General features: G+C 45.3%; 1 protein-coding gene across 8 annotated transcripts; it reads right to left on the bottom strand.

The window, feature by feature from the left end:
• Window positions 1-26,299: 26,299 nt before the first annotated feature.
• Window positions 26,300-52,135, bottom strand: LOC127341165 (uncharacterized). 8 transcript variants are annotated; one of them, XM_071827957.1, is made up of 13 exons: window positions 51,855-52,135; window positions 48,445-48,535; window positions 41,837-41,957; window positions 41,636-41,722; window positions 28,884-29,065; window positions 28,317-28,812; window positions 28,119-28,225; window positions 27,993-28,033; window positions 27,581-27,752; window positions 27,317-27,461; window positions 27,113-27,228; window positions 26,663-27,032; window positions 26,300-26,577 (listed from the first exon to the last, which is right to left on the bottom strand). In XM_071827957.1, exons 2-12 carry the CDS (start codon window positions 48,475-48,477, stop codon window positions 26,883-26,885), a joined length of 1,650 nt encoding a protein of 549 aa, XP_071684058.1. In that variant the 5' UTR covers window positions 48,478-48,535; window positions 51,855-52,135; the 3' UTR covers window positions 26,300-26,577; window positions 26,663-26,882. The 8 variants fall into 8 exon arrangements, with proteins under 8 accessions (XP_071684058.1, XP_071684056.1, XP_071684057.1 ...); XM_071827955.1 differs by lacking the exon at window positions 51,855-52,135 and adding an exon at window positions 48,632-48,767; XM_071827956.1 differs by lacking the exon at window positions 51,855-52,135 and adding an exon at window positions 48,612-48,714.
• Between the last annotated feature and the right edge of the window lie 19,954 nt (window positions 52,136-72,089).

Here is a 72,089-nt window from a genome sequence, read left to right as displayed (position 1 = left end):
TGGATTGCGTGTTCGCGGTAGGAAAATTTTTGTTTTCTATGCAACGTTATCCAACACTTTCCGGTATAAGTGATTTACATGATCTCATGGTCATAAGGACTAGGTAACGATGTATCGAAAGCTTATAGCAAATAACTTAATGACGAGATCTTATGCTACGCTTAATTGGGTGTGTCCATTACATCATTCATACAATGATATAACCTTGTTATTAATAACATCCAATGTTCATGATTATGAAACTAATCATCCATTAATCAACAAGCTAGTTTAAGAGGCATACTAGGGACTTCTTTGTTGTCTACATATCACACATGTACTAATGTTTCGGTTAATACAATTATAGCATGATATATAAACATTTATCATAAACATAAAGATATAAATAATAACCACTTTATTATTGCCTCTAGGGCATATCTCCTTCACTAGTGGGGGTGCATCCAACTTGGTTGCTCACGAAGACCTAGAGCACTTTTGAGGAAGCTCATCATTGGAATATACAACCCAAGTTCTATAGTGTAAATTCCCCACATAGTCATACTAGTAAAACATGAAAACTCTCTCATATGGAGTATAGGTGCTAAACATGAGCACAAATGATGACTATGAATACTGCAGGTGCTAAAACATGAGCACAAGTGTGGATAAAAGATAGTAATGCTGCCCCCTTTTTCTTTATTCTTTTTTTATTTTTCTTTTCTATTTTTTTTCTTTATTTTCTTTTTCTCTTTTTGATGGCCTCCATGGCTCTTTTCACTTTTAGGGGCAACATCCTAATATGACAACACACTTTTTGGTACAAATAACTCATAATGAATAAAACATGATGTATAAAACTGTATGCCTCTGCCAGTGTAGCAGGATGTGCAATGATCTAGCGTAACATGGGTAAATCACACATCAGCTGTATAGAATCATGCAAAGCAATATATAAATAATAAATGACAACATGTATTGTAAAATGGTAGTTGCATGGCAATATATCTCGGAACAGCTATGGAAATGCTGTGGTAGGTAGGTATGGTGGCTGTTTTGAGGAGATGTATGGGCTTATGTGTAGGAGAACAAGAGAAAGTCCTCCCACCGGTTTGGATGTACTGGCGAAGTATGCACAATTCTCAATGTGAGCAAAAGGCAATGCACAGTACCGAAGAGGCTAGCAAATTTGGATGGTGGAAGTGCCAAAAACCGTAGCTTAACATTAGTCAAAAAGAACTCACAAGCTTATTGCAAACAACTAGCAGGTTCATCATTAAGAGCATGATTAAAATTTACTCCAAGGAGGGCCGTTCACGGTGGCACAAGTACCCCGCTAGCTTCCTCGACCTTCAGCACACTTAGTTATTACGATGAACTCTCAGACATGGAAAGCTATCAAGTCCAACTACACCTTCAACTATTTAAATAGAGTTTGTAGTACGGCACAAGCTTAAAGACAACAATCCACTACTAATTTTAACTTATTTATCCAGCAAGCCTTACCATCTAAATACCTCAAAACGTTTGCAAAGAATCAAGTTATCAAAGCTCAATGATCTACAAGATTATGCAAGTGTTTCATTATACCACTACCACATGCAACATTTCCTGAACCGACCAAATAACAATGAACGAAGCAGTTTCAACCTTCACCATGAACATTAAAAGCTAAGAACACATGTGTTCATATGAACCAGCGGAGCGTGTCTCTCTCCCACACAAGCATGAATTTATTCAAACAAAACAAAAATAAAAACAAACAAACGCTCCAAGTAAATTACATAAGATGTGATGGAATAAAAATATAGTTTCAATAGAAGAAACCTGATAAATTGTTGATTAAGAAGGGGATGCCTTGGGCATCCCCAAGCTTAGACGCTTGAGTCTTCTTGAAATATGCAGGGATGAACCACGGGGGCATCCCCAAGCTTAGACTTTTCACTCTTCTTAATCATATATCATCCTCCTCTCTTGACCCTTGAAAACTTCCTCCACACCAAACTCAAAACAAACTCATTAGAGGGTTAGTGCATAATCAAAAATTCACATGTTCAGAGGTGACACAATCATTCTTAACACTTCTGGACATTTCCCAAAGCTTCTGAAAGTTAATGGAATAAAGAAATCCATCAAACATAGCAAAACAGGCAATGCGAAATAAAAGGCAGAATCTGTCAAAACAGAACAGTCCGTAAAGACGAATTTTTTAGAGGCACCAGACTTGCTCAGATGAAAATTCTCAAATTGAATGAAAGTTGCGCACATATCTGAGGATCACGCACGTAAATTGGCAGATTTTTCTGAGTTACCTACAGAGAACCCTGCCCAAATTCGTGACAGCAAGAAATCTGTTTCTGCGCAGTAATCCAAATCTAGTATCAACCTTACTATCAAAGACTTTACTTGGCACAACAATGCAATAAAATAAAGATAAGGAGAGGTTGCTACAGTAGTAACAACTTCCAAGACTCAAATATAAAACAAAATTGCTGTAGTAAAATAAAAACATAGGTTATCTCCCAAGAAGTGCTTTCTTTATAGCCATTAAGATGGGCTCAGTGATTTTAATGATGCACTCCCAAGAAATAAGAGTTGAAGCAAAAGAGAGCATCAAGAAGCAAATTCAAAACAAATTTAAGCCTAACCCACTTCCTATGAAAAGGAATCTTGTAAATAAACAAATTCATGAAGCATAATGCAACAAGCATAGAAAGATAAAACAAGTGTAACTTCAAAAATTTCAGCATATAGAGAGGTGTTTTAGTAACATGAAAATTTCTACAACCATATTTTCCTCTCTCATAAAGATTTTCAGTAGCATCATGAACAAACTCAACAATATAACTATCACATGAAACATTCTTATCATGAGCTACATGCATAAAATTATTACTCTCCACATAAGCATAATCAATTTTATTAGTAATAGTGGGAGCAAATTCATCACCATAATCATCAAATATAGGAGGCATAGTGTAATCATAATAACCTTTATCCTCCATAGTAGGTGGCACCAAAAGACCACTATTATTATAATCATCATAAATAGGAGGCAAAGTATCATCAAAGTAAATTTTCTCCTCAATGCTTGGGGGACTAAAAATATCATGCTCATCAAAACCAGCTTCCCCAAGCTTAGAATTTTCCATATCATTAGCAACAATGGTGTTCAAAGCGTTCATACTAATATCATTGCTACTAGCATGCAAATAAGGTTCCATAGGTTTTTTAATTTTCGCATCAAACAATCCATGTCTTAACTCAGGAAATAGCTTCAAAAGCTCACTGTTACTTTCCATTATGCCTAACTAGTGAAATAAAAACAAGAAACAAAAAGATGCAATTGCAGGATCTAAAGGAAATAGCTTCGAGCACTCAGCAACGGCGCTAGAAAATAGCTTAGTTGCCTGGGACCGGAGTGTGAGTGCCTTTTACCTTTCCTCCCCGGCAACGGCGCGAGAAAATAGCTTGCTGTCTACTGTTGGCTTCTTTTCCTGTAGACAGTGTTGGGCCTCCAAGAGCAGAGGTTTGTAGAACAGCAACAAGTTTTCTTTTAAGTGGATCACCCAAGGTTTATCGAACTCAGGGAGGAAGAGGTCAAAGATATCCCTCTCAAGCAACCCTGCAATCACGATACAAGAAGTCTCTTGTGTCCCCAACACACCTAATACACTTGTCAGATGTATAGGTGCACTAGTTCGGCGAAGAGATGGTGAAATACAATTAATATGAATGTATATGAGTGGTAATAGCAATCTGAATAAAAGGTGGCAGCAAGCAAACATGCAGTAGAACTTGATGGAAACGGTGTTTCAGTGCTTAGAAACAAGGCCTAGGGATCATACTTTCACTAGTGGACACTCTCAACATTGCAATCATAAAGGAATATAAATAAGCACTTCACTATGCTATTCTGAATTACTCTCTGGCAAGATAACGAACTCTAATTCATCATGTAGGCAAACCTTAAAGATGTATTCCCAAGTACTAATAAACACCCCATATTTACATCCTTTGTGAGCATTCATAGGAGGTACTAACACACCACAATTTCATAGAGACATCCAACTCAAATCATAACTCAGTGAACAAGTATTCTGTGAAATATAGCCTAAGAGACCCACACGGTGCACACACTGTCACCTTTACACACGTGGGACAAGGAGTCTCCGGAGATCACATAAGTAAAATCCACTTGAATAGCATAACGACATCTAGATTACAAAGCTCATCATATGGATCTCAATCATGTAAAGCAGCTCATGAGATCATTGTATTGAAGTACATGGGAGAGAGATTAACCACATAGCTACCGGTACAGCCCTTAGCCTCGATGGAGAACTACTCCCTCCTCATGGGAGATAGCAGCGGTGATGAAGATGGCGGTGGTGTCGATGGAGATGCCTTCCGGGGGCACTTCCCCGTCCCGGCAGCGTGCCGGAACAGAGACTTTTGTCCCCCAGATCTTGGCTTCGCGATGGCGGCGGCTGTGGAAGGTTTCTCGTACTGTGGCTTATTCCCCCGAAGTTTTTAGGTCAGGAAGGCTTTTATAGGCGGAGAGTCGGAGTCGGAGGGGCCCTGGTGGGGCCAGACAATAGGGGGCGCCCCCCCTTGGGCCGCGCCGCCACTATGTGTGGTGGCCCTGTGGCTCTCCTCTGGTCCCTCTCTGGCTCTCTGGAAGCTTCCGGGAAAAATAAGGTTCTGGGCTTTGATTTCGTTCAATTCCGAGAATATTTCCTTACTAGGATTTCTGAAACCAAAAACAGCAGAAAACAGGAACTGGCACTTCGGCATCTCGTCAATAGGTTAGTTTCGGAAAATGCATAAAAACGATATAAAGTGTGAACAAAACATGTAGGTATTGTCATAAAACAAGCATGGAACATAAGAAATTATCGATACGTTGGAGACGTATCAGGAGTCAGGGCCATTATCGCGAGAAGGTTGCACGTGTGGGGAAGGGAGATGGAAATGCCGTGTCCCTTCGGGAACACAAGCCATAACTAGCCTCACCGCCCCCCTCTTCTTCGTCTCACTCGCGACCTCAGTCACACCCCCCCCCCAAACTGTCACATCACCAGGCGGTTCCCCTCCCGCCGACCAATCCGCGTGCCACCGCAAGGAGGAGCACCGGTACCGGTACCGGAGGAGGAGACGATGGCGAGTAGCACCACGATATCGGCCGCAACCTGCTCCGTAGTCTTCATCGACATCTCGAGTTTGGTCGCGAACTCGACCTTGTTCTCGACCGGAACAATGACGGTAACGACCTCGTCTTCTCACCTTCGTACTCTTTGTGCCAGAACAGGCCATGCTTGGGCATTTGTGATGACATGCAGATTAGATCTGCTAGGGTTTCCATTAGGATAGGATTCAAATAGATGTTTGCAAGGTGTTCGTCGCCATTGCTTGTTGTTCTTGTCGAATTCTTGTTGTTCACGGTCTCAATTTGCTTAGATCTGTTACTGTAATCTCCAATCGCGGCAGATCCTTCATATATCAGACTGTGGATTGGAGAAACTGTTAGATTTTACTGTGCATGCAAAAGAGGGGAAGTGTATTTTGTGCTGGGTTTTAGCATGTTGTGATTGATGTGCGAAAGATTAAGTTGTGCCGCGCTAGTTTGTTAAGACGCAAGAGGAGTGAGAGGACTTGAAGAACGAAGTTGCTCTGCTCAAGAATCTACAGAGAACACAAGCACAAGTGATGAGGGCTAACAAATAGAAATGGGAGGCACAAAGAAAGGCTTTGGAGGCTGAAAAGAGAAAGCTAGAGTATGACATATACGATCTACTCCAAGTGAACTTTGCAGTCAAGGATAAGCTCAAGATGATCAGGGCTATTTGTGATGAGTGATGAATGTATTGTAGATGTACTGTAGGCGATCATTTTAAAGGTTGATGTAGGAAGAATTTGTAATGTACCCTAAGTAGAATTTGTAATGTACCCTAAGTACCACTCGTAATATACTCAATTTGAACTGCTACTTGCGTTGTTTATGATTGAACACTAGGCCGATGATTATAACCAGTGATCATAGTGTGAGGAGATGATTGATCAGAACCTATGGCATGACTGAACATGACCATGTCATTGGTTCTGATCAAATATCTCATCTATATGTCCTCATATTATGAGGCCTATGGTATCTTGCTTTGCATGTTTCTGCTTGTTCAATTCTGCATTGGCCAACGATTGAACAATGGCACAACGGAAGGCAAGGTGCTGCCCTCAAACTTAGTCATGTGTGCCATACTACTTGCACACTAGACTTAGTTTGCGGACAATCCCTTTACCTATCGTGTGATCCTATATATGAGGCATCTTTTTGTTTGTCTACTGCATTGGCCAATGATTGAACAGAGGCACAATGGAAGGCTAGGTGGTGGCCTCAAACTTAGTCATGTGTGCCACAGTCGTTGCACACTACAGTTAGTTTGTGGCCACTCCCTATGCCTGCCGTGTGAGCCAATGTATGAGGCCTTGTGTGCTTCTTCACTTCTGCATTGGCCTGTGATTCAACAAAGCCACAATGGAAGGCAAGGTGCTGCCTTCAAACTTAGTCGTGTGTGTGACATTACTTGTGCACTAGACTTAGTTTGAGAGCAGTCCCTTGAGCTGTTGTGTGAGCTAATGTATGAGACCTCACTAATGTTTTCAATGTCCGTTTTCATATATACTTGTGAGCAGGCACACCTCTAATGTCATGTGTTCTTGTGGCAGACTGAGAAGCTCAAGCTTGGGTCACCTACTGAGCCACAGACGAGGGCCCGTCGAATAAGCGAAGGGCGACTAACGCCGGACACTTCCAGGACGAGGTAGGGCTGGAACAGTTCCTACGCATCGTCTTCAGGCCCACCTTCATCCGGATCCTCATCCCTCAAGATTTTGTCAAGTGGTTCGGAGAAATCCCTTCCAACATCATCGTCTGCACCAACACTAGATGCAGTTGGAGGATGACTACGATGAGAGAAGGCGATGACGCATACATCGACCAGGGGTTTCTATTTGTCGCCTGGGCATTGGCGTGCCCTGCCCACCTTAGTATTGCCTAAAAATTTCGACAATCCTTTTGCAGGTGTCCTGACAGTCTCTTTCCATTGTTGTCGAGATAGAAATGCATCTGACACGGCCTGTTCATCATATCCTCGGGGGGCACGAAAGGTCTCTGGAACCTTGGCCCATTATTTTGCCTGTTGTTTCGGGAGTCATCTCTATTGTCGCCTCGCTGCTCGTTGCTCCTTTGATAGTCATCTCTATTGTTTCCTCCAGCGCTTGCTCGAAAGCCAGCCGAAATTTGTCCAGGAGCATCATAACTCGAGTACTGCCGAGGAAATCGTCGCCTATTTTGATAATTTCGACCGCGGTCCTCCTCTGGTGACCTATGCCGTTTGTTGTGAACAGCATCTTCTCCATCTGCCCATCTGTTTGCTATCTCCATCAACGCGGATACTGTCTTTGGGTTGGTTCTCCCCAAGTCCTCGACAAAATCTCCCCGCCGGATTCCTGCGACAAACGCGTCTATCGCTCTTTCGTCAGATATATTCTCTGCCGAGTTTTTAATGATATTCCACCTTTGGATGTACTTTCTCATTGATTCATCATGCTTTTGTCGACACGCTCTCAACTCTTCCAACGACGCAGGTTTTTTGCAGGTGGATCGAAAATTCTTGACGAACACGTCCTCGAAGCTATCCCAACTGTCGATAGAACCTGGAGGAAGCTTCTTTATCCAAGATCGCGCGGCTCCACTCAAGTGTACTTGGATGCTCTGCATGGCTGTTGCTCTGGTTCCTCCTATCAGCTTCACCTTCTCGAGATAATCAACTAGCCAATCCTCTGGATCTTGCAGACCGTCGAATTTTTTGAAGTTATCGGGTAGTTTGAACCCCGAAGGAACTCGAGTTTTTCGGACCCTCCTTGTGAAGCACGGCAGCCCACACATATCCTCGTCATCTATCTCTGGGGAGTGTCGATGTTCCCTTCTATTTTGTCGTGCTCTATCCACCCTTGCTTGCGCTGCTGTGTCGATGCTCCCTCTTTCTCGACGCGAAAGCGGAACCTTCCGAACGTCATCTCCATAGGCTCCTCCAGATACGCATATGCATCCAAACGGGAGGGCGGGTGAGGAACAAAATCGACAGGACCAGTTTCGATCTGTTTACCTCGATCCATCGCGTTGCTTGCTATTGACGAAGTCAACGATCTTGAACGTGCCATCGAGATCAGATCCTTGACGCCTCTAATTCCCACAGACGGCGCCAATTGACAAGGGATTAACTTGTCAATGCCTACGGGTTGTAGACTAAGGTTTTAGCTAGAAGTAGAGGGCAAGTAGATCTCGAAGGTTTCAGCCAAAAAGTACTCGACGATATGAAAACTAGGGTTTGTGAGACAATGAATCGATGCTTTCTTTGTCCCTCGGCTCCCCCTTATATAGGAGGTGGAGCCGAGGGGTTCGTGATACATAAGTTACAGAGTCCGGGAAGGTTTCTAACTCATCCCGCAATATTACAAGTGTTCTCTCCTAATACAACTCTAGCTTTCCTTAACTAGCAACTTGGGCCTCCGATTCTTCTTATCCTTCGGGTCGCGGGCCTTCAGTAAACCCCGGGTACCATCTTCGGCAGGCCCATTGGGGATGCCTATGTCAGGTGGGCTTCATCGTCGCCCATCAGCTCAAGTTAGGCTTGTTGCTCACCTGGAAGAAGGTGTCCTCATTTAAGTACAGTGTGGTCATCTTCGAATACACATGCACTGAGGTGATGAGCAGGCGCCTGTACCATGGCGATGCCACCAGGTGTTTCATCTTCGAAAATCATGGCTGAAGCTTACATGGTTGTGTGTTGCTGCTACCATGTCGTGCCTAGTTGTTGTTCGTGTCGTGTCCTCAACTATGATCATGTATGTTGTGTCCTGAACTATGATCGTGTTGGAACAATGGTGTGTCCTGAACTTGTGTCGTCTATGATCAATGCTAAGTTTGCTTGTGCTTGCATTATTGTGTTCTTGATTGCGTTGTTGATCGCTGGTAACCTCCCCACTGAAGGTAAGAGGTAACCAAAAGCGAATTTTGGGTTGCAACCAAACAACAGGGGCGCCTAACTGGGCCGCTACTTGTCAACACCCGGATTTTTAAGTCCAGATGCCTATTATGCCTTACATCGCAATCCCAGGAAGATTGTTGTTGCGAGACATAACAGTCGATATCATAAGTCATCATTCATTACAAACCATACTTGTCTTAAAAATTCAGATCACATGGTCCAATATTACACAAATAGTTGATCTAATGATCAACGAACACAATACATAGCGGAAGCGTAATAGAATGGACTATCTAGTCCACAGGCCAACGCTTGACGTCAGAAGATTCCTAGTTGTCGTAGGCGTCCTACTGGTCGTCACCTTGGTAGTGTTGTTCCTCTTCATAGTCTGGCCATTTGAATAGCCAGGGACACAGCCGTGAGTACTTTAAGTACCCGCAAACTAATACTAGTGTAAGCACTATCAATTCTAGTAAGGGGGTGCTAAGCTCTAGTTTATTTTGCATAAAGCCAGTTTTAGTTCACAAGTATTTGATAAAAGAATCTTCATGTGCTAACTAACTCAAGTGGGAACATTAGTGTCATTCCCACAAATCCGTTGTGATTCAAGTCAAGTCACCATTCAATTCATCAACCATTTTCAAGAAATATCTAACACCGGAAACAGTATGGCCTTTCCAACCGTCCGTAACCGTGGACACGGCTATTCGAATAGATTTACACTCTGCAGAGGTTGCACACTTGTGCCACAACATTTGATTCCATCTGTCAGGGATAACCCTGAATCATCGTAACTCAGTACACAGATCATCAACCCTACCCTTTCACTTACATACCCTAGTATAGGTACCTCTCCCCATGAGCTTGGTCTCCCAGTGAAGACAAACCGTCAGCCTGGGAACTGCACAGGGCTTGGGCCGTACATTCACCTCATTTCACATCATTTCACCTTCTACGGAGGCAGCCTCGGCATAACCCCTATGATGCTTGTTCAGAGGGAACCCATACTAAGATGTATAAACTTCCAGTTAAACCCTACCCATAATCAGGTATTGTGGGGGTACTCAAAAGTTGGAAAGGTATCGCATCCAAACCAACATCAGTTTTAATCAAAATCCATCATATCATCCAAGTCATATTCACCTTCAAAGACCTTTCAATAGAATGACTCTTCATTCCAAGGTTTTCAGTTTCATTTCAAAATCACAAGTTCCCATCTAGAGTAGTCAAATTTATTTGTTAGCACTAGCACTAGGCATGAGGGGTGCTATCTGGCTTATCCCTTTTTGAGGCTAACTTTACTACTCTTGTAACACTCTACTTAGACCAAAGTTAACTATAAAAGTAAATCTTTGATAAACAAAGTAAAAGCTTGTAAGGTAAAAACTTGGGATGGGAACATTGCAAGTAAGGTCAGAGTAATGGTGCCTTGCTCCAATAGAGTTTTGCACTTGCAAGAATATTATCTTGCCTTGGTGGGTGTACTGATCAAAGTGGTCTTCCTCTTCCTGGAAGTAGACCTCCTCCTCCTGGTACTCATCGGTACTAGCGTCTAAAAACAGATACAAAGTAACAATCACCATACAAGGTTCAAGAGCTATACTAAGCACACCAATGGGTTCACACAAACTATCCTAGCATCATCACCTTCTTAACATATTGGTTGACTTGGTTTTCTTCTTAAGAGAAAAATAATTTCCTCTCATTACCAAACTTTACTTAGAGTTTCTATTTAAGTCTTTGAGGAAATAATTTCCTCCCATTGAATCTTGTTAAGATTTAATCTCCTCAAGCAAATAAATTATGAACCCAGGTTGACCAAGGTCAACCATTCATAATCATCATTTGAGAGAATGATTTAAATGAGGTAGAATACCTCATACCATTTATCAATACCACTTATGATTTAACATCACCAAGTAATTCAATGTGAGAGTAAGTAGACCAAGGTCACAACCTCATATGAAGTCACTTGGGACAAGGTTTAAATGAGAGCAAACCCCTCATAAGATTTAAATAATAGTTTTGGACAATATCATTTGACTAGAATAGCCATAAAGTCCTTTATTTAAACTAGGCCATGATCATACAAAGTAACCATGACATATTTTTACATAATCAATTAGAATATGTGAAATGTGATCTATGAGAGTTGAAATCAACTCAAAATCATTTTTGTTTGATTTTTAATAATTGTTTGAAGTTGCAAAAGTCCCTGCCTTGTTATTTTTGTCACATTAATTCTACAAAGAATCTCATGATGAGACCGGTGTAGTTAGTTAGGAAATTTCTTAAGATTTCCAACGGTATATAATTCATAAAATTTGGTTGAGCCAATTTGATTCTATTCAATTTTGAACAAATCATCTGCAAGCAATTTTTGAATTAAACAGAAAATGCAAATTTGAATTAAACGGGCCGGTGGGAAAACTAACTGGGCCCAATTCATTTAAACAGCGCAAAGGCCAGCCCACCACGCATCCAGCATGCATGGGCTTCATGACAGGTGGGGGCCACTCGTCAGCCTCTCTTTACAACGCGAAGCGGTACGGGGGCTGTGAGACGTTGGATTAGAACAAGATCCGACGGATCTCGTTCGTCGTCGTCACCGGCGAGAAGAGCTCACTGGCGCAGCGCAGGTAGGGGTGGGAGGCTCACCGGCGGCGTGGCGAGGGCTGGCAGTGTGCTTGGTGAAGGTGCAGTCGACGGCGAGGCTCCAGGTACCGGTGGCGTCTCCGGGGAGGGCTCCAATCGACGGCGAGCTTCCGCGGCGGCTCACGGCAGTGGTGGGGCAATTGGCGAGCTCTGGTGGCTAATCGAGGCGAGGAGGTAGTCGAGGAGGTCGAGGAAGGTGAGGTGAGTGCAGTGGTGTGAAGAACTCGACGAGGGGAGGTCTCCTTTTATAGGCGAGGAAGGGGAGGCAGGGTACTGCGGCAAGTCGACCATGGCACGGGCGATGTGGCGGCGTAGGGAGGTAGGCGAGGGCGGCATCCTGTTCAGCACGTCCTGGCGATCCTCTGGGCGGCAACGGCTAGGCTAGGCGGTGCCTAAATTGGTCGGGCGCGTGTGAGCATCTGCGCGTCCGCGGCGGAGGGTTTGGTCGTCTCCGGTGATGGCGGGCGCTGGTCGGCGTCGCGAGCGTGTCTGGCGGGTTCGCGGTGCCGTGGCGAGGTGCTGAGCGAGGGAGAGGGTCCAGGGGTGGCGCGAGGCGGCGAGGCGACGCGTGTACTGGGAGCGTCCGCGGCGTGCACGCGGCGTCGCGACCATGCCGTCCTTGTCGTGCCAGAGCGTCGAGGGCGTGCGTTGGTCTGGGCGTTGTTGGCCTCCTCTCCGGCGATGGTCAGCTCAAGTGGGTCCAGGGGAGCAAGGGGGTACTGTGGGGCATGGTAGCTAGGGTTGGAGAGGAGAGGAGAGAGGGGAGTGTGTCCATGGGGGACATGGCCGGCATTGCCATGGCTAGGCCATGTTGTGCCCTTCTCCTAGGGTTTCATTGCTTGGGTTTGGGTTAGAGGGGACCAGGGAACATAGTGGAGGCAAGTGGTGAGCAGGGTTTGGCCAAACACTATTGAGAATAGTGATTTTGGATTTGAGTTGGATTTGATCACCAAGTGTTTGTCCAAGTTGCCCCATGCAAGTAAATTTGAAAATTTTGTAAGAGATGGATTGGACTTGCTTCAAAAGATCAACAACACACATTGGTGGTGGTGGCATTCAAAAATAAAAAGATTTGCAAAAGTTGCAAAATGGGATAATCTTAGTTTTGCTTCAAAGTCTCATGTTGGCTTGAGCATAGTTTTTTGATCTAGGATGAATTTGTACTGGTGGTCTTTATCAAAGTTGTTCACCTTGATGTGTACTTGGATGAGGTTCAAAGAGTTTGAATTGTTTCGTTTGAAAATCTCCAAATACAGAGGCTCAAAGTAGTGATCAAGTTAAAAATGGCAGATTTGACCATTATTGCATGTGAGCACAATTTGATTTCAAATTTGATTTGATTTGAGTTTCTTTGATTCCAAAAGTGTTAATAAGTATTTAATAACATTATACAACTAATAGTGCAAGCCAAAATGGTTTAGGTTGATGATTTGCAAAAATGGCATAACCCATATGTGAGGGTTTTGGGGATTTTTCCATTTCTTTTCTTTTCTTCCTATTTGATTTTCTTTGTGATCTTCAAAGGGTCAAGTGAGGGTTTTAGGTTGTAGCACATAAGCACACAAGTAGTCATCATGGCAATATCACACAAATATGCACAAACCCTATGCAGGGCACTATATGCAAATAAAAGTTTTTGTTGGTTCTAAAATTTGAGTATTTGGAAATCTTCTTCTTCATTGATTTGAAATTTGGGATGCTACAAACCCTTCCCCTTATAAAAGATCTCGTCCCGAGATCGTAAAGAAAATTAGGTACTAAAGAGATCTGGGTATTCCTTCTTCATATAGTGTTCTCGCTCCCAAGTGGATTTGTCTTCGGTATGGTTGCTCCACTGAATCTTCAGGAACTTGATACTCCTGGTGCGAGTGGTTCTAAAAGCTTCTTCCAGTATGCGAATAGGCACTTCACGATACGTCAAGTCCTTGTTGATATCCACCGATCTGTGATCGATGTTGTTGAACACTTCGGTCTTCTCGGGCACTTCTAGACACTTCTAGAGTAGTGAGATATGAAACACGTCGTGCACAGCCGACATTTCTTCCGGTAGTTCCTGTTGATAAGATACTTCTCCTCGGCCACTCAGAACTTTGAAGGGTCCGACATATCAGGGTGCAAGCTTTCCTTTGAGCTGGAATCTCTGCATTCCTTTCAGGGGGATACTTTGAGATAGACAAAATCTCCGATCTCGAAGGTCATCTCTCTGCGTCTCTTGTCAGCGTAACTCTTCTGTCTTGATTGCGCCGTCTTGAGGTATTCGCGGATCTTATGCACCTTCTCTTCGGCTTCACGAAGAACATCTGGTCCAAAGACTTGGCTCTCTCCGACTTCCGACCAATTCAGAGGGGTACGACACTTCCTTCCGTACATGGCTTCAAAGGGGGGCATTTGTAAACTGGCTTGGTAACTGTTGTTGTACGAGAATTCTGCGTAAGGCAGGCAGTCTTCCCACTTAGATCCATATTCCAGTACACAGGCTCTCAACATGTCTTCGAGTATCTGGTTGACTCTTTCAGTCTGTCCATCGGTCTGCGGGTGATAGCCGGTGCTGAAATTCAGCCGGGTTCCTAGTCCTTCATGTAATTTCTGCCAAAACCTTGAGGTGAATTGAGATCCTCTATCTGACACAATTGACTTCGGGGAATCGTGCAGGGCGACTATGCTGGAGATGTATAACTCAGCTAGCTTGGGGCCTTGGTATGTGGTCTTGACTGGGATAAAATGGGCTACTTTGGTCAATCTGTCAACCACTACCCAAATGGAATCATTTCCTTTGCTAGATTTGGGCAAACCCGTGATAAAGTCCATTCCTACGGAGTCCCACTTCCATTCTAGAATCTGCAGGGGTTGCAGCAATCCTGCGGGTCGCTGATGTTCCGCCTTGACTCTCTGACAGATATCACACTTGGCGATGTAGCTTCCAATTTCTCTCTTCATTCCATGCCACCAGAATTTCTCTTTTAAATCTTGATACATCTTGGTTCCTCCGGGATGAATTAGGTAAAGGTTGTCATGGGCTTCTTTCAGGATGACTTGCTTTAACTCAGAATCTGCTGGCACACATAGGCGTCCTTTGTACCAAAGAACTCCTGCTTCATCTTCGGTGAATCCCGGTGCTTTCCATGCAGCTATTTGGCTCTTGATTCCGTTGATGCTAGCATTTCCCTCTGGGCTTCTTTGATCTGGTTAATTAAGGTAGGCTGAAGCTCTATGCTGGCTAGGAATCCTTCACTAACTAGCTCAAGTCTAAACTATTCAAACTCTTGAAACAGGCTGGGTTGCTCTATTGAGATCATGGAATTCAACTGACACGGCAGTCTACTCAGGGCATCTGCTACCGCATTGGCCTTGCCGGGGTGGTAGTGAATTTCCATGTCGTAATCCTTGATCAATTCTATCCATCTCCTCTGCCTCATATTCAGCTCCTTCTGGGTGAAGATATACTTCAGGCTCTTGTGATCCGAATAGATCTCGCATCGATTACCCATGAGGTAATGATGCCAAACTTTCAAGGCTAAGACTACGGCTGCAAGCTCTAAGTCATGGGTTGGGTAATTCTGCTCATGTTGCTTCAGCTGTCTTGACAGATACGATATCACCTTGCCTTCTTGCATAAGCACACATCCAAGACCAATCTTGGAAGCGTCGCAGTAGACGTCAAAGGGCTTGGTGATGTCCGGCATGATCAAAATTGGGGCTGAGGTCAATCTACTCTTGAGTTGCTGGAAACTTTCTTCACATTTATCAGTCCATTCGAACTTCTTGTCCTTCTTCAACAATTGGGTCATTGGTCTAGCTATTCTTGAAAAGCCTTCAACAAATCTGCGGTAATATCCGGCTAATCCAAGAAAAGCGCGGACCTCGGTCTGAGTGGTTGGGGCTTGCCATTTTGTAACGGTCTTGATTTTGGCGGGATCTACGGCAATTCCTCCTACAGACAAGATATGTCCCAGGAATCCTACTTCCTTCAACCAAAACTCACATTTGCTGAACTTGGCATACAACTTGTGTTGTCTAAGGGTTTCTAGGATAATCTCCAAATGTTGCTCATGTTCTTCTTCGGATTTGGAGTAGATAAGAATGTCGTCGATGAAGACAACGACAAACTTATCCAAAAAGTTCATGAAGATCTTATTCATGAGGTTCATGAAATAAGCTGGGGCATTGGTTAGTCCAAATGACATGACGTTGTACTCATACAACCCATATCTGGTGGTAAAGGCAGTTTTTGGGATATCGGTGGCACGAATCTTCAGCTGATGATAAACAGTCCTAAGATCGATCTTAGAAAACACTTTGGCACCGGTCAGCTGATCAAACAGGTCCTCTATCTTGGGTAGGGGGTACTTGTTCTTGATGGTGACATTGTTAAGCTTACGGTAATCCGTACATAACCGAGTGGCAACATCCTTCTTGTCCACAAACAAAACTGGTGATCTCCAGGGTGATGCACTAGGTTGAATCAAACCTTTGGCTAACATATCATCAAGTTGTTTCTTCAACTCCACTAGCTCTGTTGGGTTCATACTATAGGCTCTCTGGGCTATAGGTCCGGTTCTGGGGATTAACTCGATGATAAACTCGATATCCCGATCAGGGGGCATACCGGGTAGATCATCCGGAAACACATCAAGGTATCGACAGATGACCCTGATCTGATCCAGAGTTGGTTTGGCTACACTTTGGTTGCAGGTAAACTTTCTGGGCAGCCTTTCAGATATGTTCTGTACTAACACACCGGTGCTACTAGTCATGGTGATGGCTTTCTTGGCACAGTCAATCAATCCATGGTGTTTTGACATCCAGTCCATACCCAGTACTACTTCCAGGCCTTTCGTTCCCAGAACAATCAAATTGGCATAAAAATCTACTTCATGGATTCTAATAGGCACATCTTTGAAAAAATTCTAGCTTTGGTGGTTGACCCAGGTATTTGAACTACCATGACATGCTTCAAACTGATGGGTTGGATTTTACTTGCGCATGCAAAGTCTTCGGTGACAAATGAATGCGATGCTCCAGAATCAAACAACACTCTGGCAGGGACTGAGTTAACAGAAAACATACCCAGTACCACATCTGGTGCTTCTTGGGCTGCATTCATGTGGAAGAGACGGCCGTTGCGGTTATTGGGGTTGTTGGGGGCGAACTTTCTGCCGGTGGAGACGCGGCGTTGCTGCTGAGCAGGTGCAGCGGTGTTGGCGGCATTCTTGGCTAACCTCTTGGGGCACTCGTTGGAGTAGTGTCCCACCACTCCACACTCATAACAAGTGATGGTGGACTTGTCCTTGGGGGCGACGGGGATAGCGTTGCTCCCAGTCCTCGGAGCAGTGTTGGTGTTGTTGTTGTTGGGGGCTCGGGGCGGGGCGCGGTTGAAGTTGTTGTTGTTGTTGTTGTGGTTGTTGTGGCCTCCTAGCCTGGGGTTTCCTCCACTCCGGTTCTGAAAACCCGGACGTGAAGTCTGCATCTGGGGCTTGTTGTTTCTTGGGGCAAAACCTCCGCTTGAGATGGGGCGATACTTCGGAGTATTACTGGGCCCACTCTGGTGCATCATGCGGTGTTTGCGGTTCTTGTTGGCTTGGTGGAGTTTGCCCTCCATCTGGATGGCGGAGTCCACCAAGGCTTCAAGGTCGGCAAAGGGAATGTTGACTAGCACCGTCTGCATCTCATCGTGCAGTCCGTTCAGGAATCTCTCCTGCCTCTTCTCGGTGGTGTCTGTCTCATCGGGGGCGTACCTTGACAGTGTAAGGAACATGTCGCGGTATTCTACCACCGACATCCGTCCTTGCTTGAGTTCTCGGAACTCGTCCCTCATCTTCTTGATTAGACCCGGGGCCACGTGGTACTTGCTGAACTTGAGCTTGAAATCTGCCCAAGTCATGATCTGTCCGGCGTTCATGGCACGGGTGCTGGTCCACCAGGCTCGGGCTGGTCCTGCAAGATAATGGGTTGCAAACAGGACCTTCTCTGCGGCTTCAACTCCCGCTACTTCTAAGTTGTTCTCCATGGTCTGGAGCCAGTCGTCGGCATCGAGGGCCTCTTCTGTCTTGCTAAACACCGGAGGGTTGGTGTTCTGGAAGTTCTTGAGCTTTGATCCGGGGTGATCATGCTTTCCATGGCCTTGGTTAGCGAGGTGGTGCAGTGCAGCTATGTTGGCTTGGCATTCAGCTCTTTCAGTCTCTCGATCTGCCATCAAAGTCTGCAGCAGTTGCATCATGGCATCTTGATTTGCATCGCGGGTTGGAGGGGTCATCTAAACATTGAGATAGATCATGAGATGAGAGGGAATTTTCTATGGCTTTTTTTGGGTAAGTTCATAAATTTAAAACTTGAATTATTTTGATGTGGAACACAAACACACATTCATTCATTCAAACATCACATATCACATGCTAACACACCCATGGTTTTAAGAACCATTTCTCACGCTACGATACAACGGACGGGATACAACTCACACCTACTCCAGTGATCAGGTGCAACTACTCCTCATCATCCACCTCGATCGGGACGAAATCATATGCTTCGGCCTCCAGGAACTCATAGTCCTCCTCCTCACTGAACTCGTCTTCCTCAAAGTCATCGTCATCACTCAGGAAGGCTCCTCCTCCCTGAATGTATTCACCTTCATCTTCCATCTCCCTCAGCTGGTCCTCTTGGGCCTTGACAGTGGCCTCTAAGGATACTATCTTTGCGCGAAGACGCGCGATGGTAGCGTCCTTCTTGGCACGCTGTTGGCGGAGTGACCTGCGATCCTTGGCAAGCAGCTTGATAGCCTCTCCTTGCTCAGTTATGTGAGCGTGAGTCTGGTTGGAGTACACACGGGCGCTGTCCAGGTCCTTATGTGTCTGGTACACCATAAAGTCCAGATACTCCGCGTGGTGCCTCAGCTCAGGGTGGGGCTGCAGTTCCATGGGTACTCCCATGGAGTCACGCCTCACGAGGTGAGCAAAGCGAGACGCGAGGATCGCCACCACGTTCTACCCGCACAGACGGGCAAGTGCTTCCTGAAGAGCACGAGCGAGTCCGTCCAGCCAGTTGTTCTCCCTGAAGGAGAAGAGGATCCTCTCAGAAGTAGGAGGCTCCATCTTGCCCCTCAGATCAGCGGTGATGATCCACTGAAGTTCCCCTCCGGGCTGGTCATTGACCTCTATTCCGTGAAACTCCGGGTGCGGGCGTCCAAGAAGGTCAGACAGGGCATTCAGGTCCCTCTCAAAAATCAGGCTACCTCCATTCCCAAGCTGGTAAAACTTGGTGTTGATTGGCTCCATTGGCTCCATCTGAAGGTGAATTGGATGAGTAAGTTAGAGAAGTGAACAAGTGTGTCAAAATTTTATGTAGATTCATAAGGAAGAGCATGATTCATCAATTTGAAAAGATCTCAAGGAAAGAGTGTGAATAATTTTTCATAAATAATCCCTTCATTTGGTTTCAAAACTAAGTTTTTCTGAACGCCCATTCTAACTAGGGTCTTCTAAGGTCAAACAATGGCTCTGATACCAACTTGTCAACACCCAGATTTTTAAGTCCAGATGCCTATTATGCCTTACATCGCAATCCCAGGAAGATAGTTGTTGCGAGACATAACAGTCGATATCATAAGTCATCATTCATTACAAACCATACTTATCTTACAAATTCAGATCACATGGTCCAATATTACACAAATAGTTGATCAAATGATCAACGAACACAATACATAGCGGAAGCGTAATAGAAGGGACTATCTAGTCCACAGACCAATTCTTGACGTCAGAAGATTCCTAGTTGTCGTAGGCGTCCTGCTGGTCGTCACCTTGGTAGTGTTGTTCCTCTTCATAGTCTGGCCATTTGAATAGCCAGGGACACAGCCGTGAGTACTTTAAGTACTCGCAAACTAATACTAGTGTAAGCACTATCAATTCTAGTAAGGGGGTGCTAAGATCTAGTTTATTTTGCATAAAGCCAGTTTTAGTTCACAAGTATTTGAAGACTCTTCATGTGCTAACTAACTCAAGTGGGAACATTAGTGTCATTCCCACAACTCCGTTGTGATTCAAGTCAAGTCACCATTCAATTCATCAACCATTTTCAAGAAATATCTAACACCGGAAACAGTATGACCTTTCCAACCGTCTGTAACTGTGGACATGGCTATTCGAATAGATTTACACTCTGCAGAGGTTGCACACTTGTGCCACAACATTTGATTCCATCCGTCAGGGATAACCCTGAATCATCGAAACTCAGTACGCGGATCATCAACCATAACCTTTCACTTACATGCCCTAGTATAGGTACCTCTCCCCATGAGCTTGGCCTCCCAGTGAAGACAAACCGTCAGCCTGGGAACTGCACAGGGCTTGGGACGTACATTCACCTCATTTCGCATCATTTCACCTTCTATGGAGGCAGCCTCGGCATAACCCCTATGATGCTTGTTCAGAGGGAACCCATACTAAGATGTATAAACTTCCAGTTAAACCCTACCCATAATTAGGTATTGTGGGGGTACTCAAAAGTTGGAAAGGTATCACATCCAAACCAACATCAGTTTTAATCAAAATCCACCATATCATTCAAGTCATATTCACCTTCAAAGACCTTTCAATAGAATGACTCTTCATTCCAAGGTTTTCAATTTCATTTCAAAATCACAAGTTCCCATCTAGATTAGTCAATTTTATTTGTTAGCACTAGCACTAGGCATGAGGGGTGCTATCTGGCTTATCCCTTTTTGAGGCTAACTTTACTACTCTTGTAACACTCTACTTAGACCAAAGTTAACTATAAAAGTAAATCTTTGATAAACAAAGTAAAAGCTTGTAAGGTAAAAACTTGGGATGGGAGCATTGCAAGTAAGGTAAGAGTAATGGTGCCTTGCTCCAATAGAGTTTTTCACTTGCAAGAATATTAGCTTGCCTTGGTGGGTGTAGTGATCAAAGTGGTCTTCCTCTTCCTGGAAGTAGACTTCCTCCTCCTGGTACTCCTCGGTACCAGCGTTTAAAAACGGATACGAAGTAACAATCACCATACAAGATTCAAGAGCTATACTAAGCACGCCAATGGATTCACATGGTTGACTTGGTTTTCTTCTTAAGAGAAAAATAATTTCCTCTCAGTAGCAAACTTGACTTAGAGTTTCTATTTTAAGTCTTTGAGGAAATAATTTTCTCCCATTGAATCTTGTTAAGATTTAATCTCCTCAAACAAATAAATTATGAACCCAGGTTGACCAAGGTCAACCATTCATAATCATCATTTGAGAGAATGATTTAAATGAGGTAGAATACCTCATATCATTTATCAGTACCACTTATGATTTAACATCACCAAGTAATTCAATGTGAGAGTAAGTAGACCAAGGTCACAACCTCATATGAAGTCACTTGGGACAAGGTTTAAATGAGAGAAAACCCCTCATAAGATTTAAATAATAGTTTTGGACAATATCATTTGACTAGAATAGCCATAAAGTCCTTTATTTAAACTAGGCCATGATCATACAAAGTAACCATGACATATTTTTACATAATCAATTAGAATATGTGAAATGTGATCTATGAGAGTTGAAATCAACTCAAAAGAGTTTTTGGTTGATTTTTAATAATTCTTTGAAATTGAAAAAGTCCCTGCCTTGTTATTTTTGTCACATTAATTCTACAAAAAATCTCATGATGAGACCGGTGTAGTTAGTTAGAAAATTTCATAAGCTTTCCAACGGTATATAATTCATCAAATTTGGTCAAGCCAATTTGATTCTATTCAATTTTGAACAAAGCATCTGCAAGCAATTTTTGAATTAAACAGAAAATGCAAATTTGAATTAAACGGGCCGGCGGGAAAACTAACTGGGCCCAATTCATTTAAACAGCGCAAAGGCCAGCCCACCACGCGTCCAGCACGCGTGGGCTTCCTGACAGGTGGAGGCCACCCATCAGCCTCTCTTTACAATGCGAAGCGGTACGGGGGCTGTGAGACGTTGGATTAGAACAAGATCCGACGGATCTCATTCGTCGTCGTCGCCGGCGAGAAGAGCTCACTGGCGCGTCGCAGGTAGGGGGTGGGAGGCTCACCGGCGGCGTGGCGAGGGCTGGCAATGTGCTTGGTGAAGGTGTAGTCGACGGCGAGGCTCCAGGTACCGGCGGCGTCTCCGGGGAGGGCTCCAATCGACTGCGAGCTTCCGCGGCGGCTCACGACAGTGGTGGGGCAATTGGCGAGCTCTGGTGGCTAATCGAGGCGAGGAGGTAGTCGAGGAGGTCGAGGGAGGTGAGGTGAGTGTAGTGGTGTGAAGAACTCGACGAGGGGAGGTCTCCTTTTATAGGCGAGGAAGGGGAGGCAGGGTACTGCGGCAAGTCGACCATGGCGCGGGCGCTGCGGCAGCGTAGGGAGGTAGACGAGGGCAGCGTCCTGTTCAGCACGTCCTGGCGGTCCTCTGGGCGGCGACGACTAGGCTAGGCGGTGCCTAAATTGGTCGGGCGCGTGTGAGCATCTGCGCGTCCGCGGCGGAGGGTTTGGTCGTCTCCGGCGACGGCGGGCGCGGGTCATCGTCGCGAGCATGTCTGGCGGGTTCGCGGTGCCGTGGCAAGGTGCTGAGCGAGGGAGAGGGTCCAGGGGTGGCGCTAGGCGGCGAGGCGACGCGTGTACTGGGAGCGTCCGCGGCGTGCACGCGGCGTCGCGACCATGCCGTCCTTGTCGCGCCAGAGCGTCGAGGGCGCGCGTTGGTCTGGGCGTTGTCGGCCTCCTCTCCGGCGATGGTCAGCTCAAGTGGGTCCAGGGGAGCAAGGGGGTACTGTGGGGCATGGTAGCTAGGGTTGGAGAGGAGAGGAGAGAGGGGAGTGTGTCCATGGGGGACATGGCCGGCATGGCCATGGCTAGGCCATGTTGTGCCCTTCTCCTAGGGTTTCATTGCTTGGGTTTGGGTTAGAGGGGACCAGGGAACATAGTGGAGGCAAGTGGTGAGCAGGGTTTGGCCAAACACTATTGAGAATAGTGATTTTGGATTTGAGTTGGATTTGATCACCAAGTGTTTGTCCAAGTTGCCCCATGCAAGTAAATTTGAAATTTTTGAAAGAGATGGATTGGACTTGCTTAAAAAGATCAACAACACACAATGGTGGTGGTGGCATTCAAAAATAAAAAGATTTGCAAAAGTTGCAAAATGGGATAATCTTAGTTTTGCTTCAAAGTCTCATCTTGGCTTGAGCATAGTTTTTGATCTAGGATGAATTTGTACTAGTGGTCTTTACCAAAGTTGTTCACCTTGATGTGTACTTGGATGAGGTGCAAAGAGTTGGAATTGTTTGGTTTGAAAATCTCCAAATACAGAGGCTCAAAGTAGTGATCAGATAAAAAATGGCAGATTTGACCATTATTGCATGTGAGCACAATTTGATTTCAAATTTGATTTTATTTGAGTTTCTTTGATTCCAAAAGTGTTAATAAGTATTTAATAACATTATACAACTAATGGTGCAATCCAAAATGGTTTAGGTTGATGATTTGCAAAAATGGCATAACCCATACATGAGGGTTTTTGGGATTTTTCCATTTCTTTTCTTTTCTTCCTATTTGATTTTCTTTGTGATCTTCAAAGGGTCAAGTGAGGCTTTTAGGTTGTAGCACATAAGCACACAAGTAGTCATCATGGCAATCTCACACAAATATGCACAAGCCCTATGCAGGGCACTATATGCAAATAAAAGTTTTTGTTGGTTCTAAAATTTGAGTATTTGGAAATCTTTTTCTTCATTGATTTGAAATTTGGGATGTTACACTACTGGGCGTGAAAACCGGCCTACCAAATGGACAGAGCCCAAATCTCCACGGGGCCAAAAAAAACTCTGCGCAGGCCACCAAACAAAGTGGCTTTTCTGACCCATGACCCGTCTGGGACGCCCAGGGGCCTTCTTCCCACTGCGCTAGTGGTGCAGGAAATTAGTGCAGGCTACCAAACACGCCCTATGCCTCCCACATACCTTTGGATAGCTGACATCATCTCTTTTGCCATTAACCTGCAACCCATGTGTTGCCTCATTGATCCTCCTATGTTAGAGGATCTCCAGTCGTGTCCCCAAAGCGTCTCTCAAATCGCGCCGGATCGAGCATTTGGAGGACAATTTTCTTCGTGTCGCGTTTGTGGACGACGCCGCTCAGCCGCGGCCCCCAAGCGAGGTCCTATTTTTTTTGTTAGATTATTCGAAAACACAACCATTTTATTAAACATAGCATATAAATAAATATGTTTGCTAAAATTGTTTTCAAATTAAAATACAAAAAAAATAAGAAACTAAACAAATATAATAAAAGTTGGGCTATATCAAGGAGCCGACGCATTTGCTGATAATCCTTTGATCCTCCACAGATGCTCAACAAGATTATTTTGAAGTTGCTCGTGAACATTGCTATCACGGATCTCTGTGTGCATAGCGAGGAAATCAACAAATCTGCAGGCACGTCATGATTAACCTCCGCAAGAGGGCCCTGACACTTATAGGGACCAACGTGTTTCCTGACCCGATTCTTGCGATCATCCTCGATGATCATGTTGTGCATGATCACACAAGCCTGCATCACCTTCCGCATTTGGTCCTGAGACCAACTTAGAGCAGGGTACCGAACAATAGCAAATTGAGGTTGAAGCACACTGAATGCCCTGCAAGCCTCCTCCTGTCACGAAGCAAAGTTGCAATTCTTCGGACCTGATAGAGCTGGGATTGTTTTGAAAAAAGTCACCCATTTTGGATATATACCATCAGCTAGATAATAGCCTGGTGGCCATTGATCTCATAGTTGCATGGTGGAGCATGACCCTTCACTAGTTTGCTGAACACCGAAGACCGCTGCAACATGTTGATGTTATTATGTGATCCCGCCATGCCAAGGAAAGAATGCCAAATCCATAGGTCATAATCCGCCACAGCTTCAAACACCACACTTCAATCTTCAAACACCACACTTCAATATCCATGACGCCCTTTGTATATACCTTGCCAAGCAAACAGACAGTTCTTCCATGACTAGTGCATACAATCGATGGGAATCCTTTCGCTGCATTTTGTCTTGCAGTCTCTTCTTCAGTTGGCCCTCTCAAGTAGTATTTGCCAAACTTTTCCACCACATCTTGGCAAAATTTGTACATGCACTCAATGGCAGTAGAATCACTCATGCGAAGGTAGTCGTCATGTGTGTCGGCAGGTTCTCTGTATGCAAGCATCCTCTTGGCGGCGGTGCACTTCTGAATCGGCGAGAACCCGACAGTGCCAACAACGTCGTGTTTCAACTTGAAGTAGGACTTGAATTCTCGAATGACGTGGATGATATTCATGAACAAACCATTGCTCATCATATACCGGCGCCAAAAATTGTTGGCATGTGTTGCTTCATCTGCGAAGTAATCGTTGTGCAGCATGGTATGCCTCTCCATCCTCTATCGGGGCTTCGACTTCTTTATGGGTTATACTATCTCTGTTGTCTGCGTATACTCTATTTTCTCTAGGCTTTTTGGAGCTAGTCCTCCCATCTCACGAGGGAAACGAGACCCCAAAAGTGAAGGGGAAACTTGCTCACATGCCACTGCCACGCAGAAACAAGCGACACGGCAACCCAGCCAGCATGGCACGGCGAGTTCAAAATTTCAAAAAATGATACCAGGTGGTGTGTAGACAAAAGAATATCATCTTTGGTCTGCCATTGTGCAGCGGTATGCACAGGAGCATGCGTGATCCATTACTCGATCATGAGTAGCCAAGTTGCCAATATGTGTCCTGAAATTTGGTTTTAGATAGAGGAATTGCGATAGCAAGGAAATTTATTTGTCCCTTAATTCAGAAGATGTCTTAAGTTAGTCTAAACTGCAATTGCTGGTAAAAGATCTACTCCCTCCGATTCATATTACTGGAATCTAATATGGATGTATATGTATCTAGAGCCTAAAATATGTCTAAATCCATTCATATTAAAGTCAATTAATATGAATTGGAGGGAGTACCCAATTCTTGCTCTCCTTTCCTATTTGTGAATTATAATTGTTACAGTACCATCTATGCATCTAAAACAATCATTCAAGAGTTCCATTGACTTGACTTGACATGGCACAATTGGTCATCGGTCAAACACAGAAAGGACTTTCATGACTGATGAGGACCCTTGCTGTAAAAACTTGTAGTCCATTGGAAAATTCGAGCGAAATTGAACCGGGCAACTGTAACCAGTGGCATCACCCTGCACACGAGTCTTTTTCTATGAGAAGATGCTTCTGGCCATGACGTAGCAACCACCGGAGACCAGTAAGAGGCAGAAATCATACTATAAGCAGCTTCCGAAGACAAAAAGATAACAGAGCATATATTTGCACCATGTAACTAACTAGCAAAAAGACCACATACTAGAGTGATCCTCATGGTATACACCAAATAACAATTTCTCATGAGTATATTATGTTGCAATGAGATATCAATTTGTCAGAAGTAAACCATCAAGTCTAACTGCACACAATTCAAAATATCCATTCCGCTTTCCCCCTTTGGGTACTTTGTGCTGGGTGAATAAATCAGTGAAATGCTCAAGTGTACTCTGTATCCATTTTAAGACCCCTATAAGAACATTAAAAATTACCAAAGAAGCGCATCCAGCAGTTCATTCCATAGGCATATATTCAGAAAACCAGAAGCAAAAATAGCAACTGCCGCCAGGCCTGCTATCAGGAAGCAAAAAAAAAAAAAAAAAGTTGCAATATAGAAAAAGCTACAACTACTCAAGTACAACAGTAAGTTGCAACATAGAAAAAGGAACAACTAATTTTTTTTTGAGTGTTCACAACAACTATTCAGAGTACAGCTTCAATGGATTGGTCCGATGCATCAACTAGCAGAAGCCTACACCATGTCACCTCATTAACAGTAGCACTCCCAGACTGCATGAGATACGTTGCAGATATGTAAGCATCTAAATATGCCTTACACATTTGATAGGCAACCAAAAGGTTCAAAATTCAGTACCTTCAGATCGCAACATATGGTCAACAGCCTTTGCTGAACAGAATCCCAACGTTCTGGTTTCGGACATTGTTAGGAGCAAAACTGAAATGAACTTGTATCCTACGTAAAAATGTGCTATTTGCATCCGTGACGCATCAGTAACTCAGTAATCCCGCGAGCAAAACTATTTGACAAAGAGAAGTCCTTTGCTCACAGGATTGACAGAATGATCATTATCGTGCTAGTACCAATCAAAAACATCCAGGTCATCATCATCAGCATTTCCAGAAGCTTGATCGCCTTCTTTGACCTCAGATTGGTGCGTGCCCAGCTCGTCATCTGACCAGTTGGGACCATTGTCTTCCTCCTCGTTGATGACATGAGACACATTCTTCAAAACAGAAATACAGAAAAAAAAGGTTAATGAAATAATTAAGTATTAAATACTGTGCATGTTGTTTCAGAAGAAACCTCATTTCCAGTGTCTCCTTCATTTGAGGCAACCTCCTGTTTATCTGTACTGTTGATGTCTCTCTGCAAATCTTCAATGTTGAGCTGTTTGATTACTTGCTTCAAATACACATTATCTGCATAAAGTTGCAAAACATAAGCATTAAGTTAAGCACAATCACAAATCAGAATACGGGCTGGACCAGTTATAAAGAAATTGCTAACCTTTCGATCGATGAAGTATAGCATCGTGGACTTGCATTGGATGCCTTTTCTCCTCAGATTTAAACTTTTGCCGCACCTGATCACGGGACTTATCAGGGAATAGTTGCTGTATCATTGCAAAATCACTACCAAACTGTTGAACTCCCTGGACCAGAACCGATAAAAAAAAGTTAAGTTTCCCTTAGATAGGTAAGCCTAAACGTCAGCACAAAAGAGGTATATTCAACATGAAAATAGTTTCCTAAGTAGTTGATTTCTAAATACCTGGTAGAACAAGTCAGTGTCAGATTTTGTCCATCTGGCCCGTGTTTGTCTGTTCATGTAGGAATGGTAATTCAGTTTGATTGCATTTTCTGCCGCATCATTCTCTGTTCTGTCATTGACATAGTTATCTCCAAAAGGATCAAAATCATCTGTATCTCCATACAGTGAGCTGTTGCGAAACAACACGAACAAAGAACAGGAAGGGGGAAAAGTCAGTAGAAAACGTGATCGAATAGCTGGTTAAAATAACCTCTATGAAACAGTGAAATATCTACATGATAAATAGAAAGGTTGCAAATCAACGACTGGTCATATTACTACACTATCTGGATAGAAAATAAGAAATGACACTTAAACACGATAGAAGAGAAAATATCCATGCATAATAGTTGAAGCGGATAAAAGAGCACACCTTTGATTAGAGAATGATGGTCCTGACGGAATTGTTTTACTCTGGGAAGAGAAAAAAAAATCATGAGGCGACAGCATAATAATGTTTCATAAATAGAGCCAATAAATGTTCAGCAGCACAACTCACCTGAATACGCTCTCTGGCCTCTTGTAACAACCTGAGATGCATCACACTTAGCTTCATACGATCTATCTCATGATCAGGTTTTGCCAGTAAGGTTTGAACTTCTGAAACTACGAAGGCCGAAATTGCATAAGTTAAGAGCTTATATTATGTAAAATTGATGCTTTTTATCTGGGTGACGTCGTTATTTTAGCAAGATACCTTTTGTTCTTTTTTGACGAATTCTGTGAGTAAGCTTCTTCTCAGGCTGTTCTGTCGATGCATCTTTCAAGGCTCTTTTACGACCACGTGAATGTCCTTCACTTTTATTTTTTTGCTGGCTTTGCTTTGGTGGCTTTTCTGCAGCTAAATTCTTCGAGGTGCGCCTCGAACCCCTCACAGGTTCTTTATCTGGATCTTTCTCCCTCGACTTCCTCTGTGGCTTCTGCTTTTCTCCAGCAGTGTACTCATCACCACTATCATTATCTTGTTCAGCTGCTGAAGGTTCAGCATAGTCTTCATCAAAATTATCATCAGTAATATGCTCAGATACCCCAACTTCCTTTCTCCTGTTTCTTAGTTTCATAGATAAATCTGGTTTTTCAGCACTCAATTTTGGTTGTTCTTTAACACCATGATCTGACAGTGCTCCCTCATGGTACTGACTCTCCTTGTCAGTATATTCCCCATCATCTGAAAGCTCTTCAGTAAGACAATGCTGAAAAAAATACAAAGTAAGAGTAGTTTTTGAAAAAAATCTAACACAAGTACAAATTTCAGCAGACTTACCTTTTGAGCTGTTTGCTGAGGCAAGATGTTCAAATTTTCATCAGCCCTTATGTCATTCTGGTCCTCAGAATTGGTATCTCTTGGAGCGACCACCTCGGAATCATCCGGTAGAACAAATGTTACTGATTTGCGTTTGCCCTTTTTCCTTCGAACATTAGGTAGAAATTTAGCAGTGGCTTCAGCTGTACCAGAAATATGTGCCGACTATGAGAAAATAAGAACCAGGAAAAGTAGTCAAAGCTATATACAGTAATAAATCCAGGCAGCAATTCAGAAGATACTTTCTGGTCAGAGTGGCCATTATTCAAGGTAGCCCAATTAATATCCCTCACAATTTGAAGAGAATTTTTTTGTAAACTGATAACAAAGAAGCATTTAATATTTCATTCTATATTATTTCCTAGAACATTAAGGGTATTGGGAACATATGAAATCATACAAGTACTGAAGCAATTGGCAATTTATGTTTACCAATGTGTTGATAACTTGTGGTTTATACAGGCACTATAGTAATAGTTCAAACTAAACATTGTTACCTGCAGAGAAAATGCTAATTAAGATTACTAGAAATGTAAGGGAAAAGAATCAAAATTATCGCCTGATGGAAAGGAAAAATCCACCAAAAACGATGAAATTTGAGCAAATGCAGATTCTAAACAAAACTAGCTGAATACTCGTGCGTTGCCACGGAATAATAATATATTTTTTAACAAACACCGGTGCAAAGTATGACACACATGTACCTTTTAACTACATTATGTTACGCCACATGTGTTTCCTCTACAAATATTTCGTTAACCGCCATGCAACTATATCTAGATATATTTCCCATTCTCTCGCCAAGCCTATCTCCTTCTACAAAATTCACCTCATTTATCTGGTTTTCTCCAAGTCTTACTAATAAACCAATGGGAATTTAGAGAAATTCTTTGAAATATAGAAAATTCAGGGATAATTCAAAAACTTATTCTAAAATGTGAAAGAATGAAATTAAGAAAATATAACTTCTTAATCACATATTTTTCCTTGTATGGTTCATATTGGCATGTGTGTTTTAAGCTTGTATCCTAATTCCCCTTTGATTTTCATGTTTCCTTTATTATCAAAAGTTTTGTGTTAACTAAGATGTGAAGTGTGCACTTATACCTCGCCCCCCTCAGCTTCTTTTCTCATTGAAAACATGTGAGACAAAAAACGGTCGCTCTTTTCCTGGTAGAAGGGATCGTTGTAAAGCGATCTGGTAGGGCCTCCTGAAACGGCGATGATGTGTTCTGGCAGCAATGTGCAAGCGACCTCGATGAGCTCCCCGGTGCGCCTGTCGACACTATTCTGGATGAACCCGTGCGTGGATGCCGCAAGCATGTGCGTCATATGTGACACATGTGACTTTCCAACTGCATCATAATTAATGTTGGAGTATTAGCTGACAACATGTGGCTTTCCAACTGCATCATAATTAATGTTGGAGTATTAGCTAACAACCACAAGGGAACCCTCATGTCCGGGCTATCTTCCTCGCTATATTGTCTAGACTCTCTCTATTTAGTTCGTACACACCCACCATATTTGTTGGAAGTGAGGTTGCTGGTGTGTTTTGTGTCAAAATTCACATTGTCGGCTTGGCCTCTGATATATTCTGACAAGTTTATGCACAGCGCAGTAGCATTATTTTTCCTACATAAGTTCTACTCCCTCCGATCTATAATAAATGTCGGTGTTTTAGTACTGATTTAGTACAAAGTTTGTATTAAATCACCGACACTTGTTTTGTATCGGAGGTAGTTAATTTTTGTCCTTACCTTGGTATAGAATAGTCAGGGCACTGATATCGATATGTTAATTGCACAATTTTAGTTCTACCACCATCTAAGTAAATATGATTTCATGTTATGTGATAAGTAAATTTTGCAAGCCATCACGAGAATTCTCACTAATTAAGATCATGGCTACGAAAACATGCAGTTTTTCCTACTCAAGACCATCCATTCTACTGGACTAATGTTGAAGACACTACAAAACAATAATTTTTAGGGTCCACATGGAAGTCAAAATTGTATACCGTTAGCTCGACCTCCTATTTAAGTAGGTTTAATGAGATTATAGATCAGGTTTTGCAGAACCAGAGTTGAGTGTACTTGGCATACCAGTGCTTGCCTATGCAAAAATCATGCTTGAAGAAAAACAGAAACTAAAAGATAAGTTACAAGCTAGAAACAACCGCAATATTCAGAGATGATATAAGATTCACCAAACAAGATGACCATTATATATTTCGTAACATGTTATTAGGAAGGTAGAGCTTTAGGCCCTTTTTCTTGTTTTTATTGAACTTTGGAAAGTATCCATATTTGCAGCCAGTAGTTCTGAACCCCATTTGGCATGCAACAAAAATCTAAATAACACACGAAATCAGAGCCTGAACAATAGAAATGTCTCCACGAAATAGTGAATAAATTATTCATCAGGAGATGTGATGGAGGCAGCCAGGTAGGGGACAACAGTTCTGTCACGTTGATAAGCTTGAGAAGCGGAACAGATCCAGCAGCTCCAGCTCTACTCTGACCCTTCACCACTGGCAGGCGTGATCGACTACTTCAACACCAGCCGGAACCACCAGACCACCATGTTCGCCGTCGGCTATTCTTGAAAAAAATGTCCGCCATCAGCAATTGCAAGTTTTGCAAAGATGCCTAACAAACCTTACTGAGAGATTAGAAATTCATGCTACTGCTGGGACCTCGCATCGTCGCTGACCACCATAGACCGATTCCTCGTGTTATTCCCTGGAAGGAACTGCATGCAGGTATAAACGGAAATAATTCTTCATGGCAAGTCCGGCTCCAGCGACGGTCTGACCCGCATCGGCACTGGCCAAGACTGGGCCCATCTTCATATTCTTCTTGTCGGAGAAGATGTGTCCACCAGGACGGCCAGGTCCAGAGTAGGTAGATGTCTTCTTTTTAGAGGAAAAGAAGGCAATGAGCGCTGGCTGGCAGAGATGGCCATGCTCTCACCATGCACGGCGTGAAACCCCGTTACTTGCCCGATATTGAGTTGTCCCTGTACCGATTACACTGTAACATGTGTCCGGCAACAGCACAAAGCTCGTGTCCCCAATCTTGCTCACTGTGGAGGGTAACCTCTATTTCTGCATCTTCTGTTTTTTCTCTTCATAAAATAGGGAGGCGTCAGGTGCCAACTATCCTGTACGTGTGCCACTTTGTTCGAGAGCACTGATACATGGGAACGGTCTTGCAGATCCGCAGGAAGTGCCGTTTGGCTATTTCAAAGGGAGACCAGTTTTAATTTGTTGGCATATGTACAAATTTGTTGTAGCTGCTGGGGTTAGCGGGACAGAAGCCTGATGGCACACTGGTTGTAATTAGTATGAAGTGTGACAACGCCAGTCACCTATTTACCTTAACAGTAAAGAAAAATCGTCCATTCAACTAATAGAAAAAAGTACTGGATCAGAGCCCTCCCCCCTTTGGGCAGTGGAGTGCCATTGCGGTTGCGGAGTGGACGGCGTCACAGCGGAGGAGGGCAAGGTCGCCCCCATCTACAATCTTGAGGAAATCTGTGAGCCTAGTGGTCAAGCAGAAGTTGTTCTGTTCTTATTTTGATTAAGTTGAAAGGGGTTTACTGCAAAACGTAATTACAGTATGCCTTCCAAGACACTTTTTTTAGGATCGGAGGGAGTAGAAGATTTCAAGCAAAATTCATATTAGAGTTCAATCCCTCTGGTAACTGTTGTGAATGAGCAACTAGTAGGCCAGTACATGTACATGGTGCAATATGCAGGGAACCCCTCATACACTGGGAATATACTGTAAAAGGGGTCTATACATCACTAACACCCCTCCCCCCTCAAACTCATGGTGGATGAACAACACTGAGTTTGGAGAGAAAGAACCCATGCTGTGCTCTAGTCTGGGCCTTCTGAAGAAGTCAGCAAGCTATAGCTCGGAAGGCACATAATGAAGAGCCATAACCTGATCCTGCACAGCCTGACGCACATAGAAGGCATCAACACCGATGTGTTTTGTGAGCTCGTGCTTCACCGGATCACGCGCAATGCTGATAGCACCAGTACTGTCCGATAAGAGAGGAGTCGGGGCGTTAGCAGAAACACCAAAGTCTGCAATTAACCAGCGTAACCAAGTCACCTCAGCCGTCAATAGAGCCATCGCTCGCAACTCAGCCTGAACACTCGAACGAGAGACTGCAACCTGCTTCTTGGTCTTCCAAGCAATGAGAGAGCCACCAAGAAAGACATAGTAGGCAGAAAGAGACTTGCGATCCTCTGGATCGCTAGCCCAAGTAGCATCTGAGTAGGTCTGTAAGGAGCTGGAGCTAGGAAAGAAGAGATGACGGGAGATAGTGCCACAAATATACCGTAGGACACGAAGGAGATGACTATAGTGGACACTAGTGGGAGCAGACATGAACTGACTCAGAATGTGGACCGGGTAGGAGATGTCAGGACGAGTGACAGCAAGATAGACAAGGCTCCCAGCCAGGTGACGATAGCGAGTCGGGTCCGGGAGAGGATCCCCATCAGTGGCACGGAGGCGAACATTGAGCTCCATAGGAGTCTCGACAGTGCGCTCATCACCAAGAGCGGCACGAGTGAGAAGGTCCTGAATATACTTCTCCTGGAAGATATTGAAGCCATCGGAGGTAGAGGAAACCTCAAGCCCAAGAAAGTAGCGGAGAGGACCAAGATCGGTCATGAGAAACTGATTACGAAGAAGACGGGCCTTGACAAAGGCAATGTACTCAGGGTCCTCACCTGTGATGATCATGTCATCAACATAAAGAAGGAGAGTCCGACCACGAGAAGATGTGTGAACAAAGAGCGCAGGGTCATGTGCGCTAGGGACAAAGCCAGCAGAGGTCACCACGGAGGCAAAACACTGAAACCAGGCGTGATGGGCTAGCTTAAGGCCATAGAGAGAGCGCCGGAGACGACAGACCATGCCATCGGGAATAGAGTAGCCAGGAGGTGGCTGCATGTATACCTCCTCACTTAACTCACCGTTAAGAAAAGCATTCTACACATCAAGCTGAGAGACAGACCAGTGACGAACAGAAGCAACGGCAAGAAGAGTACGAACAGTGGTCATGTGAGCCACTGGAGCAAAGGTCTCGTTATAGTCACGGCCATGCTCCTGCTGAAAGCCGCGAGCGACAAGACGAGCCTTGTAGTGCTCAAGAGAACCATCAGAGCGAGTCTTGATCTTGTAGACCCACTTGCAGGTGATGGGACGAACAGAGGAAGGAGGAGTGACAACATCCCAGATGCCAGTACGCTCAAGAGCAGCAATCTCCTCAGCCATCGCTAGCTGCCATTCGGGATGAGCAAGTGGTCGGCTCACGGACAGCAGAAAGACCGTAATGAGTGGGAGAATAGCGATCAGGAGGAGGACGAGGACGAGAACGAAGATGATGAGTCGGCTCGGACGGAAAGGGCATCGCACCAGAGGTGGAGGGCATGTCAGGAGGAGCAGGATCATCCTCGCGTGGACGACGAGAGTAGTGAAAAGGGTAGGGAGGGACCACCGTGGGCGAGGAAGGTGACATGGGAGAGAAAGGTGTGGAGGGTGGGGAAGGTGAAGGAGATATGCCCAAGAGGCAATAATAAAAGTGGTTATTATATATCTTTATGTTTATGATAAATGTTTATATACCATGCTATAATTGTATTAACCGAAACATTGATACATGTGTGATATGTAAACAACAAAGAGTCCCTACTATGCCTCTTAACTAGCTTGTTGATTAATGGATGATTAGTTTCATAATCATGAACATTGGATGTCATTAATAACAATGTTATATCATTGTATGAATGATGTAATGGACACACCCAATTAAGCGTAGCATAAGATCACGTCATTAAGTTATTTGCTATAAGCTTTCGATACATAGTTACCTAGTCCTTATGACCATGAGATCATGTAAATCACTTATACCGGAAAGGTACTTTGATTACATCAAACGCCACTGCGTAAATGGGTGGTTATAAAGGTGGGATTAAGTATCCGGAAAGTATGAGTTGAGGCATATGGATCAACAGTGGGATTTGTCCATCCCGATGACGGATAGATATACTCTGGGCCCTCTCGGTGGAATGTCGTCTAATGTCTTGCAAGCATATGAATAAGTTCATAAGAGACCACATACCACGGTACGAGTAAAGAGTACTTGTCAGGAGACGAGGTTGAACAAGGTATAGAGTGATACCGATGATCAAACCTCGGACAAGTAAAATATCGCGTGACAAAGGGAATTGGTATCGTATGTGAATGGTTCATTCGATCACTAAAGTCATCGTTGAATATGTGGGAGCCATTATGGATCTCCAGATCCCGCTATTGGTTATTGGTCGGAGTAAGTACTCAACCATGTCCGCATAGTTCACGAACCGTAGGGTGACACACTTAAAGTTGGATGTTGAAATGGTAGAACTTGAATATGGAATGGAGTTTGAATATTTGTTCGGAGTCCCGGATGAGATCCCGGACATCACGAGGAGTTCCGGAATGGTCCGGAGAATAAGATTCATATATAGGAAGTCATTTTATAAGATTTAAAATGATCAAGAAGATTGTATGGAAGGTTCTAGATGGTTCTAGAAAAGTCCGGAAGAAACCACTTTGGAAGGCGGAGTCCCAAAGGGACTCCACCACCATGGCCGGCCAACCCTAGAGGGGGAGGAGTCCCAAGTGGACTCCTCTAAGGGGGCCGGCCACCCCCTCCCAAGGAAGGGTGGGAATCCCACCTCTAGTGGGAGTCCTAGCTTGGGTAGGTTTCATGTGATATGGAAGGTTTTGGTTTGGGGTCTTATTCGAAGACTTGTAGACCAACTCTTGGGTGTTCCACCTATATAATGAGGGCCAAGGGGAGGGGGCCGGCCACCCCAAGACCACAAGGTGGCCGCACCACCTAGATGGCCGGCGCTGTTGGAAATAATCTTGTAGTTGCTTAGTAGTTAAGCTAGCAGCACTAGTTCAGTTTGGGTTTTGCTTGTAGCAGCAAAACGCCATCTAGACATTAGCTGTACTTGGTCGGCCACTGTAGCAGGTCGGCCACTGTAGCAGGTCGGTCACCGTAGCGAGGTTAGTTATCGTACTAGGTCGGTCACCGTAGCACCGACACGAAAACCTCTATATAAGAGGCACCCTATGTGAAGCAATAGAGAGAGAAAAAATGTAGCAGTCTAGAGCTGCACCAAGCTACTTGTGTCCACTTTCAATTTGAGTTGAGAGTGTGTGTGTCCAAGTGCAAAGAGTGAGTAGCAGCAACTCTTAATAGTAGCTTTCATTTGGTATCAGAGCCACGGCGATGGCGTTGGTTCCGCACGGTGGTGGCGCCGGGGGGAGCGCGATGCCGCTCTTCTGTCCGATACTCACCCGCGACAACTACACTGTCTGGGCGATCAAGGTCGAGGCCAACCTCGACGTGCAGGGCGTCTGGGAGGCGGTGGTTCCGGAAGACTCGACGGTGGCGGTCGATCCGGAGAAGAACAAGAGGGCGAGGGCATACCTGCTCGGCGCGCTCTCGGAGGACATTCTCCTGCAGGTGTCGTCGAAGAAGATGGCGGCGGCGATCTGGGAGTGCCTCAAGGCGCGGTTCGTCGGCGCGGATCGCGTCAAGGCAGCTCGGCTGTCGACGCTCCGCGGCGAGTTCGATCGGCTGATCATGGCGGACGGCGAGGAGCTAGACATCTACGCCGGCAAGATCGGTGCATGGCCACCAAGTTTGCAAGCCTCGGCGGGACGCCGAGCGACGCCCGAATGGTGAAGAAGCCGCTCGACACCGTTCGGACTCGCTGTTCGCGGCAGGGCCGACATCGAGCGCTTCGCGACGTCGAGACCATCCGCTTCGACGACGTGCTCGGGCGTCTCAAGGCGTTCCAGAGCGGACGGAGCGGCGCAAGGCGGCTGTTGGCGGAGAGCGTCGTGGCGACCAGCTGCTGCTCACGGCCGCTCAATGGGAGGCACGACGACGTCGGCGCGGCCGTGGCCACGACCACAACGACATCGGGAGCAGCGTGGACTCAGCGCGAGGGACGGCGCGGCAAGTGCTTTGGAACCGTGGCGTTCGCGGCCACTTTTCCCGTGATCGCCCGAGCCCCGGGAAGGAGAAGGCGTTTCTCGCCAACGTCGATCGCGAGCCGTCGTTGTACTAGGTTGTGACTTGGGGGAGATAAGCCATTTCGTGCGGTGTCGACGACCGGCGTGTTCGTGCGCGTCTAGGTTGTACATGGCCGTGGCAGGAGTGCCCAGCTTGTCGTGCGTCAGAGAGCGTTGGTGATCTGTTGAAGGCCTGCGGCGTTGTGCGCGTTGGAGCGTGTTGTGCGTGCGGCCGGTATGTGCGGATCAAGCAGCCAAGTGCGCGTCTCAAGATGAAGACGAGGAAGAAGATGACAAGATTAGGGGGGTGATTGTTGGAAATAATCTTGTAGTTGCTTAGTAGTTAAGCTAGCAGCACTAGTTCAGTTTGGGTTTTGCTTGTAGCAGCAAAACGCCATCTAGACATTAGCTGTACTTGGTCGGCCACCGTAGCGTGGTCGGCCACTGTAGCAGGTCGGTCACTGTAGCAGGTTAGTTACTGTACTAGGTCGGTCACTGTAGCACCGACCTGAAAACCTCTATATAAGAGGCACCCTATGTGAAGCAATAGAGAGAGAAAAAATGTAGCAGTCTAGAGCTGCACCAAGCTACTTGTGTCCACTTTCAATTTGAGTTGAGAGTGTGTGTGTCCAAGTGCAAAGAGTGAGTAGCAGCAACTCTTAATAGTAGCTTTCAGGCGCCCCCCTCTCCCCAAACCCTAGCCGCCCCACTACTCCTTCTTCCCCGCACGCTTAGCGAAGCTCAGCCGGGATTCTCCACCACCACCAACACCACGCCGTCGTGCTGTCGGATTTAAGAGGAGCTACTACTTCCGCTGCCCGCTGGAACGGGGAGGTGGACGTCATCTTCATCAACAACCGAACGTGTGACCGAGTACGGAGGTGCTGCCCGTTCGTGGCGCCGTGATCAAGATCTTCTACGCGCTTTTGCAAGCGGCAAGTGATCGTCTACCGCAGCAACAAGAGCCTCATCTTGTAGGCTTTGGAATCTCTTCAAGGGTGAGACTCGATAATCCCCTCGTTGCTACCGTCTTCTAGATTGCATCTTGGCTTGGATTGCGTGTTCGCGGTAGGAAATTTTTTGTTTTCTATGCAACGAATCACTACAGTGGTATCAGAGCCGTGTCTATGCATAGATGGTTGCACGAGTAGAACACAATGGTTTTGTGGGCGTTGATGCTCTTGTTATCTTTAGTTTGAGTACTTTGCATCTTTGTGGCATAGTGGGATGAAGCGGCTCGGACTAACTTTACATGACCGCGTTCATGAGACTTGTTCCTCGTTCGACATGCAACTTGTATTGCATAAGAGGCTTTGCGGGCGTCTGTCTCTCCTACTATAGTGAAGATTCAATTTACTCTTCTATTGACAACATTAGTATCAACGTTGTGGTTCATGTTCATAGGTAGATTAGATCTCTCTCGAAAACCCTAAACCACGTAAAATATGCAAACCAAATTAGAGGCGTCTAACTTGTTTTTGCAGGGTTTGGTGATGTGATATGGCCATAATGTGATGATGAATATGTATGAGATGATCATTATTGTATTGTGGCAACCGGCAGGAGCCTTATGGTTGTCTTTTAATTTCATGTTGAGTAGTATTTCAAAGTAGTTGTAATAGTTGCTACATGGAGGACAATCATGAAGACGGCGCCATTGACCTTGACGCTACGCCGACGATGATGGAGATCATGCCCGATGATGATGGAGATCATGTCCGTGCTTTGGAGATGAAGATCAAAGGCGCAAAGACAAAAGGGCCATATCATATCACATATGAACTGCATGTGATTTTAATCCTTTTATGCATCTTATTTTGCTTAGATCGCGACGGTAGCATTATAAGATGATCCCTCACTAAAATCTCAAGATAATAAAGTGTTCATCCTTAGTAGCACCGTTGCCAAGACTTGTCGTTTCGAAGCATCTCGTGATGATCGGGTGTGATAGAATCAACAAGTGCATACAACGGGTGCAAGCCAGTTTTGCACATGCGGATACTAAGGTGGCCTTGACGAGCCTAGCATGTACAGACATGGTCTCGGAACACGTGATACCGAAAGGTAGAGCATGAATCATATGGTTGACATGATGAACACTTTGAGTGTTCGCCATTGAAATCACACCTTGTCTCGTGATGATCGGACTTAGGTGCGGTGGATTTGGTTCGTGTGATCACTAAGACAATGCGAGGGATATTGTTTTGAGTGGGAGTTCACCTAGATTTTTAATTATGTTGAATTAAAATTTGAACTCAATTTGTCATAAACTTAGTCTAAACTTTTGCAAATATATGTTGTAGAGATGGCGTCCCCAATCAATTTTAACCAGTTCCTAGAGAAAGAAAAGCTTAAGAGCAACGGTAGCAACTTCACCGACTGGTTCCGTCATGTGAGGATCTTCCTCTCTGGCGGAAATCTGCAATTTGTGCTTGATGCACCGCTAGGTGACCCTCCTACAGAAACTGAAACCGATGAAGTAAAGAATGTTTACGCGACTCGGAAAACTCGGTACTCTCAAGTTCAGTGTGCCCTCCTGTGCAGTCTGGAAGCCGATCTTCAAAAACGTTTTGAGCACCACGATCCTCATGAGTTGGTCAATGAGCTGAAAGCTATATTTGAGACTCATGCGGCCGTGGAATCTTTGTGAAGTATCGAAACACTTCTTCACCGCATGATGGAAGAAGGCAGCTCCGTTAGTGAGCACATGCTCGCCATGACCGGGCATGCGAAGAAACTCGGTGACTTGGGAATAGTGATTCCTAATAGACTGGGATTAATCGTGTCCTTCAATCACCGCCACCAAGTTACAAGAACTTTGTGATAAACTACAATATGCGAGAACATGAACAAGGAGTTACACGAACTCTTTGGCATGCTAAAAGCTGCTGAGATTGAGATCAAGAAAGAGCACCAAGTGTTGATGGTCAACAAGACCACCAATTTCAAGAAACAGGGCAAGTCTAAGGGAAAATTCAAGAAGGGTGGCAAGAAAGCTGCCACGCCTCCTATGAAACCTAAGAACGGCCCTAAGCCTGATGCTGAGTGCTATTACTGCAAGGAGAAGGGACACTGGAAGCGTAATTGCGTATCTGGCTGATCTGAAGAGCGGCCTTGTCAAAAAAAAAAAGAAGGTATATCGATATACATGTTATAGATGTTTATCTCACCGGTTCTCGTTCTAGTACACAGGTATTTGATACTGGTTCGGTTGCTCATATTTGTAACTCGAAACAGGAACTAAAGAATAAACGAAGACTACTGAAAGATGAAGTGACGATGCGCGTTGGAAACGGATCCAAAGTCGATGTGATCGCTGTCGGCACACTTCCTCTACATCTACCTTCGGGATTAGTTTTAAGCCTAAATAATTGTTATTTTATACCCGCGTTGAGCATGAACATTATATCTGGATCTTGTTTAATGCAAGACGGTTATTCATTCAAGTCTGAGAATAATGGTTGTTCTATTTTTATGAATAATATCTTTTATGGCCGAGCACCTGAAAAGAATGGCTTATTTCTGTTAGATCTCGATAGTAGTGATACGCATATACATAAATGCTAAGCGAATTAAATTGAATGATAATTCTACTTATATGTGGCACTGTCGTCTTGGTCATATTGGAGTGAAACGCATGAAGAAACTCCATACCGATGGATTACTTGAATCACTTGACTTTGAGTCACTTGATAGATGCGAAGCATGTCTAATGGGAAAAATGACTAAGACTCCATTTTCTGGTATGATGGAGCGAGCTACTGACTTATTGAAAATCATACATACCGATGTGTGCGGACCAATGAGTGTAGCATCGCGCGGTGGTTATCGTTATGTTCTAACCTTCACAGATGATCTGAGTAGATATGGGTATATCTATTTCATGAAACATAAATCCGAAACTTTCGAGAAGTTTAAGGAATTCCAAAGTGAAGTAGAAAATCAACGTAACAAGAAGATTAAATTTCTACGATCTGATCGTGGAGGTGAATATCTGAGTTATGAGTTTGGCATGCATTTAAAGAAATGCGGAATACTTTCACAATTGACACCGCCAGGAACACCACAACGAAACGGTGTGTCCGAACATCGTAATCGAACTCTCTTAGATATGGTTCGTTCTATGATGTCTCTTACTGATTTGCCATTATCATTTTGGAGTTATGCATTAGAGACAGCCGCATTCACTTTAAATAGAGCACCATCAAAATCCGTAGAAACGACAGCGTATGAATTATGGTTTAATAAGAAACCTAAGCTGTCGTTCCTTAAAGTTTGGGGTTGCGAAGCCTATGTAAAGAAGTTACAACCGGACAAGCTAGAATCCAAAGCGGAGAAATGCGTCTTCATAGGATACCCTAAGGAAACTATAGGGTGCACTTTCTATCACAGATACGAAGGCAAAATCTTTGTTGCTAAGAACGGAACCTTTCTTGAGAAAGAATTTCTCACTAAAGAAGTGACTGGAAGAAAAGTAGAACTCGATGAGATTGATGAATCTATACTCGTTGATCAGAGTAGCGCGATCGGAAACTGTTCCTGTACCGCCTACACCGGCAACAGAGGAAGTTAATGATAATGATCATGAAACTTCGAACGAGGAAACTACTGAACCTCGCAGATCGACAAGGGAACGTGTCACTCTTGATTGGTATGATCCTTGTCTAAATGTCATGATTGTGGACAACAATGATGAGGACCCTGCGACGTATGAAGAAGCGATGATGAGCCCAGATTCCAACAAATGGCAAGAAGCCATGAAATCCGAAATGGGATCCATGTATGATAACAAAGTATGGACTTTGGTAGACTTACCTGATAGCCGCAAGGCTGTCGAGAATAAATGGATCTTCAAGAGAAAAAAGATGCTGATGGTAATATTACTGTCTATAAAGCTCGACTTGTCGCAAAGGGTTTCCGACAAATTCTTTCTCACCTGTAGAGAAGCTAAAATCTGTGAGGATTTTGTTAGCAATAGCTGCATTTTTCGATTATGAGATTTGGCAGATGGATGTCAAAACGGCGTTCCTTAATGAAGAGATTGAGGAAGAGTTGTATATGGTACAACCCAAAGGTTTTGTCGATCCTAAAAATGCTGACAAAGTATGCAAACTTCAGCGTTCAATCTATGGACTGAAGCAAGCATCAAGAAGTTGGAACCGACGCTTTGATAAGGTGATCAAAGACTTCGGGTTTATACAGTGTCATGGAGAGGCCTGTATTTACAAGAAAGTGAGTGGGAGCTCTGTAGCATTCCTGATATTATATGTAGATGACATATTATTGATCGGGAATGATATAGAACTATTAAGCAGTGTAAAAGGTTATTTGAATAATAGTTTTTCAATGAAATACCTTGGTGAAGCATCGTATATATTAGGCATCAAGATTTATAGAGATAGATCAAGACGCCTAATAGGGCTATCACAGAGTACATACCTGGACAAGATTCTAAACAAGTTTAGAATGGACGAAAGTAAGAAAGGGTTCTTACCTATGTTACCAGGCAAGGTCTTGAGTAAAACTCAAGGACCGGCTACGGCAGAAGAAAGAGAAAGGATGAGTAATATCCCCTATGCCTCGGCAGTAGGATCTATCATGTATGCCATGCTATGTACTAGACCGGATATAGCACATGTCGTTAGTTTGACTAGCGAGATATCAAAATGATCCAGAATGGAACATCGGACAGCGGTCAAGAATATCCTGAAGTACTTGAAAAGAACTAAGGATATGTTTCTTTGTTATGGAGGTGACCAAGAGCTCGTTGTAAGCGGTTACACCGATGCAAGTTGGAACACCGATCCCGATGACTCTAAGTCACACCGAGTACGTGTTTATATTGAATGGTCTTTGCGATGGTGGGCAAACTCGAAGCGGTGCACGGTGGCGAAGTCTTCAACGTAATCGTAGTACATAGCGGCTTCGCAGGCTTCATCGAAGCGGTATGGATGAAGAGGTTCATTGTAGAGCTCGGTGTGGTTCCTAGTGCATTGGACCCACTAGTCATCTACGTGACAACATGGGTGCCATCGCCAATGCACAAGAACCAAGGTCACACAAGAGGCTGAAGCATATCAAGCTGCGTTATCACTCGATTCGCGAGTACATCGAAGATGGAGAAGTAAAGATTTGCAAAGTACACACTGATCTGAATGTAGCAGATCCGTTGACTAAAGCTCTTCCTAGGGCAAAGCATGACCAACACCAGAATGCCATGGGTGTTAGGTACCTTACAATGTAATCTAGATTATTGACTCTAGTGCAAGTGGGAGACTGAAGGAGATATGCCCAAGAGGCAATAATAAAAGTGGTTATTATATATCTTTATGTTTATGATAACTGTTTATATACCATGCTATAACTGTATTAACCGAAACATTGATACATGTGTGATATGTAAACAACAAAGAGTCCCTACTATGCCTCTTAACTAGCTTGTTGATTAATGGATGATTAGTTTCATAATCATGAACATTGGATGTCATTAATAACAAGGTTATATCATTGTATGAATGATGTAATGGACACACCCAATTAAGCGTAGCATAAGATCACGTCATTAAGTTATTTGCTATAAGCTTTCGATACATAGTTACCTAGTCCTTATGACCATGAGATCATGTAAATCACTTATACCGGAAAGGTACTTTGATTACATCAAACGCCACTGCGTAAATGGGTGGTTATAAAGGTGGGATTAAGTATCCGGAAAGTATGAGTTGAGGCATATGGATCAACAGTAGGATTTGTCCATCCCGATGACGGATAGATATAATCTGGGCCCTCTCGGTGGAATGTCGTCTAATGTCTTGCAAGCATATGAATAAGTTCATAAGAGACCACATACCACGGTACGAGTAAAGAGTACTTGTCAGGAGACGAGGTTGAACAAGGTATAGAGTGATACCGATGATCAAACCTCGGACAAGTAAAATATCGCGTGACAAAGGGAATTGATATCGTATGTGAATGGTTCATTCGATCACTAAAGTCATCGTTGAATATGTGGGAACCATTATGGATCTCCAGATCCCGCTATTGGTTATTGGTCGGAGTAAGTACTCAACCATGTCCGCATAGTTCACGAACCGTAGGGTGACACACTTAAAGTTGGATGTTGAAATGGTAGAACTTGAATATGGAATAGAGTTTGAATATTTGTTCGGAGTCCCGGATGAGATCCCGGACATCACGAGGAGTTCCGGAATGGTCCGGGGAATAAGATTCATATATAGGAAGTCATTTTATAAGATTTAAAATGATCCGGAAGGTTCTATGGAAGGTTCTAGAAGGTTCTAGAAAAGTCCGGAAGAAACCACTTTGGAAGGCGGAGTCCCAAAGGGACTCCACCACCATGGCCGGCCAACCCTAGAGGGGGAGGAGTCCCAAGTGGACTCCTCTAAGGGGGCCGGCCACCCCCTCCCAAGGAAGGGTGGGAATCCCACCTCTAGTGGGAGTCCTAGCTTGGGTAGGTTTCATGTGATATGGAAGGTTTTGGTTTGGGGTCTTATTCGAAGACTTGTAGACCAACTCTTGGGTGTTCCACCTATATAATGAGGGCCAAGGGGAGGGGGCCGGCCACCCCAAGACCACAAGGTGGCCGCACCACCTAGATGGCCGGCGCCCCCCTCTCCCCAAACCCTAGCCGGCCCACTACTCCTTCTTCCCCGCACGCTTAGCGAAGCTCAGCCGGGATTCTCCACCACCACCGACACCACGCCGTCGTGCTGTCGGATTCAAGAGGAGCTACTACTTCCGCTGCCCGCTGGAACGGGGAGGTGGACGTCATCTTCATCAACAACCGAACGTGTGACCGAGTACGGAGGTGCTGCCCGTTCGTGGCGCCGTGATCAAGATCTTCTACGCGCTTTTGCAAGCGGCAAGTGATCGTCTACCGCAGCAACAAGAGCCTCATCTTGTAGGCTTTGGAATCTCTTCAAGGGTGAGACTCGATAATCCCCTCGTTGCTACCGTCTTCTAGATTGCATCTTGGCTTGGATTGCGTGTTCGCGGTAGGAAATTTTTTGTTTTCTATGCAACGAATCCCTACAGAAGGTGATGAGGGAGGAGAGGGGGTCTAGTGGGCGAAGGAGGAGAGGGTGGTGAGAGACTCGACGGAGCAGGGACCTGAGGCACAGGAGGAGGTGAGTCAGGAAACATGAGAAAAGAGATCATCCACCGAGAAGGAAGAGGAGGGACGCGGGTAGAAGGGACGGGACTCATCAAAAGTGACATCCCGAGATATGCGCATCCGACGACCAATAGGATCCCAACACTTATATCCCTTGTGCTCAGGGCTGTAGCCAAGGAAGACACACTCAACAGATTGTCCCTTGAGCAGTCAGCTTGGTGTGTTCGCGTGGAGCAAGAAGAACATAGCAAACGCAACCAAAAAGACGAAGGGTCGAGTAATCAGGAGTGTGACCAGTAAGACGCTCAAGAGGAATACCACCCTGCAAAGCTGTGGATGGCTGAAGGTTGATGAGATAGGCGGAAATAGACATAGCCTTAGCCCAGAAGTGAGGAGGAAGAGAGGCAGCGATCATCATCGCACGAGCCGTCTTAAGCAGGTGGCGATGCTTGCACTCAGCCACGCCATTTTGGGCATGAGCACCAGGGCAGGAGAACTGGGCAAGAGTACCCTGCTCAGCAAGAAAACCACGCAACAGCTGGGAGATATACTCACCAGCAGAATCAGCCCGAAAGACACGTATAGGCGTGGAAAACTGAGTATGGACCATGGAAGCAAAATGCTTATATATCGAGAGAACCTCGCTGCGAGAAGTCATAAAATATATCCAAGTGTGGCGAGAGAAGTCATCGATAAAAATAACATAGTAGCGGTGGCCTCCCTTGGAAGCAAAGGGAGCCGGACCCCATACATCAGAATGGACCAAATCAAACGAACGCTGAGATATAGACTCACTAGTAGGATAAGGTAACTGATTCTGTTTAGCAAGCCTACAACCCTGACAACCCTGAAGCCAGGCATCTCCTGAGACATGCCCCAGAAGACCTCGACGAAGTAAAGACGACAAGCGAGACCACAAAGATGACCAAGACGATGATGCCACTTCTGAAAGGAGGCGGTAGTGGAAGCAGCAAGCACACATGGTGCAGTTGGTGAAGTGGTAGAAGAAGGAACATGAAGCCAGTCAAGCTCCCAAAGTCCTTGGGAGTCACGGCACCGAGGGCCAGCCCCAACCAGTGCCCGAGTGTGAGTGTCCTGAACAGAACAAGAATCAACATAAAAAATGACCCGACAACCAGAATCAGTGAGTTCAGCAGCGGAAAACAAGTTCATGGTAAGATGGGGAACATGAGAGACATCAGGAACGGGAAATGAGGGAGTAGAAAGAGTGCCACGAGTAGCAACAGGAAGAGAAGTACCATCGGCAGTAAGAACACGAACAGGAAGAGGAAGAGGTCGAAGAGAAGAAAGAGAGGGAGGATCAGGAGACATGTGAAAAGAAGCTCCAGAATCTAGAACCCACGAGGATGTACCTGACTGTGTAGAGGAAACAGCCGAAGGCAACAGTACCCGTCGAAGCAGAGCCGGAGGAGGCAAGGAGACGCTGAAGTCTCGCTATATCCTGCTCAGTGAAGCCGGTGGTGACAGGCACTGAAGGTGGAGCACGAGGCACACCCCGGTGCTTCTGATAGTAGTCAGACTCAAGTTGACCAGGCGTGCAGAACCGAGGAGGACGAGGGCGACCCCCACCGCGAGAAGGGCGGGCTCCTCCAGAAGCAGCAGGCGCTGGTGTGGGTAAAAGCGGCGGTGCAGGAGCAGTGGGAACTCGAGCAGCAAGAACAGAAGGTGTCCCAAGCGATCCCGGCCCACGCGAGACGAGTCTCCTCAGCACGAAGCTCAGTCAACACCTCTGAGATAGGAACACGGCCTCGAGCAAACAACTGAGCACGACGAGGCTCAAACTCTGGACGAAGTCTAGACAGGAACTCATGAATCCTCTGAAAGTCCATATCTAAACGTACTGTCCGGCAACACTGGCAAGTACCACAGACAGCACCATGAAGAGAGTCAAACTAGCGCCAGATCGCCGCACTGAGTCACCCTGCTGAAGATCATGCTCCTGACGCAACACAGAATCCCCAGAAGGCTGGTAGCGCTGACGAAGGTGAGACCACATCTCAGCGACAGTAGCGAGGCCCATAAACTCAGAAGAAAACTGTGGCTGAGCACTCTGCGAAAGAACGACAGCAGCTCTAGCATCCTCATCACACCACTGAGTAAAAATAGCCAAACTATCGCAGTAGGAGCCAAGAGCCTCTGAATAGGCAAGTACCTGCTCCTCATATGCCTCATCAGCAGCAGCCTCGGCAGACTTGGCTGCATCCCGATCAGCCTGAGTAGCATCCTCAGCAAGGGCCTGTGGCACGGACGGAGTAGGAAGCACAGGAGCAGTGGGGTGCGGCAGACAAGAGACATCGCCAGTAAGAACACCCCACAACCGAAGACCGCGCATGTGAATGCGCATAAAGGCAGCAAACTCGCCATAGTTGGTACCATCAAAGATCACTGGGCACCGAGGAATACTGATATAGCCAGACGTGGAGGACGCCATCATCCGGGAAATTTTTTTTTTCAGATCTGGATCTGGCCAGAAATAACACAGGCAGCACTGCCCGTGGCCAGCCACTGGCCGGCCGGAAGAGGGAGCGCCGGGGCGGGGTCGGTGAGGGCCGGGCAGGCTGGCAGGTGGCAGGGTGGCGCCAAGCCGGAGCCGACGATGGCCGGAGATGGCCGGGGCAGTCCCGACGATGGCCGGAGATGGCCGGGGCAGTCCCGACGGTGGCCGGAACGGGGCCAGCAAGAGGTGGCCGCGGCGGGGCTGACGGGGGCCGAGACGGGGCCGACCGGAGGATGTCGGAGCAGGGCCGGCAGTGGCCGGGGCAGGGCTGGCCGGAGGAGACCGCGGCCGGGGCAGGCCGGAACGGAGCCGGCCGGAGCTTGGTCGGCTTGAGACGCCGGTTTTGAGCTCCAAAACGAGCTCCGAATCAATAAAAAAAGGTAAATCCCGACAGGAACGGGAGAGAAGAAGAGAGTGGAGCAGCGGCGGCCGGAAAGATCATCGGCGGCGGCGCGGATCGAGCACGGAGTTGCAGCGTGCAAAGAACTAAACCGTGAGCTCTGATACCATGTTGTGAATGAGCAACTAGTATTCACTGTTGGGACAAAGGCCAGTACATGTACACGGTGCAATATGCAGGGAACCCCTCATACACTAAAAGGGGTCTATACATCACTAACAGTAACAACGCCAATTTGGAATATAAGGGTTTCCGGAAAAAACAAAGAAAAAACTCTCAAATGCAACGAACCAAGAGGTTATCGGTTCTTTGAACTACTAGATGTCATGCTACATGGAAAAAGAAGTTCCTCAAGTAAATGAAATGCACACCTGAGGATTCTCCAAAGATTGGTTGGGTGTCATCAGTATGAGAATTTATGAGCCCATCTTGAGAGTCTAAATCAACAGTACCATTGATATCCTAAAAACAATCAAAAGTAGAGCAATCAGCATATCATATTTGAAAAGTTAGTTAAAATCCTAATAGATTTGTAAACCTGTTAATATATAGACTAACATGTGGCGGCCAAGTGTCTGGGCCAGTAGCGGCTTCCTGATCTGTACATTTTTGGCACATATCATTGTTCTGGTCTTCACCATGGTTATCATCTTGAGATATCACATCTGATGCAAAAAGCTTGCGAGCTTCTGAGTCACAAATCGTTTCACAAACAAGGAGGGTTGAAGATGCAATTTCCTGATTGGCAGAAAGTCCTTGAGACAAATTATCTTGGCTTAGAGCTCCAACCTTCTCACTGGATGTTTCCACAGAACGATTGGGTACAACAGGTCTTGATGGCATGGATGGCTTTCGGGGCTTTGCCCGCACATTCGGATGGAATTTTGGAGCGGCTTGCGCTTCTGCTGGGACATCGGTGATGTCGCCAAAGTCAGCCTCGTCCATGTCCAACCAACGTTGTAGCCTCCAAGAAACTGTTTTGACCAGCCGAAGTCACCTAAGGAAATATTGCACCTTCAGAAAGCAGCAGCAAGGGGGTGCATACTATGAAATATAGACGGATGGTATGTTATCTGACAAACAACAAAACAGAAGGATAATGGAACTCCTGCTGGTGCTATATTTCTAAGGGGTATAAAATGACTAGATGAAGAAGGCAAGAAGCACAGGCGCGATCTCTCTGCCGTGTCAAACAGCATACTTAATCATAGCAAAAGTGCAATCGATATGATCTACTTGAGCCATGTGCTGAAGTTTAAAGCAAAATTGGAAACTGAAAAGCGCAGATTGTGCGAGGAAAATCATGGCGCCCAACGAAAACTCATCGCATCATCCCTAACATCTATAGATGCAAGTGGTGCGGTTCGGACCGATCGAGTTGCTGGACCGCTGCACCTGTAGGATATTTCGTGGGTCAAGGTTCGACCCGAACCTTTCTGCCAGGATAACGGGTAAATTCTAGGTTCAGCCAAGCCTTGGGTTCGGCCCTCCCGCTAGCTTCTGTCTGCTAGATAGTTTTGAATTGTAGAGCAGCCGAAGAGGCCGCGACCACTACAGAGGAAAAACAGATGCTCCTACAGTCCTACGTGATGCTGCCAGGAGGCATATAGAAAGCCTAGGAGAAATTTTAAGTGTTGATCGAAAACTGCAATTGCAGTACAAAGCGAAGCAATCATGAATGTCATTGCATCCGCGATTCTGAAAATAGGATCACAGAGGATAAATAAAGAATAACAAAACAGTCCAATCATGGACAAGCTATGTCGCTTCATGAAAATTATACCAGAATCATATAAGAATCCTTATTTTTTTTACAAAAAAATTGCCTTTATGAAAATTTTCCAACAAGGATAAAAATATCATCTGCCGCCGCCTTGTTGACACCAATACACAAAGCATTGATGCAAGTTCTGCAGAGAATGGAGGCATAATTTTTCCGTCGGCGTTACCATATACTCCACGGCTGTTCACCCATCGACCTAGTGGCATCACTGTAGACAAATAACCACTACTACAAATAATAGACGACGCCTCCAAGGAGGAAGAACGGCGTCAGCAGACGTCATCGCCGCCGCAAGGCCAGGGCCTTGCACAACTTTCGCCAGCGCCCACTCCACCAACCTGCAGACACCACTCGGCACACACAAATTGAAGACGGACTTGACAGGGGAGAGAACACCGTTGGAACCCAAGGCCAAGCAACAGCCCCGACAACCACCCTGGTCTCGAGGTTGGCCGCACAATATGAGGAATCCACCGTCTATAAGACGCCAAGACGGCTGCAGAGAAGGACACCACCGGCCGGGGAACCCGTGGAGGAAACCGATACCACGAGGCCGATAGGAAAAGGAGCGGCAAAAGGCGACGCAGCTTAGTGAACCGATGGGAGGGGCATGGATGCGACGCCCCCAAGGAGTAAAACGGCGCCTGCGGGCGTTTCGCTGAAGTCCATACAAACGAGAGGGATAGCAACACAATGGGATGACGGGAGGAGGCATGGCATATGCCTACGAGGTGGGCACGGAAGGGTTGCGGCTGGAACGCACGAAAGCGCAGGTAGAATTGAGTGAGCGGGGGAGGAGCCGCGAGCCCCTGCTCCAGCTCCGGCGGCGTCACGGACCTCACACTGAGGCCGAGATATACAACCCCTAAAAACACATATCCACACCGATTGAAGAAGACTAGCCCTGCCAAGACCAACAAAACAACGGGCCGGCACACTGCCGACACCGGCCGCTGGAGACACCACCTCCGCGAATAAACAACAGGGGCACAACCGCCCCGGAGAAGTGGCGACATGGTCCCAACCGCGCCGCCGGTAGCGCGGCACCTACCACGCCACCCTCTGCCAGATCCCGGCGCCACCAAGGCCACCACCGGCGAGACACTAAACCCTAGAGCCCGCCCCCACCAGATCCAGATCTGAACTCCTGCCACCATGACGGGGAGCTCGGTCTACCGTGGCAGCCAACCTGGGAGGGAGGAGGCGACGCACAAGAGGAGGAAAGGATCACCAAGCAGCGAATATAAATTGTGAAGGCTAACTCCAACTTGTTGAAAAGCAGAACAAATACTTATCACTCTGAGTATGCAACTGACCATTATTGAAGCACACTAGTAAAACTGACCATTATTGAGGCACACTAGTGGTTCATTCATTGTTAATATTTGCGGTCAGAGACGCGGTAGTTCGGTGTATGTCAAAATGGATTGTGTGAAAAAGTAGCATAACCGAGGCATAATTTGGAGCGAGAAAACGTAGTATTCAGTAGCATGCAGATTCTATACAAAGAAATTCTTTAATGCAATCGAGAAGCATGTATGTGGATAATGATGGAAATTGATCTATTAACAGCAGCTACAGTTTACACAGGATAAAAGTAACAGAATTAACATCACCTGGACCCTACGATAAATCCTATGATAAATAGAAATCATAAGATCACAGAATTAATAAGTTTGTAGACTATCTCGCAACAGGATAGATGGAGTTGTGTTGTCCCATCTGAAACACTAGAATGCAACTTTCACTTTGGCAGCAGGCACTGAAACGTAAGTTTGTAGACTGTTTCGTAAGGAAGACAGAGCTGTGCATAAAACACATTTGCAATTTCAAATGGTTAATGTGCTTTCGACTTGTTAATCTCTTCCCAAATGCAATCAAAATTCTAGAAGCAGACATAATTATCCTATGACTGACATGAGATTCAGAGATACCGCAAAATTCAGAGTAGACAAACCCCAGTCCACGCTGCATCAGCAGAGTTCTTGCATACAGTACCTGGGGGGCTGCTGATGGAGAGAGGCCGGCAGGGGGGAGGGAGAGCCGCTGCTGGAGAAGGTGGTTTCGGACGGGGTGCTTCGCGAGCTCGGAGTGCTCTCCGGCTTCGACCGCCTCCTGCACTTCACGGCGTTCCGGCGGGCGGCAAAGGATCAGGACGGCGGTGTGCTCTACCCGGCGAATTTATTCCGGTGCCGGCGGGTCTCCTGCTTCAGCGGCGGCGACGGTCATCTGCCCGCTGCAGAGAGGAGAGGAGAGGGTCGAACGGGTGAGGTTCCTGTTGGACCTAAACTTTCGTGGGCCGGCCCGTTAACCTAGTTGTAACATACTTATCGCGAGCCAGTCGCATCTCCGTCCCGTTATCAACGTGGGCCAGCCCATTAACAGCAACGCGAAAGAAAATCTTTCCGTGGCCTGTTTCGCGGAAAAGGGGGAGCTCCTATTGCCCGCTTTAAGCGGGAGCGAGCCTCCCTCCCGCCTGAAGCAGCATGTTTATGGGCCTCCCCGCTGCGGCCCAATAAAAGGTGGTCTCTCTTTTTTCGGTTCCTTTTTGTTTTTTCTATTTTCTGTTTTTTTTCGTTTGTAAGGCATTTTAAATCTGAAGTTTTAGAAAACTGAACATTTTAAATTATTTTAAAATTAAACATTTTAAAAATGAACATTTTTTGGAATTGAACAAATTTCAAAGTGAACATTTATTAAAACTGAACTTTTTCAAACTCTAAATAAATTTCATTTTGAAAAAGTTTCAAACATAAACAAATTTCGAAATTGAGAAAAAACTAAAATTAAAATCTGAACGAATTTCAAAATTTCAAAATCTGAACAAATTTCCAATCTGAACAAATTTTGGAAATTTGAAGAAATTTTAAATCTGAACAAATTTGGAAATTTGAACAAATTTGGAAATTTGAACAAATTTTAAATCTGAACAGATTTCAAAAAAGTTGGAAATTGAAAAAAAATCATAAATTCAAAACGTTCAAATAAACTGAACAGAAAAGTGTTGAAAAACCTGAAAATCGAAAGAAATAAAAAAGGCCAAAAACCAGAACCTGAAGGGGAAGAAAAGCTGTCCGTTACATGGGCCCGGCCCAGAACTGCTTTCCCTAAGCGGCGACCCAGGTTTCCGCCGCAATGAGCGGAGAATAGGAGCGGCCGGTAAAAGGTGTGCCTTTTCTCCATTGGATCTCCTATATATATCTGCGTCTTGCCTACATTCCGAGCAATCACGCACCACAACTAGAAGTACAAACAGCATATGAAACCGATAAAGCATGCATGTAGAGGACGACCATGGCCCTGGTTATACCGCAAGAGCCGCTGACAATTTCCGCGTTCCTAGCTAGAATCTCCATCTCCGCATCCGCGATCTCGCCCTTCTTCTGCAACCCATCGACGGGGCCAGAGGCGCTCGCCATCCTGAGGCTACGTTGTTGTCGTTGTTGTGGCGACGACAAAAAAGGTTTGGCAGAGGGACGGAGGGAGCGGCGGCAGTGATGTGACTGGGTTGGGAGAGGGGATTGGGGGCAAAACCTCGCCGTTCGCTTCAGTTACTTTCTCTCTCACATGTATGCTCTGTCTCGCATTTGGACCACCACTGTAGCAAAGTGGCCCCTCTCTAGCCATCTATCAATGGGCCCACCTTCAGGACTTCTGAGGTGATTCGCTGGTTGGTTGATTGGCGACTGAAGGAGATATGCCCTAGAGGCAATAATAAAGTGGTTATTATTTATATCTTTATGTTTATGATAAATGTTTATATATCATGCTAGAATTGTATTAACCGAAACATTAGTACATGTGTGATATGTAGACAAACAAGAAGTCCCTAGTATGCCTCTTAAACTAGCTTGTTGATTAATGGATGATTAGTTTCATAATCATGAACATTGGATGTTATTAATAACAAGGTTATGTCATTGTGTGAATGATATAATGGACACACCCAATTAAGCGTAGCATAAGATCTCGTCATTAAGTTATTTGCTATAAGCTTTCGATACATAGTTACCTAGTCCTTATGACCATGAGATCATGTAAATCACTTATACCGGAAAGGTACTTTGATTACACCAAACACCACTGCGTAAATGGGTGGCTATAAAGGTGGGATTAAGTATCCGGAAAGTATGAGTTGAGGCATATGGATCAACAGTGGGATTTGTCCATCCCGATGACGGATAGATATACTCTGGGCCCTCTCGGTGGAATGTCGTCTAATGTCTTGCAAGCATATGAAAGAGTTCATAAGAGACCACATACCACGGTACGAGTAAAGAGTACTTGTCAGGAGACGAGGTTGAACAAGGTATAGAGTGATACCGAAGATCAAACCTCGGACAAGTAAAATATCGTGAGACAAAGGGAATTGGTAATGTATGTGAATGGTTCATTCGATCACTAAAGTCATCGTTGAATATGTGGGAGCCATTATGGATCTCCAGATCCCGCTATTGGTTATTGGTCGGAGTGAGTACTCAACCATGTCCGCATAGTTCTCGAACCGTAGGGTGACACACTTAAAGTTGGATGTTGAAATTGTAGTTCTTGAATTATGGAATGGAGTTCGAATATTTGTTCGGAGTCCCGGATGAGATCCCGGACATCACGAGGAGTTCCGGAATGGTCCGGAGAATAAGATTCATATATAGGATGTCATTTTATGTGAAATAAAATGTCGCGGAAGGTTCTATGGAAGGTTCTAGAAGGTTCTAGAAAAGTCCGGAAGAAACCACCAAGGAAGGTGGAGTCCACAAGGGACTCCACCTCCATGGCCGGCCAGCCCTAGTGGGGGTGGAGTCCCAAGTGGACTCCACCATAGGGGGCCGGCCAACCCCCACATGGGAGGTGGGAATCCCACCTTTGGGTGGGAGTCCTAGTTGGGATAGTTTTGCCCCTACTATTGATGGTTTTGGTTTAGTTTATTTTTCGATGACTTGGACACCTACTCTTGGTTTCCACCTATATAATGAGGGGCCAAGGGAGGGCCGGCCACCCCAAGACCATAGCTTGGCCGCCCCCTTGAGTGGCCGGCCACCCCCTCCCAAACCCTAGCTTTGCTCCTCCACTTCATATTTCCCGCGTAGCTTAGCGAAGCTCCGCCGGACTTCTACACCGCCACCGACACCACGCCGTCGTGTCGTCGGATTCAAGAGGAGCTACTACTTCCGCTGCCCGCTGGAACGGGGAGGTGGACATCGTCTTCATCAACAACCGAACGTGTGACCGAGTACGGAGGTGCCTTTGCCCGTTCGTGGCGCCGGAACCGATCGTGATCAAGATCTTCTACGCGCTTTTGCAAGCGGCAAGTGATCGTCTACCGCAGCAACAAGAGCCTCATCTTGTAGGCTTTGGAATCTCTTCAAGGGTGAGACTCGATACCCCCTCGTTGCTACCGTCTTCTAGATTGCATCTTGGCTTGGATTGCGTGTTCGCGGTAGGAAAATTTTTGTTTTCTATGCAACGTTATCCTACAAAGGGTATCGTAGCCGTGTCTATGCATAGATGGTTGCACGAATAGAACACAATGGTTTGTGGGCGTTGATGCTCTTGTTATCTTTAGTTTGAGTACTTTGCATCTTTGTGGCATAGTGGGATGAAGCGGCTCGGACTAACTTTACATGACCGCGTTCATGAGACTTGTTCCTCGTTCGACATGCAACTTGTATTGCATAAGAGGCTTTGCGGGTGTCTGTCTCTCCTACTATAGTGAAGATTCAATTTACTCTTCTATTGAAAACATTAGTATCAACGTTGTGGTTCATGTTCGTAGGTAGATTAGATCTCTCTCGAAAACCCTAAACCACGTAAAATATGCAAACCAAATTAGAGACGTCTAACTTGTTTTTGCAGGGTTTGGTGATGTGATATGGCCATAATGTGATGATGAATATGTATGAGATGATCATTATTGTATTGTGGCAACCGGCAGGAGCCTTATGGTTGTCTTTAATTTTCATGTTGAGTAGTATTTCAAAGTAGTTGTTATAGTTGCTACATGAGGTGAACAACCATGAAGACGGCGCCATGAACCTTGACGCTACACCGACGATGATGGAGATCATGCCCGAAGATGATGGAGATCATATCCGTGCTTTGGAGATGAAGATCAAAGGCGCAAAGACAAAAGGGCCATATCATATCACATATGAACTGCATGTGATGTTAATCCTTTTATGCATCTTATTTTGCTTAGATCGCGACGGTAGCATTATAAGATGATCCCTCACATTAATATCAAGATAATAAAGTGTTCTTCCCTCGTATGCACCGTTGCATTGTTCGACGTTTTGAAACATCTCGTGATGATCGGGTGTGATAAACTTGACATACAACGGGTGTAAGCCATGTTGCACACGCGGAATACTTGGGTTTGCTTGACGAGCCTAGCATGTACAGACATGGCCTCGGGACAACGGAAACCGAAAGGTTGAACACGAGTCATATGGATGATATGATCAACATGTTGATGTTCACCATTGAAGCTACATCATCTCACGTGATGATCGGTTTTGGTGTAGTGGATTTGGATCGTGTACCACTTAACAACTATGAGGGATGTTGTATTAAGTGGGAGTTCATTAGTAATTAGATTAAAACATGAACTAATTATCATAAACATAGTCCGAGTAGTATTTTGAATTAATTTTGTAGTATTGGCATCCGTTTACTACTATGCGCTAGTCTTGTTATTGAGATAGAAATACCGTTAAAATCGACAAGAAACTTTACGGATTGGTACCGTATTGTTAAAGAATCAAGAATTGATTAAGTCCTATTGCAAACTTTTAGTAAACCTCACATTGTTTATTCAAAGAGCTATGGTTTCAATTAGTACCTAAAGTTATCTTGTCTCCATGAAACTTGAAAGTTCAAATATGTTTGAAAAATAAGGAGCTGAAAATTTAGTTTTCAGAAATAATCAAGGTATGAGATATATGTGATATCTAAGACCTTATTGCAAGATGATAGAATATAATTTGGTGAGACTACATAAACTCATAAGTTTTATGGGAATGTATGAAGGTTGAAGACGCAAGACGTCACAATCCTCCAGCTATTGGGGCACTAATGATATTCGCATATCCATGAAGTTATCATCCTTAGTATGCACCGTTGCTAAGACTCGTCGTTTCAAGCATCACGTGATGATCGGGTGTTATAGATTCTACGTGTGCTTACAATGGGTGCAAGCCTGATTTGCACATGCGAATACTAAGGTTAAACTTTATGAGCCTAGCATGTACAGACATGGTCTCAAAAAGTTGTCATGAATTGATGGATAAAATTATGAGTGAAATTGTTCATCATAGTTACTAATATGTGAAATCTAGAACACTTGTCATATGATGATCAACTTCAAAGTAAGAACCTCAAGGTTATTGGTATTTGACCAACAAACCTAGAAGTTATTGATGTTGAAATGTTTTTCTGAATAATGAGGAAAGCTAAAAGAGAAAGCGCAAAAGATATTTTGGCAACAGAAAGAAAAGACTAGAAAGTCTAGCTCGTGTGTATATAAATGATATACATGTTATGGTTGTATTCCTAGTTAAGTCACACAATGAAATTCTTGGGTATTAATACCATATTGGTTGGTATGAAGTGTCATACAAAACAACGCAATTCAAGAATACAATGGCCTAAGTGACTGACAAGGAATATGATAAGAATGTTCGCCTGGAACAAAAATAAAGTGTTATTATGTTCGTCGTTGGCATTCTATCTAGCCCTTAGAATTTATAATAAAGAGCTTAATAAATTGTTATTTTGCTCTGGTCAAATGAAAACAATGAGTTGTTCAAATTATGACATTACTCCATGTATGATGGATAAGTTATTATAAATCTTAAATGGTGAAACACACATACATAACACTGACGCTAAAAATGCCATAAGGCAAAAGATTTGAATTCCACTTATTTGTGGAACCGCAATTTAGGTCATGTTAGAAAGGATCGCATGAAGGAACTCCATGCAAATGGATTTTTGGAGTCATTCGATTTGTTGAATCGTTTGGCACTTGCAAAATCTTTTCTAAAAGGTAATGACTGAAATACCGTTCATAGGCCGAAGAGTTGAACGGGCAACTAACTTAGTGAAAACATACATAATGATATATGTGGTTCATCGGGCATAGTTGTGTGCGGAAGATTCTTCTACTTCATGAAAACTTTCAAACAATGAATTGAGTATATATGTGGATATATTCAATAAGGAAAAGTTTGAAACATTTGAATAGGATTCAAATAAATTTCAGCATGAAGTGGAAATCATCGTAATAGAAATCAAATATCTATGATTGGATCATGGTGGAAATATTTGAATTACGAGTTTTAGCGAACATCTAAGAGAGTTATGAAATTGTTCTACAACTTACGTTTCTTGGAGTATCATAGTGATGATGAAGTATCCAAGAGATATATCCAAACTTTGTTGGATCAATGATGAGATAAAATATTGATGCCATTATATTTTTGTGGATTATGCTTTAGTGACTACCGCTTTTACACTGAATAGAGCATCATCATGATCCGTTGAAATGACACCATACAAGTTATGGCATGGGTATAAACCCTAATAGTCAACCAAAATCGGATGAATGTCTTTGTTGGTTATCCCGTAGATTTGATTGGGAATTCTTCTCACGAGACAAAGAAAAAGTGTTTGTCAATGTTTCTTATTTCCGAGAAATTGTTTCTAGTGAAGTATTTGAGTGGGAGGACAATATATTTTGATAAGGTTTATGAACCCGAGCATAATGATCGAGTAGCGCAAAGCATCGGAATTGGTTTCAAAGCGGCCACAAAGATCATGGCTCCCATGACTACAAAGTGTTTTAGCCATGGAGATCGAAGTACATATTGAACCTTGTAGGTATGGTTTACTTTGTGATCAAATAAATGATTTGTGGACAAAGGATTGATTTTGAACAATGATAAACCAACTACAAAACATAGAATGTATGATGGTCCCTGACTAAGTTAAAAGGGCCATACGCCATGATTTCCAAGATAGATGAATACTTTTTGAAAGAAAATAGATCTATAAAATTGATGGACTTGGATGAAATATCCTTGAAGAAGCTTAACTTGTCGAAAAGTTGTTTACGACAAAGTTCAAAGAGTTGACTACGACAAGATTAGATCTTCCGTAGCAATGCTTAAAGTCTATATGGATTATTCTAGTAATCACTACATATTTCCTTTATGAGATATGTTAGTAGGATGGCAAAATACATTACTTATCGAAGTGTGTATTAAAGGTGTATACAAGATACAACCAAGAGTTTTGCTGATCCGTGGAATACTAGATAGGTATACAAACTTCAATTTGATGAAGTAAGTATAGCGGAGTTTGTATCTTCACTAGATGAAATAGTCAAAGAGTTTTTGATTTCATCAGAAACAATGAAGAGGCTTGCATTTGCAAGAAATTAAGTGGGAGCGCTAAGACACATTTATAATACTTTATGTAGGTGACATATAGTTGGTTATAAATGATGTAATTATATACTTGATTAAAAGGTTTCATTGAGAATTAACTTCAATGAAAGGATATGGACTGAAACAAATTTAGTGTCAAGATCTATGAAGATAGATTGAAACACATAAATAAGTTTAAGTCAAAGTGCATATGATGGATATTGAAGTAGTTCAATATAGAAATATTAAGAAAATGTTCTTGTCATGTGAAGGTTTAACAAGACTTGAGTGTATCGACACTCAATGATTAAAAACACATGAGTGATTATAGATCACGAATAATATGTACACAATCAGATATCATGTGCTATAAAGTGTTATGAGCATATACCAGAATGATTCATATGATGATCATTGGACGACAGTAAGAATATCCTTGAGTACTTTAGAAGAACTAAGGATATATATATATATATTTTTGTATGAAGAAATGACAAACAAATCGATGTAAGGTGTTACACCGATATTGGTTTTATCACATATAAAATATAAATTCAATCTCAAATTAGACGAAGTGTTGTTTAAAAGGTAGCACAATGAGCTAGAAGTTGTCTATGCTAGATTTAGAAGGGTTCTAAATATGGTGACGGATTCTACAAAAGAAGGCAGTATGTCATTATTTTGACAATGACAAAGGATGTTAAGTCAAGAGGTTCTTTGAGAACTTGGTGTAGTTCGACAGAGTCGTAACTTTGAAGCTATATTGTGTGTGACAATATTAGTGACATATTTCAGACAATGGAATTAAGGTTCCACCAGTAAGATCAAACATATTTAATGCCAGCTCATTTGGAAATGAGTGATGCGTTGAGACGCAAATGAATTACAAAATACATACGTTTCGAGCGTGTCGATCCGATGACTAAAAACCTCTCCCGTGAGCAATACATGATAAAGCACCGAAGGCCAAGGTGTTATATCTTTACAAATGTAAACTAGATTATTGACTCTAGTGCAAGTGGGAGATCAAGGAGATATGCCCTAGAGGCAATAATAAAGTGGTTATTATTTATATCTTTATGTTTATGATAAATGTTTATATATCATGCTAGAATTGTATTAACCGAAACATTAGTACATGTGTGATATGTAGACAAACAAGAAGTCCCTAGTATGCCTCTTAAACTAGCTTGTTGATTAATGGATGATTAGTTTCATAATCATGAACATTGGATGTTATTAATAACAAGGTTATGTCATTGTGTGAATGATATAATGGACACACCCAATTAAGCGTAGCATAAGATCTCGTCATTAAGTTATTTGCTATAAGCTTTCGATACATAGTTACCTAGTCCTTATGACCATGAGATCATGTAAATCACTTATACCGGAAAGGTACTTTGATTACACCAAACACCACTGCGTAAATGGGTGGCTATAAAGGTGGGATTAAGTATCCTAAAGTATGAGTTGAGGCATATGGATCAACGGTGGGCTTTGTCCATCCCGATGACGGATAGATATACTCTGGGCCCTCTCGGTGGAATGTCGTCTAATGTCTTGCAAGCATATGAAAGAGTTCATAAGAGACCACATACCACGGTACGAGTAAAGAGTACTTGTCAGGAGACGAGGTTGAACAAGGTATAGAGTGATACCGAAGATCAAACCTCGGACAAGTAAAATATCGTGAGACAAAGGGAATTGGTAATGTATGTGAATGGTTCATTCGATCACTAAAGTCATCGTTGAATATGTGGGAGCCATTATGGATCTCCGTATCCCGCTATTGGTTATTGGTCGGAGTGAGTACTCAACCATGTCCGAATAGTTCTCGAACCGTAGGGTGACACACTTAAAGTTGGATGTTGAAATGGTAGTTCTTGAATTATGGAATGGAGTTCGAATATTTGTTCGGAGTCCCGGATGAGATCCCGGACATCACGAGGAGTTCCGGAATGGTCCGGAGAATAAGATTTATATATAGGATGTCATTTTATGTGAAATAAAATGTCACGGAAGGTTCTATGGAAGGTTCTAGAAGGTTCTAGAAAAGTCCGGAAGAAACCACCAAGGAAGGTGGAGTCCACAAGGGACTCCACCTCCATGGCCGGCCAGCCCTAGTGGGGGTGGAGTCCCAAGTGGACTCCACCATAGGGGGCCGGCCAACCCCCACATGGGAGGTGGGAATCCCACCTTTGGGTGGGAGTCCTAGTTGGGCTAGGTGGGCCCCCTCCTATGGAAGGTTGTGGTTTGGTCTTATTCGAAGACTTGGACACCAACACTTGGGATCCACCTATATAATGAGGGGCCAAGGGAGGGGGCCGGCCACCCCAAGACCATAGCTTGGCCGCCCCCCTTGAGTGGCCGGCCACCCCCTCCCAAACCCTAGCTTTGCTCCTCCACTTCATATTTCCCGCGTAGCTTAGCGAAGCTCCGCCGGACTTCTACACCGCCACCGACACCACGCCGTCGTGCTGTCGGATTCAAGAGGAGCTACTACTTCCGCTGCCCGCTGGAACGGGGAGGTGGACATCGTCTTCATCAACAACCGAACGTGTGACCGAGTACGGAGGTGCTGCCCGTTCGTGGCGCCGGAACCGATCGTGATCAAGATCTTCTACGCGCTTTTGCAAGCGGCAAGTGATCGTCTACCGCAGCAACAAGAGCCTCATCTTGTAGGCTTTGGAATCTCTTCAAGGGTGAGACTCGATACCCCCTCGTTGCTACCGTCTTCTAGATTGCATCTTGGCTTGGATTGCGTGTTCGCGGTAGGAAAATTTTTGTTTTCTATGCAACGTTATCCTACAGCGACCGATTTGGCGTGCTTGTTAATTGTTATCAACGGGTATTCGTGGTGTCTATTTTATCTGTCATATCATCTATAGCAGATCCTTAAGTGGCTAAACCTGTAAAATTATGGATTTTTACGGTTTTGGTTGAAATATTTGTGCCGATCATATCCCGTGAAATAGCCCGATCCTCAAGTTTATCTAGATAGAGACGTGTTTGTTGACTAGATACATCTAGGTCAAGATAAAACTAAGTCAATTAGATGACGATGGCACCCCTAGCCCACCAATGTTTAAACTCTAAGGTTGACTTTGACACTTTATGTCTCATAAAGGCGGAATATTTTTTAGTGGGAGGCGATGTTTCCATTGATAACGAGACGTATGTGGTGACTTCATCAATCTCAAGACCCAACAAATTTTTTTGAACTCGATATCTCAAAGTTACTCATAGAGGTAGGGTGTGCATGCGTTCACATGGTGTATGCACGTATTTGTGAGTGTTTACGTCTCTACTGTGTTTCGCAAAAAAAATGTGTGGGTAGGAATCACATACGCGCTAACAAAAACGTACATAAACTCATTCCTGCGAACGCACGCACATCCTAACCGTACAAGCACCTTCGATAGTCTGAGTCCAAGAAACTGATCGTTGGGTCTTGAGATTGACGAAGTCAACAAATGTGTCTTGCTATCGACGACAACGTCATCCGCGCTAAAAAAAATATTTCGCTTTTACGAGACACCAAAGTGTCAATGTCAGTCATAGAGTTTAAACTCTGGTGGGCCAGGGGTGTCACTACCCTCGTAACCATTCAACCACTAATTGATTCTCCTCTTGCTTTTATATTAATTGACTTAATGTTATCTTGATCAACATGTATCTAGTCAATAAATACACCTATATCAGATAAATTTAAGTTAATTAATTTAGATCGGAAGGAGAATCATTTTCTTTTGCTACGGTCCAACGGTATGCAATGTATATGCGTTAGAGCATCTCTAGCAGAGCCCGTAAACGTGCAAACCGTAAAACGTGAGTTCACGCAACTGAACTCGCATTTACGGATCAAAAAAGTGCCGACGCCAAATCAGAACCCGTAAAATAAAACTGTAAAAAACATATTCTAAAATATGCCACTGGACCCACCTTTTTTTTTTCTTTTTTTCATAACTTCTTCTTCTTCCTTAAGCTTTCCTGTGTGCACAATCCGCCAAGGTCCAGCTCACGCATCGGGCTGCCACGCCGCGCCGCTGCCGCCTCGCCGCCCAGTTCGTCCGGCCGCTTCCCTCCTAACCCCTCGCGCCCGCCGCCCGCCCCTACCTCCCGCGCCCCGCCTCTACCCGCGTCCGCGCCAGTGTCGCTCCGCTTCGCTCGCTTCGGCAATGCCGCTTCTCTCGCCCCGGCAGCGCTGCCCGCGCTGCCCGACCCCCGTGCCGCTTCCGCTCCCGCCCCGCCCGCCCCCGCCCGCCGCCCAACACCGCCATGGCGAGCTCAACCCTGCCCCGCCTCATCACGGACGCCTCCAGGGCCGTCCCGGCCGCGCCCGGCGAACTCGTGGCCGGCCGGCTGTCCGCTCTCCCTTCCCCGAGCTCGCAACGCATGGCTCCACCGAAATTTGGTTGACATTCGGCTGGATTTTATCGAATTTGTTCATATTCCGGTAGTCCTCCGGCGGAAGTGCACTGTTTGGAGCTGAAGTTTCAACCCGCCAAAACACCATTAGAAGTATAGTTCAGCGTTCAGTCCGACCTTTCGACCCCCGTAATTTTTTTTCGGTTTCATCCCGTTTACAGTAACTGATCTGCGCCGATTTTCGAACAGAGACTGACGGTTATTTTTGGTTTTAAGCTGTTAGAGATGCTTTTAGTACGCGTGGTCCGAGAACAGAACCGTGCAACTCGTGTCCATTCCGTTGGACTCGAGCCATTTCCTTGACGGCGGTGTTTGTTCCCGCACAGGACGTCACATGGTGAAATCTCTAGTTTTATATTCTGAGGTATGAAATCACTAAGGTTTAATTGCATGCCAATTTCGTTTGACATTCCGAAACGTTATGAAACTGAATGAACTGGTAGCACAGATCTCAAGGCATAAAACTGAGTGAGTGAATCGGATGGCATGCATGGAAGGTCTGTACACGGGATAAATCATTTCCTCCATTTTCCTTGGTAATAAAATGAGAGTTTCTTACTCCTACTCCTCCGTCACTGTTTCTGTCGATCGAGCGCTGGAGCACCGAGCTCTTGTGACGTTCGTTCGACGAAGCAGCGGCGCCGGAGTTCCGAGTTCAGTTTTTGCTCTGCATACTGCTCGGTTGCAATCGATACTTGTTGATTGCGGTTCGGAGCCATCCCAGTCTAGAAATTAATTTATTCTCTCTCTGTCGCCGTCGCTGCAGAATATACGTGCACATACTTGGCGACCAAGTACGCGAGCCGTCAACGCTAGCTTAGCCGTCATCGTTGGCTGCCCCTCAAGTCCTCAACTGTCAGGCATAGCAGGATTATTCAGCGTGGAAAAGCCCAGCGGTGGGCCAATAATTGATTGCGGCCGGGTTGGTTGGTTGGCGATCGATTCGGCTTCGTGGTGTCCATTTTATCCACGAAGTAGTATTTTTTTTTTAAATGGACTAGGAAATTTACCCGTGCGTTGCTACGGTTTAATTTTTATTGCCCATTAGACCCATTTTTTATTATCAACAAATAAACAATACTCCCTCGGTGCATAATAAGTATCATGGTTTTAGTTTATTCTCCCAATAAACAATACTACTTATAACATCGAAGTAAAATAATGTATGGATTGGGATCACTAAAATGATCAAAGTGTCGTCAAAAATATCTTGGGGTCTCATAAACAATAAAATCTTGCTAATTATCTAAAAAAAATCATCTTATGATCAACAAAAATAAGTCGTTTACATATTGGCAGCCTACAAAGTAGCAGTTTGGCCGCAGTTCATTCGATCATTCATAACATTTACCAATCAATAAAATAGGATGGAGGAAAGTTATAAACGCTTAGATGCAAAAGGAAAACAGACTATTTATAACAAAACATAGAAGAAAAGGAAGTGAGGGAGAGACCGTGCGTTCATACTCGAGTGGGTAGTTCTTCTTCAGAAGATGCGCCTTCTCCATGATCAACCCAGAAACAAAGATCTTTAAAGACATTTTTTAAATTATGTTGTTACCGTTTTAGCTTAGGGTGCGTTTGGTTTGAGCCCCAACAAGCCCTACCAAATTTTTGGCATGACCAAACCAAGGGCATGACCAAAATATTGGCAAAGTCTTGTTGTTTGGATTATAGCCATTGCCCATCCAAAACTTTGGTTGAATAGTACGTATGTTTGGTTTGCAACCAAACTGATTTGGCATGCATTTGCATCTTATATTGGCCGATTCTTGATTTGATGCCAATTCAATCAAAATAATTCTTCATAAAGTATTTTTTAAGAACAAGAAAAGTCGTGAGCCAAATAATCCTAGGGGACTACGGCATGCAGTTCGAAGCAGCTAGCTCAATTGTATGAACCAGTAAAATAGAAGAACGCTTAAAGATGTTTTGTAATACTAGTTCTTTTCCTAGTACGTAGTTAGCAGAATGATGTATTTTTATACCACAAAAAAAAAGTTCTCGCTGGACCATCGTCGCGTGTTGGCCAGTATAGCAAGGGAATGCATTAATTACATGGGGCCCACCAGGAAGAAGCGGGCTGATGGAGCTGCCAATATTTTGGCGATGGATTTCTGCGCCCTCAGCGCGCCCTCGCGCGGGCGGAAATCACACGGGCAGCCCGGGGCGAACTTTGGCGAGCCAATTTGTGGGCTTCACTCCAAACAACTACCAAATGTTGTGGGCTTGCCAATTTTTTGGTGTGGCAGGTGTTGGCTGCAAACCAAACATACCCTTAAATACTTCCAGTATTCTCTCTCCGACTCTGAACATCCTGATGAAGCAAAATATCATCACTGGATCCAGCAATCAGAGATTCAAACATTAATTATATTTAGCAATCGATTCCATGCACACTATTTGAGGTCATAGAAGATGGAGAACCTCTACTCATTCCTACATGCCAAATTTTTGAACCTTAGGCCAAATAGTAGCGTACACCACCAACGTGTTGAAGGTAAATTTGTTATCTTAAATAGGGAACGAATTAATGAACTCACCTCCTCTCAAAAGAAATAATCAAATCACTTTTTTCTGTGCTAAGCGGTAGTCCTCTGATAAAGACAACCATGGACTGGATGGATATAAGATAACTATTCTCTAAAATCGCTAGAGTTGTCCTAGCTTGAAGTGGCGATGGAGCAGCCCTGTAGCGCTGATCAAAGCACTGAAGAAATAGTCTCCAGCTCGACCCAGAAGGCTGAGCCGCTGAGGACTCAACCGGTGAACGCCGCAAGGCCGCCGACGGCAATTCCGTGTCTGAAATAGGAAAAATCTAGTTAGCTAAGTTCATCTTTCGGCAGTGGAGGCCACGCCAGGGGCATAAGCAGGGTGCTAGCAGAGCAGCCACAGGCGCTGGGCAATTACGCCAGATGCGTCGGTCCGCAGCAACGTAGGGTGCTACCAGCCGCGTCCTGCTCCTCACCGCGACGCACGTCCCCGATTAGAGGCAGCACGGGGGCGCTCTGTCCTGCTCGCCGCCATGCCGGCGTCCACGAATCAGAGGGCTCCGAATTCCGGAGCCGCCGGCCGTGCCCCAGCTTCCTGGAGGTGCCATGGGGCCATGGGGGGGCTTTCTGTCCTGCTCTCCGCAATGCCGGAGTCCATGATTTTGGGGGCGCCCTCAGTACGCCTGGATTCCAGCATCGACCGTCCTTGCCTCGGCTGCCTGTACGGCGCCGCACCCCGCGTCGTTTGCCCTTCCTCTGCGTTGTCGGTGCAGCGAGGGGATTTCTTTCTTTTTACCTGGGGCAAGCGGCAGATTCTGTTCGGGTAGGAGTCCTACCGTAGGACACGGTTTGCTCAATTCGGTTTAACGAAGCGTTTTATTTTAACTCGGCGGTGGCAGATTCTGTAATTTCAACCGGAAATAAGGGCAAAAATAGACGGACCAACAAGAAACCTTATTTTCTTTATTATTAGGTATAGATAATTATGGTACAAATCTTATCAAGGCCATTTATTTGTTGGCAGGTTATGAATTGTGGAGGGAGAAAGTTGAAGCAACTTAGGGCATCTCCAACCGGGCGACCCAAACCGCGCCCGCGCGTTCGGATGGGTCTAGCCGGACAAAAACGCGGCCCAGCGCGCGGACCCATCCCTAAAACGGATGGCCGCGGCGTCCGGGACGACCCAAACCCGGCCCAAATCTGGGACGAGTTTGCGTGGCCGCGGACGCCGAGTGCTGGTCGCTCGCGTCCACCCTTTGTCCGCCCCTGGCCCGCCTGTCTGTCTCCCAAAACAGAAACACTCCACTCCAGTCTCAAAACCTAGAGATGGCCGACCTGCCGACTGCCGCCGCCACCGCCAGCACCGCCACCATCGGAGACGAGGTACAGCTTGCGGACGTTGCCGCTCCTCTCGTGTCGGAGACTCCTGAACTGGATGCTCCGGTGGTCGTGGAGCCCGGGCAGGCGACGAAGAAGGCGAAGCTCGACCTCACCGCGGAGCAGAGGAAGATCGAGAGCAAGAAGCGGGGCGACCGCCGCAGGGCGCTCGAGCAACGGAAGAGGGATGTCGCTGCCGCGGAGGAGCGGCAGCGGGCGGCGGAGCAGCTCCTCCAACTCAAGACGGAGGCGAAGGCGAACGTCATGCAAGAGCATGCCATGCTCTTTTACGGCCACGCAGCGCTCGCTCAGCACTTGATCCTCCCGGGCGCCGGCACGGCCTCGGGGGGGAGCTCGGCGTCGTCCGTGACCCGGCCCCTTCCTCCAAGGTCGACACCCCTGCCGACTGCCCCGTTTGGGTACACGCCCGGCCCGCAGGAATTGGGGGCGCAGTCGGCGCGGTACGCCTACCCGTCACGGGATGGGTCACCGGAGGTGGGCGAGTCCTTCACGGGGCCGTCTCCTTCGTCCATTGACCTGAACCGTGCGCCGGCGAACTCCAAAGGCCCCAAGCAGATGGGATCAGCAGCGATGGCCGGAGCACGCAACCTGCTCGACGATTTGTCGGCTGAGCGCGCGCCGCCTCCGATGCAGGCCCCTTCGTCCTACACACAGGCAATGCCGACCACCATGCCCTATGCTTCAACCAAGCAGGCTCCCCAGCCACCTCCCATTGACACACAGCAGGACAACACTGCCTGTCCCGACAGCATTAACATCGACGACGAGCCGTTGTTCGGTCAGGAGCTCACGCAAGCCGCAGCTGCACAAGCTGGAGGTCGCCGCATAAGCAAAAGAACCAGCAACTACACGGAGAAGGAGGACAAGGTGCTCGTCGATGGATGGTTGACCATCGGGCAAGATGCATTGACGGGTGCCGAGCAGAAGGGGACCGCATTCTGGCGCCGGATCCATGATTACTTCCATGAACATCGCAAATACGGACATGAGCCATTTGAGAGCGACCGCAGGGAGCTATCGCTCCAAAAGAGGTGGGGAGCAATTCAAACGGAATGCAACAAGTTTCAGGCGGCGTATGAACACGTGAAGAGGATCCCCGTTAGTGGCATGGGTGTGAAGGACTTGGTATGATTCTTAAACCTCAACTTAGTCATCCAATGTTTGCACATATGTTTAGCATTGTTGTCTTGCTTTGCTCTAGGTGTGGCAAGCTTTGGAATGGTACAAAGGCAACAATGGAGACAAGACCTTTGCCTTCCCTCATTGTTGGAAGCAACTCCATGGCACCCCCAAGCTCCAGGAGGGGTTCGAGGGGTACATTGCGACCTTGACTGGCAACAAGACCGCCAAAGATCCCACGGTCATTGACCTTGATGGTGGGCAGCCTTGCGGTAGCTCCGCTTCTCGTGCAAGTCGTCCTCGCGGCCACAAGGCAACCAAAGCCGACTTGAAGCGTGATGCCTCGTCCATGCTATTGTTTGGCACTTTGAAGGAGATGCATGCCGACAGAGAGGTGTCCACGGACAAGAGGGATGAGAGAAGGCGCCGGGAGAAAGATGAGGACAAGAACAACTACTTCGATGTCCAAAAGAAGAAGCTTGAGATTCAAGAGGTCAAGGCCAAGACCAAAGTTAAAGAAATTGAGCTCAAAGAGAGAGAAATTGAGCTCATAGCAAAGGCAAGGGCCCAAGAGGTGGAGTTGAAGGCGAAGGAAGTTGAGCTCAAACGGCAAGCCGAGGACAACCTGATCATGCGACTTGACCAACATGAGCGAGACGAAAAGAGCTTGGTTCAAGAAGAGGCAGAAGGAGATCCTAAAGCGCCCAAATTGAGTTGACAATCTCAATTTGTAATTTTTATATTTCTTTGAACTATGCCACATTTCATTTCTTCATCATGCAACAGTTTATTTGATATTATTCTATAATTTCAAGATATTATTCTATATGTGTTAGATACTATTTATAAGTATGCGTGGCCAGATGGCCTATTTCTCAAAGAAACATGCCAAATGGCCAAATGGGTGGCCGCTGCGTTGGGCGCAGGGCGCGACCCAAACGGACGCGCGGACGCGGGGCTCCGTCCGCGCGTCCGCGCGGCCACCTAAACTGCCCAAAACGGACGGCCCAGTGCGTCCGTTTTGGTCGCCCGCTCGCAATCATGGTATAGTTCTCTGGTCGTTAAGAATAAATATATTGTGACGTGAGCTTTGTTCGTTGAAAGACCATCAATGTATGCCAAGTACCGGCTTGCTATTGAAATACGATGTATTCTAAAAAAATGTCAACAAGGACCCTTTTTGCTGTCTCACATGCAAACTTAATCCTCATCACATCCTGTTGAAGATGCCCTTACAATATAAGAGCTGGTCGTTTTAACTTTGTAAGTGAGTGAGAAATATGAGTTCATGCGCACTCTTCGTCTCCTCCTTCACTGCTGCCTACCTCGCCACGCATCGTAGACGTGTAGCGTTTTGTGAATCGAGTTTATTTTGCTTAGTGCATAAATTAAGTTGGGTATGTGTGAGCGTGTGTATGCATACTTGCCGCATGTCCCTGACTTTCAACGCATGACAGTTTCAGTCAGCCACTCCCTTCTAAGCTTATACAGGAGATGAGAGATACAACAAATCTAGAGTTTTCCACTCACTTCCGTCTCTCTCATGACCAAGTTTCTTCTATTGTGATACTCCCTAGTCTTTCCGTCTGCATGCACGACCATCTTGGAGAGGAGGCCCCCGAAACCCCATCCATCGGTGATAAGATTTTTGGAAAGCGTCTCAGCGTGATTGCTCGCTGCTGTTCGAGTTCTTCCTCACCAGTTCATCTACTTCCTCGATAGATCCAGCTTCCTTGACAACACCATGGGTGACATCAGTAACAACCATGATGATGCTGCTGCAGCGACCTTCCTGTCCGCAATGTAAATGCTTCTCTTGTTCCATATTCAGATTTTCTAGATGTGCTTAGTACATATGTGATGTTATTTTCGGTAATTAAACGCACTCAAAAATTGCTTAATAATGTAACGTTTGCATAGAAGAGATGTATACAACCCTAGCTTATTTCATTTATTTAACAAAGACCGGCAAAAAACCTTACAACAGTCATGCAAACTGAACTTGCCAGCCAAAGTATCAAAACACTACCAACTAGCAAAAATAAGGCCTTATGTCCTAGCCACAGTCACCGCCGACTCCCTAGCTAAATCCAGAGATAGCGCCCCATGCGCTCCAGTAGTATCCTGCAACATCTACCACCAATCTAAATCCAGAATGTAGATCAAAGCTAGAACCCTCACCAGACCTTCCGTTGGCGCCATCATGGTGCCAAACAGCACCACCGCTCAGCGCGCGTCCATCATCACACGTCGTCCACCGAGACTCCTCTGCTGACTTGGGCATGCCCCTATCGGGTACTCACTATTACCATACCAATGCGGTCAAACTGGAGGCCCACGTGAGGATTATGAAGCCCAAGAAGCATTGACAGTTACTAAGAAGCCGAAGTCCAAGAACCTGGCATGCGGGGCAAGAACAAGCCCAAAACAAGGAACCGTGGAGCTCGTATCCAACCTTCAGCTGACCCAGTCATGATACATGAGACCTAGCCTCTCATAAAAAGGCTAGGAAGAGTCGCTGGGGAGGACAAACAGTTCATAATCTAAACCCTAGCTACACCACACTACATCGCCATAGCCATAGCCATCAAGGCACCCATGTAATCGTCATCATCAATCAAGAACAGACAAACATCACGTAGGGTTTCCCTCCAGCAGCCTGAAGCTAGGTAAATCGTGTCCCCGGTGTTGTCTGTTGCTGACGAAACAGCACGCACTCTTCCCTAAAACCCAAGTCAATAATCCATGGTTATTTCCATGGCAGCCCCACTTCAACTACACCACACACCGTCGACGTGGTAGATGCACACCGCTCCACCTCTTGCCTACTCCATCCTACAACTGCTCCAACAACAATACCCCAAGAGGGAGAGCGGCACCAAGATCATCATCATCATCTGATCCGGAATACCTGGATCCGAGGTTTCCCTCGAAGCGGAGCAAGTGGGCGGACTACCATTGCAATGGTAATACCTTCAAACAGCCAGCTGACCACCCCCGGCGGAGGAGGAGATCATCACGACCACGCCCAGGGCCAGAGCCCCGGGCTTCCTCGCTTTGCGGGTCTTGCCCCACTGCCGCTGCCACCGTCTGTGGCACCCTCCACGCTGCCATCTGGTACCCTGACTTATTGCAACCCCTTCTTCACATTTTATTTCTCTACTAGATCGTCAGCAGATGTGTTGGTAACAGTAACCTATATCCAAATTTCGGATTTTGGCGAACACAAGATGATGACGAGGAGAATACTTGCTCCTGCTGAATTCACCACTCTGTTCTTTGTCAGGATGCAGCTGGGATTCTTGCACCCAAAGCAGACCCAGAATATGTCCAAGCCCAGAATTGAAAACCGGTACGTGAGAGACAAC

The sequence above is a fragment of the Lolium perenne genome, chromosome 3 (genome assembly GCF_019359855.2).
Source record: "Lolium perenne isolate Kyuss_39 chromosome 3, Kyuss_2.0, whole genome shotgun sequence".
Lineage (NCBI taxonomy): Eukaryota > Viridiplantae > Streptophyta > Magnoliopsida > Poales > Poaceae > Lolium > Lolium perenne.
The sequence above is the reverse complement of the archived record's forward strand: the minus strand, read 5'-3'. Positions and strand labels throughout refer to the sequence as shown.

Bases quoted from the DNA above. Each gene is read 5' to 3' on its own strand.
- LOC127341165 (XM_051366939.1), bottom strand. From the start codon at position 49,018: ATGGACGAGGCTGACTTTGGCGACATCACCGATGTCCCAGCAGAAGCG. The intron at 28,034-28,118 runs GTGAGTTGTGCT...TTCTCTTCCCAG, and splicing joins AGGCCAGAGAGCGTATTCAG to AGTAAAACAATTCCGTCAGG. The intron at 27,229-27,316 runs GTTAGCAATTTC...AACTTTATGCAG, and splicing joins TATACTTCATCGATCGAAAG to ATAATGTGTATTTGAAGCAA.